The sequence below is a fragment of the Lactuca saligna genome, chromosome 3 (assembly GCF_052625555.1).
Source record: "Lactuca saligna cultivar CGN05327 chromosome 3, ASM5262555v1, whole genome shotgun sequence".
In the NCBI taxonomy this organism is placed as follows: Eukaryota; Viridiplantae; Streptophyta; class Magnoliopsida; order Asterales; family Asteraceae; genus Lactuca; species Lactuca saligna.
In genome coordinates, this window is record NC_136419.1 from 190,110,913 (window position 1) to 190,183,001 (window position 72,089).

At 34.2% G+C, this 72,089-nt stretch overlaps 3 protein-coding genes, 1 long non-coding RNA gene and 1 pseudogene across 4 annotated transcripts; 2 read left to right on the forward strand and 3 right to left on the reverse strand.

Annotated features, from left to right (window-relative positions):
* Positions 1-14,170: 14,170 nt before the first annotated feature.
* LOC145037652 (1-aminocyclopropane-1-carboxylate oxidase homolog 1-like) lies at positions 14,171-15,891 on the forward strand. Its single transcript, XM_078986348.1, has 3 exons — positions 14,171-14,758; positions 14,914-15,235; positions 15,447-15,891. The coding sequence occupies exons 1-3, from the start codon at positions 14,259-14,261 to the stop codon at positions 15,693-15,695; spliced, it is 1,071 nt and encodes a 356-aa protein (XP_078842474.1). The 5' UTR covers positions 14,171-14,258; the 3' UTR covers positions 15,696-15,891.
* A 2,999-nt stretch (positions 15,892-18,890) lies between these two features.
* LOC145037654 (uncharacterized) lies at positions 18,891-20,682 on the reverse strand. The gene is made up of 2 exons (XR_013678929.1): positions 19,854-20,682; positions 18,891-19,306 (listed from the first exon to the last, which is right to left on the reverse strand). It is a non-coding gene; the product is annotated as an uncharacterized LOC145037654 (long non-coding RNA).
* Positions 20,683-44,722: 24,040 nt separating this feature from the next.
* On the forward strand, positions 44,723-48,947 carry LOC145037655 (uncharacterized). The gene is made up of 3 exons (XM_078986349.1): positions 44,723-46,817; positions 47,141-47,236; positions 47,884-48,947. The coding sequence occupies exon 1, from the start codon at positions 45,176-45,178 to the stop codon at positions 46,376-46,378; it is 1,203 nt and encodes a 400-aa protein (XP_078842475.1). The 5' UTR covers positions 44,723-45,175; the 3' UTR covers positions 46,379-46,817; positions 47,141-47,236; positions 47,884-48,947.
* A 1,777-nt stretch (positions 48,948-50,724) lies between these two features.
* On the reverse strand, positions 50,725-56,672 carry LOC145036274 (WAT1-related protein At5g07050-like; annotated as a pseudogene).
* Positions 56,673-67,644: 10,972 nt separating this feature from the next.
* LOC145034086 (WAT1-related protein At4g08300-like) lies at positions 67,645-70,412 on the reverse strand. Its single transcript, XM_078982489.1, has 7 exons — positions 70,139-70,412; positions 69,752-69,814; positions 69,119-69,235; positions 68,672-68,903; positions 68,317-68,475; positions 68,083-68,234; positions 67,645-67,861 (listed from the first exon to the last, which is right to left on the reverse strand). Exons 1-7 carry the CDS (start codon positions 70,333-70,335, stop codon positions 67,723-67,725), a joined length of 1,059 nt encoding a protein of 352 aa, XP_078838615.1. The 5' UTR covers positions 70,336-70,412; the 3' UTR covers positions 67,645-67,722.
* Between the last annotated feature and the right edge of the window lie 1,677 nt (positions 70,413-72,089).

Sequence of the window (72,089 nt, forward strand, 5' to 3'; positions counted from 1 at the left end):
TTGAAGAGAAGTTGATGAATTTCTTTGGTGAGTTTCAGTATCTCTTGACCATGGGAGCTTGCGGATAGGGAATGCCTTAAGTTATTGATTGTGGATTGAAGGACCACAATTGTGGACTCATAAGCATTGTGAGTTTCCTCAACAATCTTCTTTGACTGGACTGTGTGATCCGCATTTGTAGATTGGCGTTCAGCTTTCATTTTCGATACTTCTTGGATCAGGCATTTAGTAGTCGCCAAGAACTCTTTGTGATCATCAGTTTTGTTGTTATCGAGGGATCGAATGCCCATTTCCACCTGTAAAGAGATTCTTTCTGCAGTCAATCATTCACACGTTTCAAGCCTTTCAACACGTTCAGCTAAGGATTGCGGTCCAACCATATCAGTTGACTGCGGTTGGTTTATCGTGACTGTAGCTAGAATCTGATCCACTTTAGCTCGAAGGTTGAGAAATTCTTTGTGGGTTACAACCAGTTTCTTTTTCTTCTTCTACTTTGGCTTCGAAGTGGTGTGTTGAGAGACACTTGACTCTTCTTCTTCATCAATATCATCACAAATTCATCTGAATGAGAAGGCTGATCTATTTCGTAAACATCAAGATCATCCAAACCAAACATCGGTCGGAAATTGACCTCATTTGCGGTTTCATCTTCATCTGAACCATGTACTTCTATAGTGGGGGGGAGGTTTGGATGAACCAATACCATGGAGATTTTGAGCGTTTTGTACCGTGGCTTCCAAGCGAGACATTCAATCTTGAATTTGAATAAGATCAGGAATAGTCTTGGCGTTGCTTAAAGTTTTTGCCTAGTAGTTTTCTATGGATAACAATTCCTGTTCCTTTTGATGTTGTTGCTTTGTTTTTTGATCTTTGCGGGCCTAAAACGCTCTGCGGAAGGCTTCGTACTTCCTAACTTTGGACTCAGTGTTCGGTTCATATCGGGTCCTGGAGTCATCTGAAAAATAAGCGTCAAATCCATGAGTTCACACTGGGGTGTCCCTCGGGTTCATGGATCTTGGCACAATTGTGCTCACCACGCCTAAACCACTTGAGTGTAATGGTGGCAAAGTAGGATTTCCTGAACTTCCTTGGTCTCCTTAACTCGCAATCAAGTGTGGCCTCGATTCGGTTCTGGCATGGGGAAAAGCGGTTCCCTCAATTGGTTATCTGTTTGAAGTGTTTGGGTGACAGAAAGAAGGATGGAGCGCAACTCCTCAGGCTCAAAATAATGAAGGTGACTTGCCCTGGAGACCTTAGGGCGATTTGTACCAATGGGATCCTCTTGGGATCCAACTAGGGTGTTGTCTCCATGTTCAATTGAAACAGATGCACTTCATGCATCTGAGTAGCTAGATATGGTAGATGCAAATAAGTCTGCGGGGGCTCCAAGGACTACCAGATTTTTTTGAGAGACTGAGGTATCTATCTGGTCATGCATTTGTCTCTGGCTAGGGGTAAGCTTGAGCTTCTTTCGTTTAAAGAGATTATCAGGTTCATCACTTGTTGATTCATCAACATTTAATGGTTCATCATGAGTTTTGGATTGAGAAGAAGGGAGTCAGTCGAAGGCTCTACAACCATGTGTTTGTGTTTCTTTGAAGGATTTGCACCCTTCTTGACTATGTTGTGGGGACCCTTCTTAGATAAGACAATTTGCTTGACACGCTTGGACTTTGGTTGACTAGAGGGTCCTTCAGTAGGAGGGACGGAGGTTAAAGTGGGAATTGTGGTTCGAATAGGAACTGTGATACTAGAGGGACCTTGGTTTTTTGAAGGAATAACAATTGCTTGACTGGGATGAGGTGGGGACGAATGGTATGGGTCAATACCATCCGTAGCCACTATATGATCAGTGACTTCTGGGGTTTCAAGTACAATAGAAGTCAAGATGTGTGTAGGAAATCTTCTTAGAGATCCAAAATTTGATTGATCTTCCTAGAGAGTGTACCTTTTTAAGTCGCATGTGGTGAAGAGATTGATGTATGCACCCATGTCAAGCTTTGCATCATTGTCAAGATCCAAGATGCAGAGAGACCAAAACCATGCAAAGGTGAGCTCAATTGGGTCTTCTCTAGGGTTCTCCTTGGGAACGTACTGTAGAAAATCATCCCAAAGTATTTGCCCGTAGTTTACTACATTCCCAGTGAAGATGCTCCACACGATCTCCAGCAGTTTGAGTTCCATGTTATCTACGCCTCCGGATCTACCAGAGAGACTCCGGATCACAAAGTGACAAACGTATTGCCATACCGTAGGGAGTTGAATTTTCTTGAATTCCCCAATTCCCTTTAATTTTATCTGATACCCCATCTGCTATAGGGTTGAAGTGATGTCATTGGAACTTGGTGAGTTAACTTGTGTTGAGGGAAGAATTCGAAGGTTGATTGCTTCCAGAAACTTGGTTTTGGTCAAGACGACCAGGGTATCATTAATCAAATTCAAGTGAACTTCTTGATGGTTGTGATATGGGCAAAAATCAGAGAAAGCACACTTGAACAGGGTAGATAGAGGAATGACATCAGTAAAGGAGTTGAATGCGCCAAACAATGGGTGAGAAGACAAATACTTGACCATAAAAAGAATTGATTCGTTATAGGATGGATGATCTTCAAACACAGCCCGGAAATTTCTAGAGGCTATTTTTGGAGATTGATTCGTGATTGTTGAATTGGAACCAGTTGGGCAAACAGAGCCAGAAGCCTTTGATTGCTTTTTGGAGATCACCATTTTGAAAAGATTTGAGAACTTGTAGAAAATACGATAGCAAGAAGATAAAGAAGAGAAAGATCGTTGTAAGGGTTCAGAAAATGTAAAGCTTTCTTGGGAGGGAAAAGACTATTATATAGCACCGGATTTCAAAACTTATTAGATTTAACTTATTCACAGTTGTTAAAGGTAAAACCCTTGGGTTTTAACAATTACCATCCACAAAAAATTAAATGAAAAGAAAAGTGTAATTTCGAAAAATAGGGCATTATTTGATTTGTCAGACCCATTATTAATTGTTAGAAGAACGTGTGGTGAGGGGAATTTTAATCCGTTAAGCAAAGATAGAATGCAAAACGGATTAGACAACTTGGGGGCTGACAGTTTAATGGAAAAGATATCTTAAAATATTTTTTTTATAGGAAAAATGATTTAATTGTTTTATAGCCCAAAATAGGTTTGACACAAAAGGTGATTTTTGAAAGTAACTAAAACGTTGTCTGCTACAAAGAGGATGTTTTTTAATTAAATAAAGAATTTTTATTAAATAAACATTAAATAGCACACTAAGGTCCAGTGAATTTATGAAGAAAGTATTGAATGTGATTGTAGATAGATTATGATTACTACGGTGGAAGGCAGTGTGACTGCAATAGCAAGATCTGAAAGAAAACTTGATAAAAGATCAGAAACAACAAATAATAAAGACCTGATGAGTGATATAAGTATGATATATGGTTGTGGTATACAGTGTGTTGAAACCATGTATGATAGGTATATTACACTAGGAGCGCAACAGAGACCAAAAGTGGTCTGCGATACCTATTAATTCAAGAATAATTGAGGGTCCGAATTCATCATCCCTACCATTTGTAGAAAACTGTTAAGTTTTGTTGCGTTAAGTGCCTTCGTAAACACATCAGCAATCTCTTCGTAAGTATTGACAAAAAACAGTTCAATGTTATCTTTGAGAATGTGGTCTTTGATGAAGTGGTGCTGGAGTTGAATGTGTTTCGACTCTGAGTGGTGAATAGGATTATGAGAAATCGCTATGGCACTCTCTGAATCACAATAACTTAGTATCTGCAACATTCTGTATCTGCAGTCCATCAGTTGGGTTTTCATCCATAAGACTTAAGAACAGCAGCTGGCTGCGGCCACATACTCAGCTTTTACGGTAGACAAAGAAACACAATTTTGTTTTCTTGAGGACCAGCTGACCAATCCTCCTCCAAGAAATTGACAGCCACCGAAAGTACTCTTTCGATCTAATCTACAACAGGAATGATCCATATCGGTGAAGGCTTGAAGGCTGAAATCATTTCCTACGGGATACCAGAGGCCTAAAGCTTTGCTTCCTTTAAGGTATCTGAAGATTTGCTTGACTACGGTCAGATATGATACCTTAGGATCGGCTTGGTATCGAGCACATAAGCCCGTGGTGAAGAAAATGTCTGGTCTATATGCGGTTAGGTACATCAATGACCCAATCATTTCTCTATTGGTTTTGTGATTAACAAACTCTCCGGTAGGATCCGCAGAGATCTTGTATCCGAAGGCCATTCGAACATTAGCTGAGGAGCAATTGTTCATTGAGTATTTCTTGAGCAGCTCCGAGGTGTATTTTTTCTGATGGATGAAGATCCCTTGAGGGACTTGTTTTACTTGAGACCTAGAAAGAAATTGATCTCTCCATTCATGCTCATTTGAAACTTGTTGGTCATGAGCTTTGCGAAATCATCCACCATACCTTGATCTGTTGACCCAAAAATGATATCATCCACATAGATTTGGAGAAGCATAAGGTGATTACCATTTGTCTTTCTAAATAATGTGGGGTCAATTACACCTCTTTTGTATCGGAACATGACAAGAAACTAAGAAAGAGTCTCATACCATGCCTTGGAGCTTGCTTAAGACCATAAACTGCCTTTTCAATCTTGAAACAATAATCTGGGAAATCATGAATTTTGAAGCCTGGAGGTTGTTGTAAGTAAACCTCTTCTTTCAGTTCACCATTCAGGAAGGCACTTTTTACATCCATTTGATGAACCTTTATGTTCTTATGTGCCACATACGCCAAGAAGATACGTATGGCTTCCATTCGAGCTACATGGGAATAAGTTTCATCATAGTCAACACCTTCTAATTGATTATACCCTTTAGCAACTTATCTTACTTTGTTTCGCACGATCGCACCGGATTCATCAAGTTTATTTTTGTACACCCATCTTGTCCCAATAATAGTACGACCTTTTGGCTTCGGTACTAGTTGCCACACTTTGTTTCTTTCAAACTCGGCTAGTTCCTCTTGCATGGCGGTGATCCAGTCGGGCTCCAAAATAGCTTCCTTGATGGATCGAGGCTCGATTGCGGACATGAAGGCCACATAGTGGCAGTGGTCCATTAGATCACTAGAAGATCGAGTTTGTACGCCTGAGGATGGGTTACCAATGATTTGACTAGGTGGGTGATCTTTCGTCCAAACATGTAGATGAGGTTGTTGGTGATCAGCGGTTGCGGTAGTAGGTATATCGATGACATCAGGAGACTCGTCAGTTGGGGAAGGCAGTTCCCCCTCGACTTATGAACAGCTTGTAGAAGTGTCTTGGACTGAAGGAGTTATATCAACATTTGAGTGAGGTTCCCCCTAGATTGCGGATGGGAGTTCCACAGAACTTGAGATGGTTCCCCCTAGATTGATGGGCGAGTGATAATCCTTGAATCAGTTATTGTGTCGATGTTCTCTATTTCTTCATCGTCAGAGTCTGAGGAGACATTTGATGGGATTGTGACTCTACGGGTAGATACCGGAGCTGCTTCATCAATCACTGGAACCTCGATGGTTGTCATTTGAACTGGAGTTTATCTTTCCCCCTCAACCGAAGAAGTGGAAGTGTTGAGTGACAAATCATCAGATAGTGATGGACTAGATACTTCAGCATGCTGTTGTTGAGCTACCAGAGACACAAGAATTTTAGAAAGACGTGTTGTTTCAAAAGGATCAAAAAGAGCATGATAGTTAACTTCGACTATGTTAAGGGGACCAGCGGATTCTAGGATATCACTCTAGAAGATGAACTTAGTTTCCATTGAAGGAGCAGTGTTGCAGACATGATATTCATCAAATTTAACATCAAAGCTTTCTACTATCAGTCTTTTGCGTCTGATGAGAACCCGATAGTCTACTTTATTGGTGGAGTAGCCAAGAAAAATTCCTTCATCCGATTTGGGTGCAAATTTGTTCAGGTGATCTTTGTTGTTGATCACAAAACCTATGCATCCAAAGATGTGAAATAATTTGACATTTGGTTTTCGGTTGTTCAGGCCCTCATAAGGAGTTTTGCATAGACGCTTGCAAATGATGCTTCGGTTTTGAACAAAGCATGCAGTTGCCACTACTTCGGCCTAGAAGTATAGAGGAAGGTTTGATAAGTTTAGCATATATCTGACTGCTTCGACCAGAGTACGCTTTTTTCGCTCTACAACTCCATTTTGTTGCGGTGTGTAGGGAGCTAAAAATTTGTGTCTGATACCTTTGGAAACCAAGAAACTATTTAGGAGATAATTTGTAAACTCGGTTTCATTTTCAGTTTGGATTCTGCGTACTGGTAACTTGATTTGGAGTTCAGTTTCTTTGATGAAGCTGATCAGAACCTGTGGTGTTTCGGATTTGAGCCTGAGGAAAAAGAGCTATAACAATCCAAATTTTACAAAGAAATTTTTCATTTTAATTAATCAAACACATTTTCATAAATCAAGAAATCCCAACACAATTTTTTTCAAATCCACATTCACTACAATTTTATTTTTAAAACATCAGAGCGTCCCCAAACCATATCAGTGAAAGAGAGATAGAGTGCACGCCGCGCCATCACACCTTGCCTTTTCCCTTGGGCTCAGATGTACCGAAAACAAATCAACAACCTGTAAGCGAAATGTTTAGTAAGTTCCCTAGAGAATACCACACAGAGTCCACATACACATATCTTGTTAGCTATTAAATCTACACACATATCACATAAGCCATGCATACATAAAACCTGTAAGAATGTCATGGGCTACCCCACATGGTCTTTACCTAGGAATGTCATGGGCTACCCCACATGGTCTTACATCCAATGCCATGTGCTAGTCCACATGGTCTTTACATAGGAATGTCATGGGATACCCACATGGTCTTACATCCAATGTCATGGGCTACCCCACATGGTCTTTACCTAGGAATGCCATGGGCTACCCCGCATGGTCTTATATACAATGCCCCGGGGTGTTCCATGCAAAACATACAATTACATAGCATATCAAATCACATAATGATTAACATATTTATCATAATCACATAATGGGACAACCTATGTGCCTTAGACTCATGGGTATAGTGAGAAGACTCACCTCTGTCTGCTGAATACAAAAGTCGCTCTCCTAGCAGTCTGTAACCTCCCGTGCTGAATAATAATATTAATCAATGTTAGGACCTTCATAAATCAAAAGAAACCCAAACTCCAAACCCTTCCATGAGGCCCAACTATCTTCCCCTTGTTAATGGGCCCAAAGTCCATGTCCAAAATTATTAATGGGCCTCTTGGCCCAATCCATGTCCATAGCCCATAATAGATGAAATGACTCATAATTCCCAGAATACAACCATGTCCAACAACCAAATGAGGCCTAATAGCTCAAAGGCCCAAAACAGATTCGACCCCAACTGTGATGCGTACACTTGGCATACCATCCTTGTACGCGCAGCGTACTGGGGTCTTGGGACTACGCGCAATGTACACTGGGTTCACCTAGCGTACTAGCAGATTAAGAACTTTCTCCATTAAGTGCTTAATACTCGGTTCCTTTACGTCCAACAGCCAAATCTAAGTTTGTTAAGACGTCCTAAGGCATAAAGTTGGCAATATTATGCCTTTGCATGCCTCATATACACCCAACACCTCCATTAAGACCTTTCCAAGGTCTTAAGCCTATGCATGAGGCCAAAACTCCCATCAAGACTCCATTTTTATGATACTAAAGGACGAAGGGTCCTTAGATCTGCCATTCCCATCTTCTAGAGTTGCTTAACTCATAAATGGAGGTCCAAAATCAACCAAAGGGATGAAACTAGAAAACACTAGCTAGATCTAGAGATTTAAGTGGAAAGGTGCAATTGTTTCTCTTTCTTATCCTCTCTGTCAGTCATATATTGGCCCCTGTGCATGATCGGAAGATTTGACCTGGGACGCAACATATGCACCATCTCTATACATCTTTATCTATGCTTCTTTCTATCTATCTATATCAGTCATATGTTGTCCCCTTTGTGTGATCAGAAGATCCGACCAGGGACACACCATATGCAACTTTCTATGTCTCTGTCCCTCTATCTATGTTAGTCATATGTTGTCCCCTCTGCGTGATTGGAAGAGATCCGACCTGGGATACAAGATATGCATCTCTATATCTATCTTTTCTCTCAAATAATTGAGCACTGACCTAAAGTAAAGACCTCTTTGGAATTCCTTGATTGCTTTGGTATGTCGTAAAATGGGGAACATGTTCTAATGCAATTAAAATTGAATTTCACACCGACCTACTTTATTGTCATTTATAATTTGTCCAATTTGTCAATATCCTATGTGTTCAAGTAGACCACAATATTGGTGATTGACCATAGTTAAACATGTAGATGTGTGCTGATAAACGATATTGAATTGCTTGACAACTTTGATCCCAAGAAGTTTTAAATTTAGTTATTATTTTTGTTTTTGTTAAATTTGTTCATATTTTTCTTCTATGCACAAATTCAGGGGGGAATTAAAAGAAATTAAAAAAATCATAAAATTTAAAAAATCCAAAAATATATCTTAATATCTATTTATGTTTTCATTTCTTTTTCAAAAAAATCAAAAATCCAAAAATAAAAAAATTCACATAGATACTATGAGTAGTATCTAAGCCAAGGTTGGGTCCTTGAACAACTGTGGTGGGAAGGGTTTTTATGATTCTGTGATCTACATTGACTTTTTAGTCATGGTTACTTTCAAGACGCATCTATGATCAAGAAAGAACATTCATTCGAAAGAACTGAAGTGAAGATTATTTTTCAACATTCATTTTTTCAACCCCAGAAGCAAGGTGAAGTTGTACTTGATGTTATGTGACAGGTTACATTGAAGCCTCCTCAATCAATTTGCTGCTATTTATGAACCTACTGAAGTGATCCAGAACAATCGGTCTCTCTGTGATTATCTCTGAAGTATTTCAAAGCTGAAAGTGCTTACTTTCAAGAACCTTTACAAGAAGCTTCTACACCCAATGTGCATTCAAATTCATATCTTTGAAGTAAGTCCAACTGTTCTGGATAAATTCATTCATGTAGAAATTCATATGTTCATCTTGAATTTGTGAAGAAAATGAAGATAAGAGCTGAAAGTCCAAGATCAAAGAGAAGATTGAAAAGAAAAGAAAGCTATAAACCAATGCAGAGATTGTTAGGTTATAAATTGTGGTTTATACTTTTCTTTTTATAAGTTATAAGAGTTCTCGGTCTACGACCAAAAAACACCATGTTTCGGTGTTGTTTGGACCGAAATCACATGTGATTTCAGTTAGGCTTAATATTATTTTGTTTGGGTTTTGGTTTGGGCCTTTATTATTATGTCTAGGTATATATAGCGTTATTTAAGCCTTGTAGAGAGAGAGAGAGAGAGAGAGAGAGAGGGACATTTTTGTGGTGGCCAACAAGTCAAGAACGAGATCTAGAGAGAAACAATGAACCGTGTGTAATCAAGAATCTTATGTACCAGACTATCTTAAATATAGTGTGCATTGAAGGTTAATCATCATGTTCTTATTCCATATTATATCTTGCATCATTCACTTGATTGGGATTCTGTACCATCATAGCGAATCCGACTTATACATAGTGATTTTGGGTCTTACATAATAGGGCTCAAGAGCTCAAAAAGAGGTTAAAAAAGGTCTTAACACATGTATGGGTCAAGATACACCATAAGGCTCCATTTTTATGCATAAGGGACCCTTAAAATGTCCATATCTAAGGGCTAAGGTTCTGAAACAACCTTTACTCACAAGCAGTAAAGAAAAGCGATAAAAATAAGCCATAAACGCACCCAAACTAGATCTACACAAGGTGTTGTCAAGCTAAGGACTTTATACCTCAAATGGCTCGAAATGAAGATGCTAACTCTGGATCTCTAAGCTCCACTCCAAGGAATGAGTATTCAATTCCTTTTACCACTTCAAAATACACAAGAACATGCCAAAATTCTTCACAAGAGCTAAAAAGGATTAAAAAAAAAAAAAAAAAAAAAAAAAAAAAAAAAAAAAAAAGGCTAAGGGCGAGATTAGGGTTTTGAAGATATGGAGGTTGGTCTAAAATGGCCAAGGGATGAGTTTAAGATGCTTAAATAGGGCACAAAACCAAAATATTACGGTTCGTCCGAGGCATACGTACACCATTTGTACTCCACGTATGCCCAACATATGTGGATGGGATTCGGGATCAACAAGAGGCTAGTACGCTGAGCGTACTAATAAGTATGCCCCACATACTAGCAAAGGACCACATTGAAAATAAATTAACATAAGGGACTAAAGAAGAACTTACCCAAACTCTAATGTTAAAATTGTTGTTGCGATAACGCCAAATCTAACACCACCATTGTTGTTGCTCACCACGGTATCGACTTTGGTTGTGTTCTTCTTGTGTTCGTCACTCCACCACTTGGGATATCAAACGAGCTTGAAACATCGGTCCTTCGTATGTTTCATCATACCATAATTGTCACACTTCTGGTTAGTCTTCTCTTCTTTTGGTGGTCATGATTGACGAGCCCCATTTGTTACAAAACTAGACCTAGTAGGGTTACTTGATTTCGTAGCAAATAACTCAACCACCACCCCTGTTTCTACTTCTATTTGAATCATTCCCATAATATTTTGATAAGATTCTTCCTTCCAAAATGATGCAAATGCTTCCTTTGCTAAGGGAGGCGAGTCTAATCCCAGAAAATATCCTGTTTTATCATCCTTTCCATTTGAGGCATTACGAAATTGAAACATTTTTTTTTTCTGCCCTGATTTTGGTGTAGACTTTGATATCATCAAGGCACTTCATCGGGTTTGGATAAATTCTTTCTATTTCTCCCCAAATCTCCTGTAGTGAAATCCGCATATTTTCAAGGAACATATTTTTTTTGCTTCATCTTGTTAGCCTTGACATGAAGATTGTAGGTTTGAAATTTATCTCTCCCACTGCTATCGGTGACCACCAGAGCATCCCACAATGTTTTTGTACTCGTAAACTCGGTTAAATTCCTAGCAAGTACAGGTTCAATATTCTGAATGAGCCATGAAAAAATGATTAAGCCATCTTGTTCCCATTGCTCATATTTTTCATCACTCTTATTTGGAGGATTTGAGACGAGATGTGTTAACAGGGCTTTGGATCTTCCGCCTATGGTGACTCGAATTATTCGACTCCATAGTGTGTAGTTTTGGCTGTTGAGTTTGAGATTGATTTGAAGACTATCAAATAGTTTTGGGGCTGAGAATGGAAGATATTTTTGATAAGATTTTTGAGATGCAAAATGAGAGATTTGAAGTTGAGTTTTCTTCTCCAGACAATGATTGGATTTGTTGGTTTTGAAGAAGAGGGGATTGATCAGTAAATAATAAAATGTTTGGCTCTAGAACTAAGAACACTATTATGATACAACGCTATCAAAGGCTCCAGAAGAATTATTTTTATTTAATTGAATAAATAATTACACAGAAAAAGAGCCATTTGTAGGCTATTACAGGAAAAACATAAAACAATAAATGAGGTATATAATTCCTTAATTTTTTAAGATAAGGTTAGCACACCATTGAGTGATCCCTTAATTTCCTCGACCATATATTGAGTGATCCCTTAATTTCCCTTAATGGTTAGTGGTTAAATTCACCAAGTTAGTCAATCCGTCTATACCTGGGTTTGAACCCTAGACTACCTGTCTAAGAGGCTTCCACCTCTACCAAATGGACTAGTCCCACATTGCAACCTTTTTTTTCTCCAATAAAAACTACAATTCATGCAGAAAAGTTATAGTATTCTACCCTAAAAATTAGAGCTACAAAAAATTCATTTTTTCTTCACACTCTTCCACAGAATCATTATGACGATTCCATTACAACCTTAGAAGTAATTCATGGTGATTTTTTATCATCAAGTTCATCTTGTACAATCAATGATCAAGATTTCTTCAAGATTTATTTATTCATTATCAACTCGTTCGATTTGAACCCTCGTGATCACAACTTGGGAGTAGGATTATATTATATTAAGTGTTTTGAATTTTTGAACGATATAGATTTGTAAATATTTATTTGGATTATGTTTTTCATTCGTATTATTTATTTTTCAATATTTTGTTTTATATCGTTCTTTTAAATCAAGTATAAGACGGTTATTTTTGTGAATTTCCTGACTATGTCGAATAACCCATAGTGTGTGTAAGATAGTTAATGCAATTACACAAGAGTCATACCAAATTTGAGTTAATTAAGTGAAATAATTATTTCCATGTGCTTGTTAAAAAAAGGAAAATCGAAATAAACAAATATAAAACCTCCTTTTCTTATCAGTGTATTTTTGTTTCGCATGAAGGACAATGCTCATTCCACACTAAAACTTATTTTTTACACTAAATTGCGCTATTACAACACTAAACCTAACACTAAATATAGATTTGGTGAATACTATAACATTAAGAGCATCTATAATGATGAGTTCAATTATAGAGTTAAATGAGGTGGTAAGTTCATGTGTCATTCAATAGATGAAACTCAACCATTATGAGATGTCATTTTAAAATTCAATGGATTTGAAGTTCAATGATCATTCAATTTTTCAATGGGAAAAGAGAAAGTTGTAATTCTTAAATATTTACTATAAATTACATTTTGTAACATTGTATTGAACTATATAGAGTTCAATGCATTGTAGAGAAAAAAAAATAGTAGAGTTGTATGGATTGTAAAATGATGATGTGTCAATCCATTAAACTCTATTAAGATCATCTCCAATGCATTGAACTCATATGAGTTCAATGGATTGACACATATACATTCCATTTACTATACAACTTTATCTATTAAACTTTACACTCCATTGAACTCTATACAATTTAATGGATTGTCACATCATTTATCATTTTCCTTTTATTTATTGTTATTTTAAAAAAAAATAATTAGCATGAAATTAAAAATTAAAAACTACAATTAAAATTAACAATAATTTAAAATAAAAAATAAAAAATAATATATATATATATATATATATATATATATATATATATATATATATATATGTGTGTGTGTTTGTGTGTGTGTGTGTGAGGAGAGAGAATATAGAGTTCAATGGGGATTGAACTCCCCATTCCATTGAATCATAATCATTTTCCTACAATATGGATTTTGAGTTTAATGAGATTAAACTCCCCATTAAACCCATTGAAAATTGCCTAATTCAATACATTATGGATGTCCTAAGTAGAGTGTTATACAATATTCAATAACAATAAATATTGCGATGATGTTTCCTAGTATAATTAGTCAATCAAATGTGAGTTTATTCATTTTTACTTTATTTTTTGCGTAATTATAATATTTATCTAGTAATGTTATGATTGTTATTAGATATATTAGTTTAAAATATAATATGTATAATTATATAATTCTAATATTTGTTGGTTATAAATAATTAAAATAAATCGTTAAGCTATTGTAATAAAAAGATATGCTTCAAATATTTAAAAACTTAACAAATACAAGGATTATTTCTGTAAAATTATAAAAAACAGATATAATTATAATTAAAAGAACAATTGTTTATGTTATATATACTTTAATGGGTTGGAGATGATTTATTGTTTACACTGCCTTCACAATATATGTCAAGGTTTAGTGTAAATGATTATCTTAAGAGTCTGTCTGAGATAACATGATATGATGATTGCCATCATCGGTTGGCTTATAAGAATGAAGCTAGTTTTCATGTAATTTTTTATATTAGATGAACATACGTACTTTTTAGATAAATATATTTTTGTGACAAAATATTATCGATCTGTATATTTTATAATAATTTTCTAGCAACATGTGTTTTGTTCTATGAGCGTTTCAAGCAATCCTTTTAATTTTGAAATAATAACCGAATCGGACTTTTATTTTTCCAACCCATAATTACTTTCGCCTTTATAGCATAATTTTATATTCAAAGACAATTTTCAATCGAAAAATAATTAGCTTGTGGAAAATAATTTTAGTTTTTTAAGAATGTTGCACATTTATAACAATTTTGGGACAAACTATTTATTTAAACAGTTCTGAAATATATACTTTTAGGAAGTAGGTATATATGTTCATGCATAAAGTGTCTTCCACAACGGCATATATATATACAATGCAACGTCCCTCGTAATTACCATCAACATTAATATAACCCACCTGCACCTCTTGCAAGATTGTACGTAGCTTCCGAATAACAAAAAGACAAGATGGGCGTTTTGAGTTACGACAGGAAAGCTGAGCTCACAGAGTTCGACGAAACCAAAACCGGCGTGAAAGGACTTGTAGATGCCGGAGTTACGGAGGTCCCTCGGATATTCCGTCTACCTTCACCTGAAAACCTAAACTCTGACGAAGAGCTTACTCTTCCAACCATCGACCTCAAAGGAATCCATGAAGATCCTATTCGGAGAAAGCAGGCGATGGAAGAAGTGAAGGATGCGTTGGGGAGTTGGGGGTTCTTTCAGATGGTGAATCATGGTATTCCGGTTGACGTGTTGGAGGAGATGAAACAAGGAGTTTTACGTTTTTTTGATCAGGATAGTGAGGTGAGGAAGCAGTGGTACACAAGGGATCGATCTGCGAATAGGGTGGTGTATAACAGCAACTTTGACTTGTATTCTGCTCCGGTGACTAACTGGCGAGACTCTTTCTTGTGCACCATGTATCCTAATCCTCCTCAACCAGAAGAGTTGCCACCACCTTGCAGGTTTTCATAGTTCTAATTCTATTTGTGTTATAAATAACAAGTAACACGTCATTGATCACATGCAATATGAATAAATATATCTGAGTAACTACGTACTATGATAGAGTAGTATAACTATCGGATATTTTGTTTAATTGGGATGGATATCCTCGCAGAGATATTTTGTTGGAGTACTCGAGGCAAGTAATGAAACTCGGATGCTCTATATTGGAGTTGATGTCTGAGTCTTTGGGGCTCGCCTCCAATCACTTTTTCGATATGGGATGTGCGGAAGAGATTCAAGTTACCGGCCATTACTATCCTCCTTGCCCACAACCTGAGTTAACAATGGGCACCACTGAACACAGCGATGCGGGTTTCATTACGATTCTTCAACAAGATCTTATTGGTGGCCTCAAGGTCTTTTATCAGAACCAATGGACCCATGTTACTCCTATACAGGGAGCTCTTGTAGTCAACGCTGGAGATCTATTACAGGCATCTCTCTCTCTCTCTCTCTCTCTCTCTCTCTCTCTCTCTCTCTCTCTCTCTCTCTCTCTCTCTCTCTCTCTCTCTCTCTCTCTCTCTCTCTCTCTCTCTCTCTCTCTCTCACATAGATACACAAGCTTCTTTGATATTATTTGCACGACCTTAAAACTCAAAGTATAGTGGACTAATACAAAGCAATCAAAATGGAATTTGTTTACAGCTAGTAACAAACGACAAGTTTGTGAGTGCACGCCACAAAGTGATGGCAAACAAGGTTGGTCCTCGAATATCGGTGGCATCATTTTTTTTGGCAAACCTGAAGACAATGAGGGTGTTGGAACCTATCAAGGAGTTGCTTTCGGAAGATGAGCCAGCCAAGTATAGAAGTACGACAGCAAAGGATTTTATGGATTATTTCTATTCAAAAGGACTCGATAAGACTCCTGCTCTTTTGCATTTCAAGAAGTAGCTCAATATTTACGTATTGTTTCGGAATAACGTCTCCTTGATGAAACTCTCAATCTCAAATTTGTGTCAGGCTTATGTAATAGATATTAAAACTTGTTTGTTGTAGTTATTGTAAGAATTTGGCAGATATGCTGAGTTTTTACATGCTATATATTTCACTACGTTTTCTATAAATTTAAAGTTAAATTTGAACACTATTTAAAGAAGTATTTACGTGCTTTTTTGAGCATATTATATATATATATATATATATATATATATATATATATATATATATATATATATATATATATATATACCGGTAATAATTTTTTTTGATAGAAAGGTAAAAAGTTTTTTTTTCTACATATTTTTTTTACGAACAAAATAAATGAATCACTAGATGATTCATTTGTAAGATTATTCACGAGAAAAAATTTCCAAAAAAACATTTTTATGATTCATTTTTAAGTAAATTAAGAAAAAATTCATTTTTATGACAATTTTAGTGAATAACAACAAAATCATTTTATAAATAAATCATTGAGATGTTTTTTTGAAATTTTTTTATTGTGAATCATCTTACAAATGAATCATCTAATGATTCATTTTGTTTATTTGCGAAAAAAATATGTAGAAAAAAAACTTCTTACTTTCCTATCAAAAATTTCCTTCTTATTTGATCTTGACTCTCTCTCTCTCTCTCTCTCTCTCTCTCTCTCTCTATATATATATATATATATATATATATATATATATATATATATATATATATATATATATATAAGTGAATATGTGGTTGTTATGTATGTAAGTTTAGGTATGAAACCTTTCAAATGACGTAGTTTTAAACAAAACAAATACAGTTTTATATTCTCTTAATTTTGTTTTAATAAAATACTATTGAATTGAGTTAAATTACGGAATGAAAAATATCAATTGTATACCTTTTTATTACAAAACATCATTTAAGTTTATAGGGAAAGTAAAACTCAATATTTTTTAATGAATATAACTCAAATGTTTTGTTTTTTTATTGAAAAATTATATCAAATTATTTGTGAAAGGCTTGATGAGTTATTGAATGTTCTTCTTTTCACTTTTATTCTATTAGTTTTCATTTATATATACAAAACCGGTCCAAGACAATTTAAGGTTGGGGCAAACAAAAAAAATTGGGCCCTTTTGTAAAAAAAAAAATTGGGCCGGTCCAAGACAATTTATGGAAAGTTTTATTAATTCGATAAAAAAATATTACAATTGTTGGTATGGAAACAAAAAATCTTCGAGATATACCCCGTAAACCAAACAACCTAACAACTATTCATACAAACCACAACAAAATAAAATAACTAGAACATGCTAATAAATATACATAACAAAGAAATATAACAAAATTTAAAACATTTTTTTTCAACGGTTTCATCATTTTTTTATACATCAGCATAATTTTATTTTAAAACCCTTATACATAGATACTCTTTGAGTTTCATTAGATTATTCAATTTTTTTGTTTTTTTCTTCATTTTTCAGTGCCAAACATATATTTTCTAGAAAACATGTTTTGTAAATCTAAGTAATAAGAGGCCAACAACAACCAAATATCAAACAAATTAAAGAAAAAAGCAAAGCTAAGACTAAGAGAGTAGATACTGTTGGCTATTTGTAAATAAACACTACAAGAAAATCATGATTTTGCTATGGAAGAAATCTGTTGCGAAAAACTGAAAATCCGTTGCAAAAGACGAATAACGACATAATTTGCGACGACTGATTTTCATCCCAAAAAACCCCATAGCGAAGGTTTACTTGGGAAACAATCATTTCGTTGCAAATGTGACAATGGAATGAAATCTATAGAGATGAATCCCTAGCAAATTTCATGGTGATGAATCCCTAGAAAATGTCGTGGTGGTGATTCCCTAAATTCTGTGGTGGTGAATCACTAGCAAATTTCGTGGTGATGAATCCCTAGCAAATTCTGTGGTGGTGATTCTCTATCAAATTTTGTGGTGATGAATCTCTAGCAATTTTTGTAGTGGTGATTTGCTAGCAAATTCTGTGGTGATGAATTTCTAGCAAATTCTGTAGTTGTGCATCCCTACAAAATTTGGTGGTGATGAATCCCTAGCAACTTCTGTGGTGACGACTCCCAAGCAAATTTTGTGGTTATGAATCCCTAACAATTTTTCTGGTGTATATTATATAACAGATTCCATAGCAAAGATTCCATAAGGACAGATTGATAACCGATTTACACTACTAAAAAAACACGTCTTTTCCGAGGCACAATTTCCTCGGAAATTCCTAGGAAACCGGTGTTTCTGAGGAAATACCGAGGAAAAGTTGTGCGTAGCTAAAACCAAAGTTGTCAAGATCGAGATCCTACCTAGGATCGTTTTTGGGTTTGCAAGATCGGAATCGTAAGATCGGGATCGAGATCCTAAGATCCCACAAAATAGAATATAGTTTTAATTTATAATATTTAATCATGAAAGATATTTCAAATATTTAATTTTTCGCTCAAAAGTTATAAATACTTCAAAATACTAGTTATAAGTCACAATAAAAAATGATAAATGGTAGATTAGTAAAGGGTAAAAGACATAAAGTGGTAAAAAAAATTCATTTGCAAAACAAAAAAATAAAAAAATCAAAGGATGGTAGGATCGGATCGGATCTCGATCCTACCTACGATCTTACGATCCTACTTGCAATCATACCCCAAATACGATCATTTTACGATCCGGATCGTTTTTCATACCTAGGATCGTAGGATCGTACGATCCTACGATCAGGATCGCGATTTTGACAACCATGGCTAAAACCCTCCTAGGAAAGTTTTTGTGAGGTATTTCCGAGGAAATTTTCAAGGAATTTCCAAGGAGATATTTTTGGTTGGAAGTCTCGAGGCATTTTTGAGGCTATTTTTTCCCGAGAAGTTTCCAAGGGAATATATTTCCGAGGAATTTCTTAGGAAACGTTTTTCCGAGGAATTTCCTAGGAAATATATTTCCGAGGAATTTCTTAGGAAATATTTTTTCGAGGAATTTCCTAGGATATATTTCCGAGAAATTTTCTAGGACCATTCACTTTTGACAGTTTTTGTGACACTTTTGTTTCCAATAAATTTCCTAGAACCATAAATTGTTGACACTTTTGGTGTCAGAATGTTCCTAGGAATTTCCTAGGAAATATGCAGCTACAAAAATAAAAATAAAAAAAAAATTGAAATTTTAATGCCCAAAATGCAGAAATATTTTAATACAAATTACCAACACAAAAACAATAAATCTAAATCTAAAAATTATACATTACAACACAAGTTTTAACAATCTTCTGAACTATGAACTACAAAACATAATAAAAATGTACAAATATTTACGAAAATAATCTAAGGAGCAATCGGTGAATTAGTTGGATTGTCGTGAGGGTTATTCCTATTGCATCTCATGATTTAGAGGATTTGTCCTTCCATTTGTGCTTATCTTTCGACCATTTTGGCATGTTTTTCAGTATTTCTTGATGAACTATATTTGTACATTACAATTGCTACATACAACCGAATTCATGATAAATAATCATATTCTATTAAAATCATCTCCCATTTTTGCTTGTATTCTCTCTTCTTTCCTGTCCATAATAGATCCAAAATTATCAAAAAGTTTTTTGTTCATAAAAAAGACCAAAAGTTATCAAAAAGTTTCAAATCATTTTTTGATATTTGGAATTAAACATCATTATCATTACATCATAATGAGATCCTATTTAAAACCTATTTCAAAAGTTGCATCTTAAAGATGAAGCTATATAATGAACATGGTCCATCAAACATATGACATTAAAGGTGAACCTAATATATGTGTTAATCAACAATACCTTATGTGAGCAAATAAGCAAACTTTTGCAAGAAAAGAAAAAGACAAAATACACATACATAAGGCAAGTTGCATAGATGTTCTTCTCACCATTCAACTATAAAACAATGCTTTCAAGTAGTACAAGTGCAAACAAGAAGGCAAGATGACTTTTAATGGCCTAGTTGTGGAACTTATAGGATTTCTTTATAGAATCCTCAGATAATTTATACTATAAGTAACTAGATCAACTCTAATTATCTATTAGAACAAACTTCAATGATTTGAATTCAAAAATATTAAAAAGCTAATCAAAATTTTACCTTAAGTCTCAAAACATAGAATGTTGGAACTTTGAACTTGGATTTTTCTGGTTCTGAACATATGCTTCAACAATCACTCATTTGATTTATCAATTATACATAAATAGTAAAGACTAAGTAAGGACCGAGAAATCAAAAAGACGAAAAAGGATTAGAAAAAATCCATTTTCTTACCCACCTCCTACCATCTTAATCACCACTAAAGAATTAACATAAACCACCACAAACCGGAGCCACTTACCTTCTTGCAGAAACCCTTGTCATCACCGAAAATCACAACAAAGAACCATCACTACCTTCAGCTTTAAAAACACCTAGAACCACCAAAAAACCACATCTCGCCACCCTAATATCGCCATACCATAATCCGAAACCACCACCGAGAACCACCAAACACCACCCCCTTAAGACCGCAACCACCTGTTCATCATCTTTCTAAACACCCATGTAAACCTTCACCGAGAACCACCTTCGCCACCATCCATTTCAGCCTCTGTCCTTGGTTGTTTTCTGCCATTCTCGAACCACCATAAAAACGCAACACTGAACACTAGATGTTACAGCCGGAAACAACCATCTTTATACCACCAACAACCACCACCGCTTCCATCTCCAATCATCGACCCACCTCCACCACCGATAATCTCATTGCCACCTTCGAGTACCCTTATAATCATCAGAAATAACCACGTAAACCACCTTCAAGTTAGAAGAAAAGAAGAAGAAGAAGAAAAGAGGAGGCGGTTGTTTGGATCGATGTTTGCTGCAGTGAAAATGCAAGGAAAGAAAAAGAAAAATTAGGGCAAACGATATTTAATGGGCTAACACAAACAATTGGGCTAAGCTAAGGTTTTAATTGGTCTATGAGTGGAAAAATAATAAATAAATAATATTCAATTTTCTTGAAAATGCGTAGGAATTTCCGAGGGATTTCCTAGGAACATAATTCTTTTTTTCATCTTCCAGGTTTCAAAGGCCACGGTTGTACAAAATACATAATATAAAAAAAAAAAAACAACGTTTTAACTCCAAAAAAACAAAAAATGAGTTTTGATCCTTGGAAATACCTACGTAGTTCCAAGGGATTAGTGATAAATTTTATATTGCGTAGGAAATCCCTCGGTATTTCCTATACATTTCCTAGGAACATAATTCGTTTTTTTATTTTTTGATGTTCAAATGATGTTTTTTTCATTCTATATTTTCTTCGAGTTTATACATCAATTACTTTTATTTGATCATGTTATACACAATATATACATACATACATACATCTACGCCATAAGAACCCATTACTTAAAACATTTGTGTACCATTGTAAATGTATATGTATGTGTACATATATGTGGTTGTGTATGTGTATAATATGTATAAATTTGTAAGATAAAAGTATTTAATGTAAAAACAAAGCTATACAAAATATGGAACGCAAAAACAACGTTTAAAACCTGAAAAACCAAAAAACGAGTTTTGGTCCTATGAAATCCCTAGGAAATACCTACGTATTTCTAAGGGATTAGTGACAAATTTTGTATTGCATAGGAAATCCCTCGGTATTTCCTACGCATTTCTAAGTGATTTCCTAGGGACATAATCCTTTTTTCATTTTTTTATGATCAAACATCGTTTTTTTCGTTTTATATTTTGTTCATCTTCATTATACACGAATTACTTTTATTTCAACAAGTTATACACGATATATACATATATATATATATATATATATATATATATACATTCGTGTACACCATCACAACCCATTACTTAAAACATTCATTTGTCATTATAAATCTATATGTATGTGTATGTGTATAATATGTATAACCTGGTAAGATAAGAATATTTAATGTATAACAAATTTGTAAAAAATATGAAACGAAAATAAAAACGTTTGAACCTTGAAAAAATAAAAAAACGGGTTTTGGTTATAGGAAATCCCTTGGAATTACCTACCTATTTCTAATGGATTAGTGACAAATTTTGCATTGTGAAGGAAATCCCTCGGTATTCCCTACATATTTCCAAGAGATTTTCTAGGAACATCATATGTTTTCCATTTTTTTAATGTTCAAATGACAATTTTTGGTTCTATATTTTCTTCGACTTCATTATGCATGAATTACTTTTATTTCACCAAGTTGTATCTGGTATATACATACATACATGTGTGTACACTGTAATAACCCATTACTCAAAAAAAACTAAACGGTACCATATCATTAAACTATAATAGTAATACTCTATATTGTATTAACTATAATCTTGTTAATAATAACAATAATAATAATAGTAATAGTAATAATGATATGAATGTTCATGATAAGAACTAATAATAACATGATGATAAGAATTAATTTTTTTGTGTTTCCTAGGAAAAGCGTAGGAAACTTTCGAGAAACTTCCTAGGAACCACTTAAGCAAAACACTTCCAACATAACGGTGAAGCTCTTTGGCATGCTAAACAAATGATATGATTTGTTTAATATTTAAATGTTAGTAAAAAAATCTACCGAGAAACTACCTAGGAATGTTAAAAATATATTATTTCATAGGAAAAGCATAGGAACTTCTGAGTGAATTCCTAGGAACATTAAATATATATTTATTTCCTAGGAAAAGTGTAGAAACTTCCGAGAGACTTCCTAGGACAATTGCTAAATGTTTGACATGTTCGGTGGGAGACCATCATTCGAAAATTTCCTAGGAAATCCCTCGGAAGTTCCGAGAAACTTCCTAGGAACTACTTAAGCGAATCACTTTTAATGTAAATTTGAATCTCTTTGGCATACTTGAAAAAAATGTTATGATTTGTTTATAATAATAACTTGGTAATAAAAAAAACTACCGAGGAACTACCTAGGAACTTTAAATATATATTTATTTCCTAGGAAACGCGTAGGAACTTCCGAGAGACTTCCAAGGACGAAGAATTGCTCGGTATTTCCTACATGTTACCGAGGAACTTCTAAGGAAATGCCAAAAAGACATTTTCCTCGGAAATTCCTCGGTAATGTGTAGGAAGTAGCGATAAATTTTTGGTCCTAGGAAATTTTTGTAGGAAACTCCACCTTTTTCTAGTAGTGTTATAAATTAAATCCAAATTATATTGTAGTAATATATGAAAAACAAAAATAACAAAAAAAAATCAAATAACATTATATCATAAAATAATATAATAATTACTTATTATATGGAAAATGGAAAGTAGCGACTCTAAAATAAATAGTTTGCAATAAACATATCAATACTTTATGACCTACTAGTGTTATTGTTATGTAATAACATTAATAAGATTCATTGTCGTTTTAAGTTGTTTTTCAAGTTGCTCGACTCTTGTGTTACGTTATTCTTCTTGGGCCTTCATTATTTCTTCAAGCTCTTCGTTTTGCTCTTTTTGTTTGGTAACAAGCTCCCTCATTTCTTCCATTTTGTCATTTTTTCCGGAATGTAAGATATACATCCATTTTACCATTAATATTAGGAACCGCATTTGCAAAAGAGCCTAATCCATAAAGTCTTCTTTTTTTGTCATGACCACCAACAACAACATAAACTAGTTTATCCTCCTCAAATTCAACACCTTCAACTTCCAACTCTTCTCGTTTTCCTATATACACCGCATACAAAATAAAAATATTTTAAGTTAAAAGATATCAAAGTTGTGAATGATATTAAGTACTAGCTACAATATAAAAGTTTAATTGCACTGAAATGAATATTACATGAATTTGTCTATCTTTTTCATTTGTAAATGTGACTCTATCGTGATTCTTCGTGTGTGTATACATGAACAATTCACTATGGGGTGGATCACGTTCTAATTTCTTTTTCCACATAAATACCATAAAATGTAAAATATACACATAAACATAAACATTGATGTACCATTAAAAAAATTACCAAATCAGAAGCTATCTTGAAATGATTTGCGGATCCAACGTTATGGCTAGGCTGTGTTATTCCATCATCCATATCATTACGCCAGTTTTTCTTATTCTACTAAGATTTCAGATTGTATTCATCGATATTCCATGTTTCTTGCCAGCCAGACTTCTTGTGAAATATGAGCTAGTTTAAAGGCATGTGGGTTTCTTTGTCGGCTCTGCATGTTGTAGAGATATTGGCCCATAACTTTCTGTCCCTTTACTTGCCTAAGCTTGCCTCACCGACAAGTCTATTGCTTCACCCCCAACAACATTTTTCTACACATTAATAATATAAACATATCTATAAATGTAAATGCTTAACAAACAACAATTTATCACATATAGTTAGCTACCTGGAACTCCTCCCAATATAATTTATGCATTTCTTTTCCCTAAGTGAACCCTTGTGGACCTACACTTTGAAAAGAGGACCGAGTAATAATGTGTGCACAAGGGCCTGGTGACATGAGCCTGCAAATAATCATGTGATTGTTTTAGTTTTGAATTAATATGTACGTGTACACCAAAAGTTTATACATAGAAAATTATGTAGGATATGATTGGTAACTCACGTTTTTTGCCAAACATTAACAGTTAAAACGTCCTTCTGGTCCACAATCATCAGAGGAATTGTTTCACCTTCTACATTTTCCACAAATAGATCCATTCACGGTTGGTTATCTTGGTGATGGGGTAGATTATGGGGTAGGTGTTGGGATAAATGTATATGTTGAGGATGTGGTAGTTCCTGTAAGTAAGGAGGATGTGGTAATTAATGTAGTTGTTGAGGATGGTAGTGTCGATAAAGGTGTTGAAGTTGTGGTTGTAGATATAGGTGTTGATGATGTGGTAGTCGATGTCGATGTTGAGGATGGCTTCGATGATGTATGTGCTGAAGTTTTGGTTGTAGATGTTGGATTAATGTCTAAGTCCATAACTATAATTGGTAAGACTTGACCCGACCCGGCATGGTCCATTTGGGTTGCATACCATCATGCACTTGGATAGACTATAATGAGAGAAATAAGACACTTATGGTTATTAATATATTATAAGTTCTAGTATATTAATAATAAGAATAATAAGATTATTTAATTAGTATTGATCAAGAATTAATCTAGGATTAATTAAGTGATCAAAAGAAGACTAATTAAATATATGGGTTGATTGTGTAAATCATCCATACTTATATAGTGGGCTAATGCTCCATGGATAATCAAGTTGGGCTAAAACCCATAGGATGGTCCATGGATGCTCCATGGTGTATTTGAACCCATGGATCCAAGGAAATGGAAAGCCATGACAATTAAGGATTTACCCTAATTGTAACACTATATAAAGATACTATTCTTGACAAAATCGGCCACTAGTATTATTCTAGAGAGGGCTAGCCGATTTCATGAAGTGTAGAACGCTCTCAAGTTATTCTAAGTGTTTTGATGATTGTGATTCCATTTGAGGCTTCCACACTATTGGGGCTAGTCACTCAAGCTTCATGAAGACTTTCTACATCAAAGAGGTATGGAGTCTATCTTGTTACACTCATTGTTTTGTATGCTAGATTAGGATAATACCTTGGATATTCTTATTGCATGTATAATAGAGAAAACATAGATCCAATGTATTTAGGGTTGCATGTACACTTTGGAGTGTTAGAATGCTCAAAACCCAATAGTAGATGTAGGTGTTGAAGATGGTATCGATGGTCCGTTGCCGAAGTGCTAGATGTATTTGTTGAGGATGGTGTGGATGTTGTAAGTGATGTTGAGAAACTTATAGTGATCGTTGGTGTTAATGATTTAGTTTTAGGGGTTTTGGTTCTAGGTGTTATATGTGCATTGGATGTGGTTGATGATTTTGAGAATTCGACTTATTCATCTAGTAATTGCCTGCTTATGAATTTTGCAATTGAAGTCCTGTTTTGGTTCAAAACCTGAGATGCAATGAATTTAGTTGACTTCACACCTGATGCTCCTTTTTGTTTCAAGTTTGACATCTTTCTTGCTTAAAAATATAGAAAAAAACTATAGTCAATACCGATTTATTAAAGATGATAAACAATTGATGAGTAGAGAACAATCATACAATAAAAATAAATTATATCTGAAGGCATTACTACACATTCATACTATTGAATATAGCTTTTGACTAATATTACCTACTTCATTAACATGTAATTAAAGTGTGGGAATCATAGATTATGAAAGCAAAACCAATGTGGTTGTAATTTAAGATGATAATAAATATGAAGATGATCAGAGAACAAGAAACGATGATCATGACAATATTAAATTAAATAAAAATAAAACTTAGATGAGTGACAACCTATATCGTCAAAGTCGGTACACAAACATAATGAAGAAATTTAGATTTCGATTAATTAGTAGACAGAGATGATTACAGAAAATGTAAACCCTATTTCTAATAAGTTAACTTACCCTAATATGCATCCTTAACGTTTGTAGGTTAGAGGGAAAGGAATTGGGAAATTTTTTGAAGCTCCACTAATGAAAAATTCAAACGGTACAAATTAGCGCTAAATATCTAGTAATTAAAATTTTTTAAAGTAGTTCCAGCGAGATAGAAAGGGTATATAACATCAAGAAAGAACAAAGGGTAACGAGGTTTTCATACCATAATTTTAATTTAAAATTATTAACAAGAATTAAACAATAATAAAATATACATCTTTATGTTGCTTTGTTTGAAACAAAATTTACATATAAAAGGCATATGGATCATAGGTCATGTGTTAGTTGCTTATAGTGTCATGGTAATACCCATGGATGACATATGGGTCAGGGTTATGTGTTAGTTGTTAATAGTTTCATGGTAATACCCACGGATGACATATCGGTCATTGGTCATGTGTTAGCTTCTTATAGTGTCATGGTAATACCCATGGATGACATATGGGTCATGAGTCATGTGTTAGTTTTTTATAGTGTCATGGTAATATCCATGGATGACATATGGGTCATGGGTTATGTGGTATGGTAACACCCATGGATGATATATGGGTCATTTTTCATGTGGTAGTTTCTTATAGTGTCATTGTAACACCCATCAATGAAATATGGGTCATAGATCATTTGTCAGTTGCTTATAGTGTCATGGTAACACCCATGGATAACATATGGGCCATGGGTTTCTTATAGTGTCATGGTAACATCCATATATGACATATGGCTCATGGGTATCATGGTAACACCCACAAAAGACATATGGGTCATGGGCCATGTGGTAGTTGCTTATAGTGTCATGGTAATACCCATGGATGACATATGGGTCATAGTCAATGTGGTAGTTGCTTATAATGTCATGGTAATACCCATGAATGACATATGGGTCATGGGTCAATGTGGTAGTTGGTTATAATGTCATGGTAATACCAATGGATGACATATAGGTCATGGGTCATGTGGTTGTGTAACACCCATGGATAATATATGGGTCATGGGTCATATGGTAGTTGCTTATAGTGTCATCGTAACACCCATGGATGACATATGGATCATGGATCATGTGTTAGTTTCTTATAGTGTCATGGTAACACCCATGGAGGACATATAGGTCATGGGTGTGACGGTAACACCCATCAATGACGTACGGGTAATAGGTTGCTTGTAGTGTCACGGTAACACCCATTGATGACATATGGGTCATGGGTTACGTGGTAGTTGCTTATAGTATCATGGTGATACCCATGGATGACCTAAAGGTCATGGGTCATTGTGGTAGTTGCCTATAGTGTCATGGTAATACCCATGAATGCCATATAGGTCATGGGTCAAGGTGATAATTAGTTATAGTGTCGTGATAATACCCATGGATGACATATGGGTCATGTTTCATGTGGTATGGTAAAAGCTATGCATGACATATGGGTCATGGGTCATGCGGTAGTTTCTGATAGTGTCATTTTAAAACCCATGGAACGACATTCCATAACATGATCCATTGTAGATTAACAACGAAAATACATTCCATAGCACCCTTTCCTAGCAAAATCGCATTTTTCTTGTACTAAAACTCTAAGTAGTTGAAAATGCCAAACACAACATAAATTTCTGAAGTTCAGAATGACAAAGAAATCAAAATTAAAAATATTATCATTAAGAAATTGATAGTTTTCAATCCATCTGTAGTGAAGAAAGCAACTCCAAGCAGTTGAAAAAAAAAGACAGATAAGAAATCGTCTCTAAAAATGGAGAAGACTGTGAGATACAATTCACAATTAGAAGGTAGAGATTCACAATCATATTTAGAAGGTTAATACTCAGATATTATATTCTACAAGTAATAATATTATTAAGTTAAAAAAAGACAAATATTCATAAAAAAAAATAATTGCACAAAATAATCATAAATTTCATGAATATTAGAAAGTCGAACTTTTATATATATATATATATATATATATATATATATATATATATTAACAATTAGAAGGTCAGATACTCTCATACTCTGATTCAAAACTGATTCTACTCTCGATTTCATCTTAATTTCAAGAAAAGAAAATGTAAATAAAAAATAAGAAGGGAAAGAATTGACATTCATTACTGGTGCTACTTTAGTAAAAGAAATTGGAAATCGAAAAGAAGAAGGGCAAGAATCTATTTCATTTTTTTGGAATCGTTAAAAAAGAGAAGCAATGAGACTCAATTCACTAATTGGCGATTCTCGATCGGTGGTTTTTGTGGATAAACTCTTAAAATCATAAATAGAAAAAAAATCAAATGAAGAAGAAATCAATTCACATTAAGCACTTGAAATCATAAATAAAAAGTTAGAAAGCAAAGAAATCGCACCCCAATCTCGCTTGCTCCATATTTTCCATAGAAAATGATTGTTGAGTCCTGAGAAACGGCGTTTGGATTTTCCCTAGAAAATGATTGTTAAGTAATTACATCTTGGAGGTATTAAGCCAACCGCATGCCAATCTCGCTTTCTCCAGATTTCTTGTTGGATCGATGCTATAATAAGAGTATTGAGCTTTAAAAACAAGTCCAACATAATTAAAACTAATGGGTTAATACCATATAACCACTATAACAAGTAAAAATGGGGGCCCGGGGTAGTCTCCCAGCTTGCCCACGCCCATGGGCCGACCCTGATATGTGTGTGTATATATATATATATATATATATATATATATATATATATGAGTAGGATCAAATGAGAACACCAACAATGTTGAGAACGCAATAACAGATCTGAGCTCTTCTAATATTACGATCTAAAGCTAATATAATTTATAAAATTCATGAGATGAAATTATAAATTTCTAAAAGTCATGGGATGAGATTGTAAACTTTTTATAGTCTAAAGGGTAATATGGTCATTACATGTTAACCTATATTTTGTCAAGTTGCTAGAATCTCTCTCTTCCCCTCTCACTCTCTAAATACAAATTTCAAACCTTTAAACACTAGTTGAGCCATCACCACCATACACTTCCAAAACCATCATCACAACCTTCATCTTTTATCCTTTGCTGCATCTACAAAACCTGCAACTTGTTATCAAGATCGATCTCCTACTGCTCGTTCTATATTCATAAATTTTATTTTAAAATTCTAGATTTGCAAATAGATTTTAATCAGAAAGGATTGTTCTTTATTTTTCTTAAATGTGCTCCTGTGAAGGTCTCGATGAATGGAGAAGATCAAGAGGCTCAAGTTCAATCGATTTTCACTGCCGAAGTGAGCACCATTTTTATGTTATCATCGCTGTCTCATCTCCTCCTTGATGCTCTTTTTCATCACAACCTACTTATGTCACCTCATTCTTCTTCTTTTTTCATATGTTGCCGCCGCTGCTTCTCGTTCTTCTTAATTTGTGTGACAACCCGAATCTTTTTCCGTTAATGTTAGCCCGATTCCGTTAATAAAATTTGAATTTTATTTAATTCCGTCAAATTCTTATGATTTGTAAAATCATTTAAGTTATATAATTGAATTTTCTTTTATGAGTCGAAACCAAAATCACGCGAAAAACCAAGTTTCCTTCAAAAATCAACGAAAATCTGGCCTAACTGGTGTTCACAGCCGTGAACCCACTCACGATCGTAAATTGATCAGCGAAAATCTGGCCTAACTATGCTTTTACTATTTTTAATGTTTTCAGGGGGGAATACAAGCCAAACACAAATGATTTTTGTGAACTTATACAAAAGAATTTCAACAGGTTTAAAACTTATGCAATTGATACAACCAAAAGATTTCCATGTTTTGTAAAATATTTAGATATTTATTCACTTTTGTAACATGACGAGCATAAGGCACGTTTTCAACATACAGGCATAATTGCATAGTTTTCAGATCAATACACGAACCAAATACACAACATACATGCAAACTATAATAGGTATAGTTTGGGATTTTAATACACAATTTTACAAATTCATAGCTTATACATTAACAAACATATAAACTATGAAAAATTTAGTTTACGATATACATTACTACTTTTAAATTTCAAGGGTACAACATTAGATAATTATTTAAGTATAATTATTGTTACACTACAAGTATACACACGAATTCAAATATAAGAGAACAATACAGAACCACACGTAAACTAGTTAATATAGGATTGTGAGACATCTCTTCAATTGTACCTTTTGGGGTACGTAATAAATCCTATCATTTAGTATAATCAGAGTCTCCTGGAGGGAGAGTGTGAGATTTGTGAATAAATCTATTCGGGACTAACAATCCCACACATGAACTGCTAGCTATAGTTAGGCAGACATGTTTGGGGTGACAAATGTCATATATCCGACACTTGAAGAACGTCGTAAAGGTCACTAAATCATATCAAGCACGGTTATACGACTCAAAATAGTATAAAGTAACCGTTGTTTACGATATTTCGTTCTTCATTTGTTTTATTTAAATAGAACTACTATTTATTATACCGGGGGATTACAAAGATACAACACATGGTATTATCTTAAACAAACATAATATACTATACATACCGGTGGTTGCCAGGGTTTTCAAACAGAATACACTAACGAACATATATGTTAGAAAATATTGGATTTTCTTGGGAAACACACATACATTTACAGATTCATCTGACAGGTTTTCATTACTAAAAATATTTTATGAACTCACCAGCTTTATGCTGATACTCTTTCAAAATCGTTTGTATTCTTAGGAAATCAATAGACAGGTATTCTCGCATACTTTTGAGAAGACGGAGCATATAGTGTCACGTCTTTATTTTGTTGCTTTTGATGTAAATAATATGAATCAAACATATGTAAATACCTTTTTATATATATTCAATGTAATGGTTGTCTTTACTTGATTACTATGATGCAATTGTTGTGATACTACGTATGACGTCCTCCACCCCCGAACGTTTCCACCGCTTCGGTTTGGGGATGTGACAATTTGTATTGCACGATGCTATGAATCTTAGTTTGTTGTTTGGATCATGGTATGCTTTTTCTTCTGATTTATGAATTGTTTTGTTGTAGTTTGACTAATACATGTAACTCAATTAAGCAAGAAAAAGGAGAAGGCTTCTACGATTTTTAGTGAGCCTTGATTGGAATTTGAGAAAAGAAAAAGAAGTGGGATACAGTGGGAAGGGAATACACTACACAATCGTTCAAAAAAAAAACCCCATTGTTTTCGAGGTGTGTTATTATTTTCTTGATGTTTGAGTTTTTTTACTTACTTTTGCCTCATTCTCCTTTAGGCATCTATAACATTCATTCTGCTTTGTTTTTATTATTTCACCACAAATGCTTGATTTTAACATTAATATTGAAATTGCGAAAGATTTTGACTTGGCTTCAAGTATATATTGTGGTAGTTTGGAGCCTATTTAACGAATCTTTGATGGACTATTGTATTCATTTTTGATCGTTGTAATATGATTTTAACCTTCCGTATTTTTTACTTTTATAAAATTTTATTCATTAATGATAATCTATTTTTCTGTTTATTACATTTTAATTTAATAATGCAATTTAGAAAACAAATTGGTTAATGAGTTAAGCACTTTGTGGACAAATAATACAAAAACATTCTTTGATTTCTTGTAGATTGACCGAGTTAACACGGATGTGCTAAATGATTATAACGATGAAGGATGAATACACATGGTCAACAACTTGGAAGGAACCGAAATTTATTTATACAAAGACAATATAAATTTTCATTTGTGATAACAATTGTATTTATATATGATTGTAAATGTGTTTTGTTTATTTAGTTTATGCAAAGTTGATGTTTTATCTCGAATTTGTGTTCTATTCATTTAAGATTACAAATATATTGTTTTTTTATTTTTATAATGTTCTTTATTCAATTGTTATTATATTATTTGTATTCATAAAAATCTATAATATTTTATATTTATTAATGAAAATGTGCATTCAGATATGAATAAATGGTCTCAAAGTGATTTTAGTCATTGAGTACAATTATGTTAATATAAATATACAAAGTTAAATTATAATGTAGTCATTTACGATTGATAGCTTAGTTTTTTATTCATTTACGATTGACGTATAATTTACATGAAATCGAAGAAAAAAATGATTTATTAAGAATTTTTTTTTTCAGTTTTAAAATGAATTTTGACAAAAATATTTTTTATATTGCATTAATAAGAAAAATAAAAAAATAGAATATTTCTTTTTTTATTGTTAACTAATCCTAAATTTAAGTTTATTTGATAAAATTTTATTTTACTATAATTTAATTAAAATATACAATTACTATTAATATACCCTTATATATTAATTGGTCTAGAACTATCATTGCATTCTCAACCTTTTACGTGTTTTCATATATATATATATATATATATATATATATATATATATATGTATATATATATATATATGTATATATATATATATATATATATCTTCAAATATTTCTTACATCTATTGTTTTCTACAATGCACTAGTAAAAATTTAGATATTAAATGATTTCCATAATTACATGAATATTAAATGATATCCATAATAATAATTTTTTTTGGAAACTAATTAAATTTCTTATTAATATCAGAAATAATATCCATAATAATAATTTTAACACACATATTGGCGTATTTTAACACACATTATAATATCCATAATAATAATTTCTTATAGCTATTTCACTTACTAAATTCATATTGGCATATTTTAACACACATTAAGACATATGAACCAAACCCATATATATATATATATATATATATATATATATATATATATATATATATATATATATATATATATATATATATGTATATATATATATATATGTATATATATATATATGTATATATATATATAGACACACACACAGTTCGGTTCCGATGAAGACTCAAAAAAATAACGAGGTCTGCGACGACAATTCTCCACCGCCCATTTCAACAAGGACACAAACGTTAAACCCGATACTTGGTCGTTGTACGTTCGAATGCGACCCACGTCTATGGTAACTAATACGAACTCAATGATTTAATCACATGCGACGAACGTTAATGGAACGTCACTTGGGGAGGGGGGGGGGTTGCATACGCAAGGGGATTTTTTTTTCCTCGTTTCTTTTACCTATTTAACCTCAAAACAATTATGTCATATAATTTCATAAGATATTGACAATAAATAAAATCAAATCTCCACTTTTTATTTTTTCAATCATACGACAAAGATTTGTCCTCGTAGTGCTCACTTATTTTTGAATCCTCACTTGATCCAATATATATATATACTAGTAGCGTACCCACGCGATGCACCGGCATATATTAGTTCATTTTGACAATAAGTTTCCGTTCGGTGTCTTCAGATGTTTTCCTTCCGATTACGTAGCATTAATAAGAACTTATATTAATTTAAATCTTCAAATGTCCTATAAGAATGGTTTTCATTTTTTATTATCAGTTATCAATTGATAATAATATTACATTCACTTCACATAACTTTTATTATGGTAACTAGACGGAGGACTCATGCTTTGCATGAGTTAGGACTTTTCAACATAATTTATATGTGGCTGCTTACGACGCATGGAAACACCCAAGTAGTAGCCGCTCCCATATATTAAACGCCCAGGAAACGGAAACACCGGAGAAACGGTCGGGAAACATTTCCGGCAAGTATCAACAATCCAAGAAACGTTTCTCGCAAGTATCGTTCACGTTTCCTTTTTTTGAATGGGCTTTTATTACGTGGTGATAAAATAATGGGCTTACATGTCGGTTGCTAATACTTATTACCCTACAATTAGTTGATTAGAAGTTTACAAGGGTAATTGCAGATTGCTTCACCGATCACTGTTGGGTTTTCCTTGCTGATCGATTTTTATAGTTTAATTTACTGCCTCTTCCAGTCTTTTGTCGTCGATTATATGGCTTCTTCTCAAGAACAAGAAACACAAGGATCATCTACATTAGTTGATCAACCTCCATTGTGGGACTTTGTGACTAAGCTCGATAAACTTGCTGGAGCAGGAGGATGTTGGAAGTTCAAGTGTAATCTTTGCAGTGAAACCCGATAAGGATCATATTCGAGAGTTAGAGCACATTTGCTTGGCATAAAAGATAATCTATTATTCAAATTAGCGTGTGTGTGTGAGTGTCTATGTAATTTTCCATTTTTGATTTATGTTATTGACTTATTGTATTGATTCATGAAAATTTGTAAATAAATAAAATTAGAGGCTGCGATTTTTGTTTTGATTCATGTATTTTTTGCAAGTTTTGATTCATGTTATTGTATTGAAGTATTGAACTATTGATTCATTAACAATTGTAATGAAATAAGAGGTTGTGATTCTTGTTTTGATTCATGTATTTGTTGCACTTTTGATTCATGTTATTCAATAAAACTATTTAATTATTTATTCATGAACAATGGTAAAGAAATAAGTGGTTTTTGATTCACTTTCTTGTTTTTATTAATGTAATGTAATTGAATTTATAATGTTAATGATGACCTTATTTTTTTCATGTTGTGTAATTGAGAATGTCAATGTTTTTATGTTGTTTAATATAGGTACCAGGATTTCTATTTGCAAGAAAGCAACAACAGCTGACAAACTTAACATGACACAATTAGAAGATGAGTATCAAAAGAAGAAAACTGAGTCACAAGCAAAAGAAGTCGAGTTGCCATGTGAAGCTGGTGTTGGATTTAAGAAAAGAAAAGGTATTTCAACACCTATTGAAAGAGCTTTTGGTGTTGAAATTAGGGACCAACTGGATCAAGAAATAGCTAGAATGTTTTATACCGGAGGTTTACCTTTTAATCTTGCAAGAAATCCACACTATGTCAGGGCTTTTCAGTTTGCTGCTAACAACAAAATTGATGGTTATGTACCTCCTGGTTATATTAAGCTAAGAACAACATTACTACAAAAAGAAAAAGATAATGTTCACAAGCTATTGGATCCACTTAGGTTTACATGGAAAGAAAAAGGTGTGACTATTGTGAGTGATGGCTGGAGTGATCCTACAAGAAAACCTCTAATCAACTTCATGGCTACCTCAGGAAATGGTCATTTGTTTCTAAAGGCAGTGAATTGTTTTGGGGAAGTGAAAGATAGATTTTTTATTTCTGAATTGATGAAGGAAGTCATCAATGAAATTGGTCATGAAAATGTTGTGCAAATCATTACCGACAGTGCAGCAAATTGTAAGGCGGCTGGAGAGATTATAAAGAGTCAGTTTCCTCACATCTATTAGACACCATGTGTTGTTCATACACTTAATCTTGCTTTGAAGAACATTTGTTCACCAAGGAATATGGAAACAAATGAACTAACATATGAACAGTGCCGCTGGATAAAAGAAGTTCATGAAGAGGCGTTTGCAATAAAAAATTTCATCATAAGGCTCTCGATTTTCATGAAGTTTACTCCTAAGAGGAAAACCTCTTAGGTTGCTTTGCCTCCATCATTGTGATGCTTAAGAGACTGGAACTTATCAAAAGGGGTCTTCAAGCTATGGTCATAAGCGAAGAATGGTCTTCTTATAGATTAGATGACACTCAGAAAGCAAACTCTATGAAAGAATATATTTTGAATGATGATTGGTGGGATAAAGTAACATATATTCTTACTTTCACTGGACCTATATATGAGATGATTAGAGCTTGTGACACTGACAAGCCATGTTTACACATGGTCTATGAGATGTGGGATTCTATGATTGAGAAAGTGAAGATTGAGATCTACAAGAAAGAAAAACGTCTGACATCTCAAATAAGTTGTTTTTACTAAGTTGTGCATCATATTTTAGTGGCTCGATGGGCGAAGAATAACACTCCCGTACATTGTTTAGCTCACTCTTTACATCCAAGGTATAAGATTTTAAATTATAAACTTGATTTGTATTATATATTTATGTTTTAACTTTTGGATGTTGTAGATATTATAGTGATGCATGGTTAATGGAGGATTCTACAAGATGTACTCCACATAGGGATGGAGAATTTCACAAGAAAGGATGAAATGTTTTCGAAGGTTGTTTCCTAATGATGATGAGTATGGCAGAGTCCTTTATGAGTATGTGATGTTTTCAATGAAGAGTGGGCCTTTTGAAAATTTAACAAGCATTTCAAAGATGGCTACTATGGAACCCAATAATTGATGGGTTAACTTTGGTGCTCAAACTCCTTTTCCCCAGACTTTGGCTTTTAGATTACCTCGACAACCTAGTTCTTCTTCTTGTGCTGAGCGTAATTGGAGTACTTATGCATTTATTCACTCGCTTAAAAGGAACAAGTTAACTACAAGTTGTGCTCAAGACTTGGTTTACATCCACAATAATCTCCGACTTTTGTCAAGCACTCCGAAAGATGATGTAAAGATGTGGGATGTGGGCGGAGATGCTTTTGATTATATGGAAGACGTCGGGTTTTTGGAGTTTGCAGATCTCTCACTAGATGAACCCAATTTTGAAAATGATTTAATTATTGATAATTAGTTACTTTTGAAATATTTAGTATTTTGGGAGTTTAAACTTTACATATTTTGGAATTTCTTTAATATATATATATATATATATATATATATATATATATATATATATATATATATATGTTTTTTCATATTTTTTATATTGTCGTATCTGTGCCGTATCCGTATCTTGAATTTTTGAGTTTTGCCGTTTCCCGTTTCCGTTTCGTATCCGTTTCCCGTTGTCGTATCCGTTTTCGTGCAACTTAGGTGACTGCATCAAATAGATGCAAAGCAAATAAAACAAAGACCTCTAAGCTAAGTGGTGGTATAAAGTTTGTTTTTATATTTTCTTATAACCAAAGCATTTGCATGTCGGACGTGACCAAGATCTATCATTTCGTTTTCAGGCTCTCAATTCACAGCCACTAGATATCATGGATTCAGCCAATCCCGGAAAAAAAATACATTGTAACACTGAAATTTATGACAGTTTAAGAAAAAGATGTTATTTTCCTAAAATCACAGATGAAACGGTACTGGATGGAACAGATAAAAAGCAACCATATAATTATAAACATCATTAGTAATATAAGTTATTAATCTGTCATATTCTTCTTGTATCATAAGAAGACTCAATAAAGAAGTAACCGATTAAGATAAAGTATAATGCTGTAATATGAAAAAAAAATGACGATCCATTTTATATTAAGGAGCTATGATAAGCAGAAATGGAAGTAATATGCTAAAAATAAAAAACAAATAAATAACATTTCTATAATTTGATTAGAATTTTCAAAAAAAAATGATTCAATAAGAAAAATGAAAGTGGAATGAAAAACAATAAAAATGCTTATTACTAATTTCTCATTTAACCTTTTATGAAATAAATTGAATTAGAACGATATATTAAGCAAAAAAATAAAGTGGAGAGGTAAAGTAAAAAAATTACAGATTAAAGAAAGGACCTGATATGAACCCCTCTTGAAAGCACTTCAATTGTGGTTTAACTTGATTTACGATACCCACATATCTTGAATCTTTAAAACACAGTTAGTGGAATAAATGAGCTATTGATCTGATAATGATAGGGGTGTAAGTGAGCCGAGCTACTCGCGAGCTACTCGGGATCGACTCGTTAAAATCTCGACTCGAGATTGAATTAAACGAGCCCGAGCCGAGCTCGAGCCCAAATATGAGGCTCGTTTATTAAACTAGCTCGAGCCGAGCTTCAGCTAGTGGGCTCGTGAGCCTAAATGAGTCTAAACGAGCATATATATATATATATATATATATATATATATATATATATATATATATATATATATATATATATATATATATATATAAGCTCGTTTAGGCTCGCGAGCTCACTAAATTGTTCACGAACCGAGCTCGAGCTAATTCAAAATTATACGAGCCGAGCTCAAGCTTGGTCAGGCTCGGGCTCAGCTCGGCTCGTTTACACCCCTAGATAAAGATTTTCACTTTTTGGTAATGATCTTCATCTTTATTAAAGAAATCACGTGTAAGCCTACAATCCATAAAGAATAATCAGCTGTGTTTCCTAATTCTTATGAAATAAGCAGGGCAACAAACAAATGTAACCAAAAGAGAGATGAATCAGAGGAAACATTTAGTCAAATGATTATACTAACTAATCTCAGAGAAACAATTGACTAGAAACATGTAATAAATACCATATACTTTGTATATTTATAAGCAAAAAGTTCCAATTTTCTACAAGGCTCATCATACTTTAGGTGATGTGATTTTAAACAAACTCACATTGTGATGTGTGAATGTTAGTAAAGTAATCAGCTTTCACCTTAACCCCACAAAATCCTTCATGTAGTAAAAGGACTTGAAATTTGTACCTGGATAAAATTTCAAATAAATACAAGTACATTATAACATGGTTACATTAAAACAATCTAATTTCAATTATTCATAAAGAACTGACTTTAATCAAAAACTAATTCGCTTAAACATTTCATCTAACCCATTATATGCGAAATTGACCTAAACATAACGAAAGCTGAAATTGCAACACCTGTGTATTGATCTACTCTACCACTGATTTCTTTTTTAACTAAAGGAAAATTATTAAATGAGAATTGAGATCTTATAAAAAGTTACATGTACATGTCCAATTTCTTAACGCCCAATTTCGTATAAAAGCTACGAAAATTATAAAAGATTCGACATACCTAAAAAGAAGCCGACAATATAGGTAGAGAATTACATCCTGACTTGATAATTGGGATTATAACTACCGACTGTGCAGAGGCGGAACACGAACACTAAAATTAGGGGGGCCAGAAATAAAACTTCAAAAAAAAAAGACATATATCAAGTTTAATTCGATTTAAGTTATTATATATCCAATATGTCAAGAAGACAATTAATATGAAATGTTATTATGTGGTTCATCAAAGATTCTAATCAACAAGGAACTAACAAAAATACTCTTCGAAAGAGCGATTTTTTTCTACGGTCGACAAGTAAGTTTATTTATATTTTTGAAAAACATATATCTATGTTATTAATTAATAATTACATAACTGAGATACACAATAAAAATTCCAAACTTTGTTTTTGACAAACGAAATACCCTTTAATAACAAATTTATTAAATTAAAACAAATTAAAAAAAATAATAAATGACATAATTGAATTACTTATCAAAAACTCTTTAAAGTAAAACAAATAACTTACATGCTCCCCCACCCCCACCTAAAAGGATTTGTTATTGTGTTTTTGATTCATTAGGTTTTCTCTTGTATATAATCACATGTGATTATATGTATCGAGTTACATGTGATTATATGTATCAAATCATATATGATTTATATGTTATTAAATACATATAATCACATGTGATTAAATACACGTGAAAAACTAGTGAATCGAGAATGGAAAAATGAATATTATCCACGTAAATCATATGTGATTAGATTCATAATCTACATGTGATTATATGTATTTAATAAAATATTATTTACGCAAGCCGTATTTATTATCGTGTTTTTGATTTAATAATTGGCATCGTGTATTAAATCACATGTGATTATATGTATTTAATCACATATGATTTATATGGACAATATTTTTTTCACGTGTTGATTTAATAGTTTTTCGTGTGTATTTAATCACATGTGATTATATATATATATATATATATATATATATATATATATATATATATATATATATATATATATAATCACAAATGATTCGTATGAAAAATATTTATTGTTGCGTCGATTCAATAATTGTTCTAATATATTTAATCACATGTGATTATATGTATTTAATCACATATGATTTATGTGGACAATATTCATTATTTCTTTCTCAATTCAATAGTTGTAGTCATGTACTTAATCACATGTGATTATATGTATCAAATCACATATGATTTATATTGATAATATTCATGAGTCAATATTTTTTCTTATGTATTTAATCATATGTGATTGTATGTATTAAACACATATGCTTAATATATAAAAAGAAAAATTAGTTAATCAAAAACGTGAAAATGAATCTTGTGTACAGAAATCATATGTGACTAAATGTACAAGAACAAATATTGAACAAGAATGTGAAAATGAATATTGTCCATATAAATCATATCTAATTAGATACATATAATCTCATATAATTAAGCACACAAGAACAACAACGTAATCGAGAACGCGAAAATAAACATTTTCCACATAAATTCTATGTGATTATAATCACAAGTGATTATATGCATTTAATCACATATGATATATATGGACAATATTATCTTTGTGTTCTCGATTAAATAATTGTTCTTGTGTATATAATCATATGTGATTATATGTATATAATCATATATCATTTATATAGACATCATTATTTTTTGTCTGTATAAATCATATATGATTAGATACATATAATCACATATGATTATATGTATTTAATCACATATGATTATAGTGTACAAAGAGAAATTATTGAATCGAGAATCTGACAATGAATCTCATCCATATAAATCATATATGATTGGATACATATAATCACAGTTTTGGACTGAATAATTGCTATTGTGTAATTAATCACAAGTGATTATATGTATAAAATCATATGTGATTTAGGGTAGACAAGATGCAATTTTTCCTTCTCGATTCAATAGTTGGGCTCATGTACTTCATAACATACGATTATACCTATAAAAAATGTGATAAAATACATGAGAACAACTATTGAATCGACAAAGCAAAAATGAATTATGTCCACATAAATCATATGTGATTAGATTCATATAATCATATGTGATTATATTTATTTAATCATATGTGATTAGATTCATATAATCACAAAGCAAAAATAATTTACCTCCACCACCCACACCCACCCACCACCTGTCACTATCACCACCACTTGCAACCGCCCACCCACCCACCTACCATCACCATACACCACCACTACTAATCACCAGCACCCCGCCTCCACCACCCGTCACCTCCAACTACAAAGATTTGTTATTATGTTTTTGATTCATTAGGTTTTCTCTTGTATATAATCACATGTGATTATATGTATCGAGTCACATGTGATTATATATATCAAATTATATGTGATTTATATGTTATTAAATACATATAATCAAATGTGATTAAATACATGTGAAAAACTAATGAATCGAGAATGCAAAAATGATTATTGTCCACGTAAATCATATATGACTAGATACATATAACTAATGTGCTTATATATATATATATATATATATATATATATATATATATATATATATATATATATATATATTATTTATGTTGGTTGTATTTATTTTTCGTAATTTCGATTTAATACTTGGCATCGTGTATTAAATCACATGTAACTCGGTACATATAATCACATGTGATTATATACAAGACAAAACCTAATGAATCAAAAGCACAATTAAAAAATCTTTGTTGGTAGGGGTGGTGGCAGCGGGTGGTGGAGGCGCGTTGGTGGTGGTGTGTGGTGATGGGTGGTGGGTGGGTGGATGCGTGGTTGTAAGTGGTGGTAATAGTCATGGGTGATGGTTTTGGTGGGTGGTGGATTTGGGTGGTAGTGGTGGTGGTGAGTAGTGCTGGTTGGATGGAGATGATGGTAGGTGGTGATGGTGGTAGCGGGTGGTGGTTGGTGATGGTGATGGTTGCGGTGGTTGGGTGCTCGATGGTGGTGGTGGCGGGTGGTAGTGGGTGGTAGATAGTGATGGGTGGTCGGTGGTGGTTGGTGGTGGTAGGTAGTGATGAGTGGTGGTGGCGGGTGGTGGTTGGCAGTGGTGGTGGTGGTGGGTGGTGGTTATGGTGGGGGTGGCGGGTGGTAGGGGTTAAGTGGTGATGGTAGTGGTGGTGACGGTGGTGGAAGGTGGTGGTTGGTGGTGGTGGTGGTGAGTAGTGATGGGTGGTGGGTGGTGGTTGGTGGTGGTTAGTGATGGGTGGTGGTGGTGGGTAGTGGTGGTGATGGCTGGTAGGTAGTGGTTGTGACTGGTGGTGGCATGTGGTAGTGATGGGTGGTGGAGGTGGGTAGTGGTGGCAGGTGGTGATGGGTGGGTGGTGATGGTGGTGGCATATGGTGGTTGGTTGTGGTGGTGGTGGTTAGTGGTGGAGGGTAGTGGTTGGTGGTGGTGGGTAGTGGTGGGTAGTGGTGATGGGTGGTAGGTAGTGGTTGTTGTTGTTGGTGGTGGGCGGTGGTGATGGGTGGTAAAGGTGGGTGGTGGTGGTTGGGTGGTGATGGTGGTGGGTGGTGGTGGGTGGGTAGTGATGGTGGTGGTGGTGGTGGGTGATTGTGGTTAGTGATGGGTGGTGGTGGGTGGGTGGGTAGTGATGGTGGTGGTGGTGGTTAGTGATGGGTGGTGGTGGTAGGTGGTGGTTGTGGTGGGTGGGTGGTAGTGATGGGTGGTAGGTAGTGGTTGTTGGTGGTGGTGATGGGTGGTGGAGGTGGGTGGTGGTGGTTAAGTGGTGATGGTGGTGGGTGGTGATGGTAGTGGCGGGTGGTGCGTGGTAGTTGGTGGTGGTTGTTAGTGATGGGTGGTGGTGGTGTGTGGTGGTGGTGGGTGGTGAGTAATGTTAGTTAGTGAGTTTTTTAATTGTGTGTAACTATTTTTTTACTTATATGAATATTAGTTTATAATTTTAATTAAAAAAATTTTGTTTTTCAAATGTTTTCACGATAAGAAATGTTTTCGATTGAGCACTTATATATATATATATATATATATATATATATATATATATATATATATATATATATATATATATATATATATATATATATATATATATATATATATATATATATATATTAGTTTATAACCGTGAGAATTACAGTTGCAAATTTAATTAAATTTTTATATAAAAAATCAAAATTTTTAATCACTTATTTTAAAAAATTATTACTTAAGAGATATTTTTTTTCGTTATAAATATGTAAAGTTATATCATCTTATAATGTATATTAATTTTATTTTATTTTTCAATCTAATGTTATTAATTTAATATAATTAAAGTGAGAAAATTAAAATTTTTGAAATTTAAAATGAGGAATTAATTATTAATTTAATGTAATTAGAGTGCAAATTTAAAATTTGAAATTTGAAATGGATAATTAATATATTGACAAGTGGCATAATAGGTGATATATAACATTAATGAGAAGTCCTAATTATATAACACTTATCAATAGGTGATTAAATTTATTCTTTTATTATATATATATATATATATATAGATATATATATATAGATATATATATATATATATATATATATATATATATATATATATATATATATATATATATATATATATATATATATATATATATATATATATATAGAAAAGTTCAATAGAGAACAATAAGTATAGGTTTTTCAAGGAACCAAATCTTTTTTTTCAATTTTTACAGCTGATTCTTTATCGGAAAAAAAAAATCTAAAAATATCTATGTGAATGTGAAAAATATTTTTCGGATTCACTGTGTGAATCCGGATTTGACGTAAAAAAAATCGAATTTTATATCATTGGAAAAAGGATAAAAAGTTATGAATTTCTGTGTTTTTTTTTTTTTGATAAAAAATAAGTTATAAATTTTTTTTTGAGAATTTTTAAATGAATCATCTAATGATTCATTTTGTTTGCTCACGAAAAAAATATGTAGAATAAAAACTTCTTACCTTCCTACTATAAATTTCCTTCTTATTTGATCTTGACTCTCTCTCTCTCTCTCTATATATATATATATATATATATATATATATATATATATATATATATATATATATATATATATATATATAAGTGATTGTACCTCTTTAACTTCATATATAATATGATTTTACACTAATACATGGGTGTTTTCACCTTATGATTTTCAAGCTAATGAAAAATGATGATAATGGCGGAACAAACACTAAAATTAGGGGGCCTAGAAATAAAACTTGAAAAAAAAAAGTCATATACCAAGTTTAATTCGATTTAAGTTATTATATATCCAATATATCAAGAAGACAATTAATATGAAATTCTTATGTGGTTTATATTTTTGAAAAACATATATCTATGTTATTAATTAATAATTACATAACTGAGATACACAATAAAAATTGCAAACTTTGTTTTTGACAAACGAAATCCCCTTTAATAACAAATTTATTAAATTAAAACAAATTAACAAAATAAAAATAAATGACATAATTGAATTACTTATCAAAAACTCTTTAAAATAAAACAAATAACTTACATGTATAATTAGATTCAAATAACTTATTGAATATATGATAATCAAAATTAATCAAATAAATAACCCCATTAGATATATTATCAAAGTGTTTTTTTTAATTTTTAACACTTTATAGTTTATTGAGTAAAATAACCCAAACCCAACAACCCATTAAAGTCCCAAGGAACCAAAGCCTAAAAATCCATTAAAGTCCCCCAATGATATAATTATAAACCCTCTATAGAATACCTAATCTCAATTTCTTTTTGGATACCTGAGAAGCAGCGGCCATTGAAGAACTAAACAATGCCGCACAACTATTTCTCATCCTTGAATTATAGAAGCATAATAAATTATCTCCTATCTTCCTTTTGTAAACAATCACAAATCTATGGTTTATAATCGATGTGCGACTTATGTGCGACTTGGGCTGTGGGGTCAACGAACAAATAACAAATTGTTGGATTCATCGGAAAAAATTCTTGTTTATTCTCTACTCTACAGATTTCTTTTCTTGCTTTATCACTTTATGTTTCAAAGTTCATCGACTCCTATCTTTATTTTAACTCTATTACAAGACAACTCATCTGTATCATTGTTAAAGTTCATCGACTCCTATCTTTATTTTAACTCTATTACAAGACAACTCATCGACTCCTATATGGAATCTAATAAGGATCAGGTGAAAAAGATTTTGTCTAGTATTGGCGTGGTACAGGTGGATCAATGAATTGTCTCTCATTGAATATGTGTGGTACCCGGACTTTCTTAAAAAGAAGTTGGGTTAAGGCGGTATGTTCGCAGTTTGGAGTGTCTTTTTTGGGTTTGCAAGAAACTAGAATGACTCAAGTTGATCTGTTTAAGATCCGTAGTATGTGGGGTAATTATAGTTTTCATTTTGCATCGAGTTGTGCATGGGTACAATCTGGGGGTATTCTTTCAGTTTGGGACCCAAATGTGTTTGTTAAAAGTAGTGTTAATATGGTTATCGTGGGTGGCTTGTGGAATATTCCAGTTAATCTTAATTGTTTTATGGTTAATATTTATGCCCCTCAAGATTTGGTGGGAAAGCAACATTTATGGTGGTACCTCTCGGCTTTTATGAGTCGGAATGGGGGTAACTATGTTTTCTTTGGGGATTTTAATGTTGTTAGAGAGGCGGCGGAAAGATTTGGTTCTATATTTTGTCCTAGTTCTGCTATGTCGTTTAATGATTTTATTGACGAGAATGGTCTTATCGATGTGCCTATGGTTGGGAAGCGGTTTACTAAAGTTGATAAAATCGGAGCTAAGTTAAGCAAGCTAGACCGATTCTTAGTGTCAGATGCGTTGTTTGATAAGTTTAATCAACTTCAGGTTTCAGCTCTAGATAGGAAGTGGTCTGATCATTGTCTGATTTTGTTGCATACGAATGTTGTTGATTATGGGCCTTCTTCGTTTAAATTCTTTAATTCTTGGCTTTCTATGGCGGGCTTTGAAGATGTGGTGAAAGGTGTTGCGTCTGAGTTTGTTGGTCATCCAGATTGGAGCAAGTTTGTTGTGTTTAAAAACAAACTTAAATTTATTAAAAATAAGATTCGTTCTTGGAATGCGGAGTGTAAGGCTGCTTCTCAAATTTCTACTTCTTGTTTATTAGGTCGGTTGGTAGACATTGATAAGCCTATTGATGATGGTCATTCTACTGATGACCTTATTCGTGAGAGAAGAGGTATTCTTGGTGATTTGGCGAATCTAGAAAAAATTAGGTCTCTTGATGTTGCGCAAAAGGTTAGATCGACCTGGGCTGTGGAGGGTGATGATAATTCTACGTTTTTTCATGCCTTATTGAAAAAAAAAAAAAAAAAAAAAAGACGTCAAATGATGATTAGATGTGTATCTATTGATGGGGAATGGATTTCGGAGCCTTTTAGGGTGAAAGGCTTTTTATGACTTTTATGCAGCTAAATTTCAGCCGTTCCGAGGTGTTAGTCTGAATCGGAGAAGCCATAGATTCAAGTCCTTTGATTCGAGAGTTGCTTCTTCTCTTGAAGTGTTGTTCACAGATGATGAGATTAAAAAGGCAGTCTGGTCCTGATGGTTTCACTTTTCGGTTTCTTAGACACTTTTGGGAGATCCTTGCTGGTGATGTTATAGCTTTTGTCCAAGAGTTTTTTGATAAACCGAATTTCCCGGTGGGGTGTGACTCGTTGTTCGTTACTTTGATTCCAAAAGTGGATAATCCGATGCATATTAATGATTATCGCCCTATTAGTCTTATCAGTTTACAATTTAAGATTATTGCTAAATTGTTGACTAATAGGTTAGTTCCAGTGTTAAATCCAGGCAAATTTTGGTTGGTCCTTTGATGGTGAAAGTCCTTCCTTATCAGGTAATCACTTTATGTAGTTGGATTTGTGAGACCAACAATACCAATTTTTGAATCCAACATCGATATGAACCACTGAAAACAAAATAGTGCAGTTATGTCTTGGGGATATATATTTTTTCAATTTGCAAACAAGTTTCATCCATTGTCTCTATTCATGAAATTTAATTGTGTTTATATTTTCTTCATCTTCAACTTTTGGGCAGTTTGTAGCATATGTCTTTTTTATTATATATTATGAATTCTTTTCTAAATTTCCCTTCAATATACTACGTTTATGTTAAACGCATGACAGTTAATTTTTTGATTCTTTCATCGTCTGTTAGATGCCACCACCAACGGAGAATGAAGAGTACCCGACAACTTGATTCCGGAATGATAAACAAAAAGGGTGGAAAGAAAGGTTCTACAAAAACCAAACGGTAAGTAGTTGTTTTAACTTTTTTTTTTTATATCCCCTTGCATGCCACCTAGGGATGAGCATCGGAACCGGGTACCCGCTTTTGGAACCGGAACCGCCTCGGAACTGCCGGTTTTGGAACTGGAACCGCCTTAGGCGGTTCCGGTTCCGGTTCCTAAAGTTATGGAACCGCCTTAAGCGGTTCCGGTTCCGGTTTCGTTTTTTCAGAACCGCTACCCGCTGGGTACCCACCGGAACCGGTTTATATATATATATATATATATATATATATATATATATATATATATATATATATATATATATATATAATTTTATATAAATGTGTGTTACTTAGACCGGTTTAGAATATATTGGTCCGATTATGTCCATCTTTGGCCCGAATTGATTTGATTTAGATCGAACTAAATTGCGGTTTTGTCGAAAAAAGTTAACAAAACTAATGCGACCGGGTTATCCGCTCCCGAAACCGGAACCGCCGGTTCTGGGACTGGTTCCAAAGATTTAAGAACTGCCTAGAGCGGTTCCGGTTCCGGTTCTAACTTTCTAGGAACCGTCGGTTCCGGTTCCGGTTCCGGTTTTCGCCAAATGAGGCGGGTACCCGCCTACGCTCATCCCTAATGCCACCCGTTTGATATTTTTGTTTGACAGAAAATAGCAAAAGTTGATTAGGTCATGGCTTCTTGCGGTTTTTACGCTGCCATCTCATCCATGTCTTGGGCTGCTATGCCTCTATCTGTCTCTATATTCATCAAATTTTGACGTTGGATAAGAACAAAAATTCAATTTATTCTTTCTTTTTTCTTCCTATAAAAACACCATCATTTAAATTAAAGAAAGAATCCAATAAATTATAAATTCGGAAGAAAAAAACAAATCCAAACCTGAGAATTACAGCGTGTTTGTGCACAAATAAGATTTTGTGTTCCATCATCTCATTGCAGACCCCAATTTGAAGAGGGAATAGCTCTATCACTACAAACATAAGCATTGTAACATTCAACAAAAACATAAATTAATTAACCAATAGGTTGAAATACACACCATGCTCATGAATTTGTAAGAAACCCAATTTGTTGCACAAAATGGTAATTTAACCCTTTTTAGTATGTATTAACTTGTAGTGGTCATTGCACAAGGGTCAAAAGTTGTAACAGAAGTTGAAGGCTCATAATTTCGTTAATTAATATGTGTGTATGCAATAGAAAATCCATATCATTAACAGCTAAAGACAGTCACGAATCTCTTAAACCCACGTTAGTCCACTTTGCCTTTGAAAATAAAACTATGATGTTATAATACAACATACACCACAACTATAGAAGAGATGAGATGTTTGCCTTCAATTTTAAATTGAGATACTGCTATACTTTGCCAATTCGATATGTTGGATTACCTTATAAGTCAAACATGGGTAAAATTTATAACTATAGTTCCGATATTGAAAAGATTATAGTAAAATTCAGATTAAGATGACAGTCACATTCTTTGTAGATGGATGATAATATTCAGGTGTTACTATTTGATTTAGTGAACGATATGATGCCATTGTTCGTGTATGAGGTTTTTTGGATGATAATTTTCTAAAGTTGACAAAGCTTCCCTTTTTAATTTCGATTATTTGATAAACTCCAAAATTATAACTTTTAATTAGATTAGTAGGCGTGATAACAAATAGAGGGACTTTCAATTGCAATTGGCTACTTTAAAATAATAAATTGAAGTTCGTACAAGAGAATGCTTTAGATGTCTTTACTGATGTGGTATTATCGTTCTTCTAAATCTTCCCCGTACATACATCTACAACATTTAGTGGTGAATCCAGCCTCCGCACACCGGGGTTTCTTATCTAGTTATTGTTAGTAATATTAGTATGATTTTGTTTAAAATATGTTTATAAATATTAAGATCGATTAATAATAATAATAATAATATTAATAATAATAAGTCCATCGCTATTTCGTAGCTATTCTCTTCTGTCGAAATAGTTCGTAGCTATTCCTTTGCTAATTACCTACCAAATACCCATTGATTTACTTATGTCGCTATTCTATACGTATTCCGTAGGTAATTACCAACGTAATACCTGACATCTCATTCCGTAGGTATTATGTAGGTAATTACCTACGAAAAAATTATGTACCTACTTTTTGTAGCAAAACCCCTTATGTTTCTAGTAGTGACTTATTATTAGGGACCCAAAAATGATTTCCTTTCATGAACCCTAGGTTTGTGTTTTTCGTCTGTTATGATATCATTGTAAGGTATACTCCAATTAAAGATACCCTTTAAATACTTTGCTCCAAATTCATTAATATGCCATGTTTATCCAAAAAATTAGAAAAATATAGTATTGCCCCCCTAAATAAAGTGATTGACTTAATGATCAAAACTTTCTTGCAAATGTAAAAGGTCTTTAGGGATTATAAAAGTAGAAATAATTAGTTCATTTGACCCTCAAAGTTAAAATTTGCTTGAACTTATACTTGTTCATTGATTATAAAATATAAATTCTATTTCCACCTACTTGGTAAACTAATCACAAGCTTAAAAAGGACAATTATGTAAACGACACCCAAGATGTATTAAACTTGTAGCACTATCTAAACTCTGTGACGACCTAATATCTTACCACTAAATGATGATGTTAATTAGTGAACAAATTTAGGTGGCCACAAAAAAGGACTTTTCTTGTAGTGTATTTACGATACGGTTGACATAGTAAAAAAATTACTTAAATTGTCGACGTAAGATTCGTACATAAAATTTCTTTTAATTTGGTACTAACTTTGTAACCAAAATTTCTTTTAATATGGCATTATAACTTTATAACTTCTAGATATATAAGGTTTAAACCAAAAAGTCTTCGGTCTAACAGTACAAAAGTGTTTGAAAATGTGTCTCCCCTAAAAGGTTGAGGGTTTAATTTCTATTGTGAACAAAATAAATAGTTTAATAGTAAGATTTAGTGCGTGTGTCTTAGTCGTTCAAATATACGTGTCTATATATATATATATATATATATATATATATATATATATATATAAACCATCTCATTAAGTTCCATTTTGGGTTACAGAATCATTCTATGAGGAAAAGTGTTCGGGTATCAAGTATCCGTACAATACAATCATATAGATGATTATATATGTTATTATATTAGGCCCGATTTTGGTCGCTTTTAATGTAATAAATATGTAGATGTGCGCCTTATTTTCTTCATTGAAAATAACCTTATAGAGCTTGTCTAGTTGCATAGTGTTATCTCCAATCTCTCATTGTAATTTGTAAATGAATTGTACTTTTTTTTTTCTTTGAGTACTTCTGTTATTTTGATTTCTAGAGACATGATAGTAGTTTGATGTAAGAAATTTATGTTTAGAGAGAATATTATAAAACCCCTTCATTATTTTATCCCTTTTCTTTATGTTTCTTACTTTCTTATCATCTAATAAATAAAAGTAGTGAAAAGTACGTCTTTTTCTAATAAGTCGAATTCCTTTCACTTCTTCGGGTCTTCTTGGTCTACTTCATGGGTTATATATTGATGTTCGATTGTCGTAACTTGCTCTTCTTTGTCACCTTCCTTTCCCCATAGTAGCATGTATAAACCACTTATAACAACCGTTCCCCCTACTATGCTGCAAAATCCAACAAACAATATATAAACTTTTTATGAGGTGAGAAAGGTATTAAGGTCTTTTATATAGATGAAAGATCTACAATGAGTCTGTACGAAATATAAATATTGGGTCTTTGTCCCTCCTTTCACCTATTTTAGAGAGACATAATTTTGCAATTTTATCTCATTGACATCACAGCTCAATGCATGCCAAACATAATACAATATGTTTGTATTGTCTTATTTACCTGCCAGTGTAAAGTTTCTCATCAACAACAAAGTACGCCAAAACCGCTACTAACAACGTTGAGAGTGGATTAAACATTGTCACAAAACCATCCCTTTTTCTTTGGTGCACCAAAGTTGCATGTACACTATTAAACCAGAGACCACTATGACCTACAATATGCATAGTAAGTTTCCTACATTTCAATCATTAAATGAAAATAGAAACTTGATTAAATCATGTTCAAGTGAATAGTACTCCATATATCGTTGACCATAGATCAATATCAAACCCAATTCTCCAAGCAGCTCCTTTGTGTTCTATCATCGATGTGAAAACTACCGATTGTGCTCCTCCAAGAAAGCTTATCCATGTCGTAAGCGAAAGTTGTGCTTTTCAGTGTATATGCCTGTACAATTTACCACAAAAATAAAGTGTAAGTAGCCTAGTTGTAAAGAGTTAAGAATCGATAAAAGTGGTGTCACGTTGAAGAATATGGCATCAATCTCTCATGGATTGTCACCTTCCCTACCGATATAACACTCCCATCGAGGACAAGTCAAAGCTAAATAAAGAGAAGCCAAGGTAACATAGAAACCTGCATTATGTACCATATAGACCACGTTAGACAGCTGGCGACTGTAAGAACCGAACCCTTTAACCAATTTTCTTGAATCATTGTGGTTTGTGTAAAATGGATGGCAGAATGACCGAGGCTCGGCATAATGGGCCCCTTGTACAAAGTCATGGTCATTACACCGGCCAATGAAACTAGGGTTCCAACTATTAGACCTATGTAAAACTTTGTGTTCACTATATAAGTATTTATTAAGTTGAGGGGTTGTAAATGTAATTCTTTCCTATATATATATATATATATATATATATATATATATATATATATATATATATTGAGTTACTCGTGTTATTATGGGCATAGAGTTTTTCACATTCACTCATGGTATCACAGAGCTATTAACTCCCATCTTTTTCCCTCCCATAACCTCCTTCTTTTTCTCTTCTCCTTCCCTTAACTCCTACCCATCGGCTTTCTTCCATTTTTCACCACCCTTCCATGGCAACCGATTCCTCCTCTCTGTCCATGAACACAATCCTCCATTTAATCACCATTCGGTTGTCCTACTCAAATTATCTTTTATGGCGGAATCAAATGATTCCTCTCTTGAACTATCAATTGCTTTACGGCCATGTTGACAGCTCCAATTCGTGCCCCTCGGCATCTATTCTGGTAGACAATAAGCCCACTGTTAACCTCGTCTTTGCCGAGTGGGTCTCATCGGATCAAAAGACTCTCATTCTCCTTCAAGCTTCACTCATTGAAGAGGTTTTTTCTGAGATCGTGGGACTCTCCACCGCTCGTGAGATTTGGGATGCTCTTGAAGCTGCCTACGGTAACTCCTCATTGGAGCGTGTTCAAAACCTTCGTGACCGCCTTCGCTATGTCCCCAAACGCACCGACTCCGTCTCTGAGTTTGGTCGCAAATTTAAGTTGTTGTGTGATCAACTCACTACTATCGGCCAAGTTGTCGATGATTCCAATAAGACTCATTGGTTCTTGTGCGGCCTCAGTGCGTCGTTTGAAACCTTTTCCAAAGCCATTCGGACCTCCGGTGCCTCCTACCAGTTGCGTGATCTTCTGGCAAAGGCCGAAGGTCATGAATTTTTCTTAAAGGCTATACATGGTGAAGTTTCTTCACCCCCTACTGTTGCGTTTTCTGCCGGTGCAGCCCCTGCTGGGTCGACATCTGGTCGGGGCCGCGGTGGTCGTGCGGCCCGTGGTGGTGGTCGAGGTCGTGGTCGCCAATCACCTTACTGTCAACTTTGTAGGCAAAATGATCATTTTGCTAACCATTGCCCCCAACTTGCCTCGTTTGCCTCACCCGGGTCTTCCACCGAAGTCGATCTCTCCAAGGCTTTCTTAGCCAAATGCAATATTTCCACCGCCGGCCCGGATTGGTTTGTCGATTCCGAGGCCTCCGATCACATGATTTCCTCAACCGGTTCGGTCACTAATTCCAAGCCCTATGGTGGTGATGCTTCCATTAAATTTGGCAATGGTAACACTCTTAAAATTTCTTCCATTGGTTCATCCAAAATTGCTCCTAATATTCACTTACATGATGGGTTGGTAGTGCCACGCCTCACCAACAACTTATTATCTATTAGCAAACTGACTCGGGACAATCCCATGGATCTTCTTTTTTCCAAATCCATGTTTTTTTATACAGGATCGAACAACGAGGCAAGTTCTAGCACAAGGAGAATGTGATCGCGGCCTCTACATGTTGGACACCACTCCTCAAGCTTATGCGTTTTTTGTCGGGGCCAAGCCACGTGCGTCATTTGGACTTTGGCATCCCCTTTTGGGACATGTGTCATTTGACACAATTTTTATGTTAAATAAACTTGGACTATTAATGGTTTCTAGTGTTTTGCTGAAACCAATTTTGTGTTCTTCTTGTGAACTTGCTAAGTCTCGACGGTTGTCTTTTCATATTAATAATAAGCGTGCTTTACATGTATTGGATTTGGTGGACTGTGATCTTTGGGGACCATCGTCAGTTCCCTCGGTTGATGGGTTTCGATATTATATGTCATTTGTGGATGACCACTATCGTTTCACCTGGCTTTATCCTATGCAGGCTAAATCGGGTTTTTTTGACTTTTTTTTTTATCCTTTATTAAATTTGTGGAAAACCAGTTTTCCACCAAACTTAAGGTTCTCCAAAGTGATGGTGGATCAGATTTTATAAATAATCGGGTCAAAAGTTTGCTAAATTCGCATGGCATTTTTCATCGGGTTTCGTGTCCCTACACCCCGCAACAAAACGGTCGGGCCGAGCGTAAGCACCGTCATATCATTGAAACTGGGCTTGCTATGATGTTTCATGGTCATGTTCCCGCTAAATATTAGGTCCATGCTTTTAGCTCCGCGGTTTACATTATTAATCGCTTACCTTCAAAGGTTCTTGGCTCCAAATCCCCGTTCGAGCTACTATTCGAGCATGTTCCGTCTTATGATAATTTTCGCCCGTTTGGGTGCCGAGTCTACCCTTATCTACGTGGTTATTCGGCGCATAAGCTATCTCCGCGGAGCATTCCGTGTGTGTTTCTTGGTTATCACTCACAATACAAGGTCTATCTTTGTCTTGAACCATACACAGCTCGCGTTTACATTACGCATCATGCTCGTTTTGACGAGATGTGTTTTCCCTTTGACAGTGCCACTTCGCGGGTCTCGTTGGATGATTTGCCTTTACACTCATTTTTGGAAGATACCTCACAACCTATGCCTGTCTCCTGGGCCTGTTCAAAGCCTCTTGCTTTATCTCCTTGTCAACTGCGTCCCTTCTCCTGTGGCGTCTGTGAGCCCCACCCTTGCCCCGCTCTGGTGACCACTCCTGCAACTGACACTCCAACTGTTGAACCTGATGACCCTATACCCTCCGATTCCGACGCCTCATCCGAGCCCCTTGGCTCGGCCGCTGGATCGGATAGTGATGATGATCCACCTGCATCACCGAACCCTGCACCTAGTGTTTTGATCCCTACGCCCCTTGACCCATCTCCCACCGGTCACCCCATGATTACTAGAGCAAAAGCAGGGATTTTTAAGCCTCGTCATCAGGCTGATTTGCACATACGTCGAACCACGGGTTGTACTCTGCATTGTTTACCTCAACTGATCCATCTACTCATCATGATGCTCTTCGAGATCCTAAGTGGGTGGCTGCCATGCGCTCCGAAATGCATGCTCTCTCTCTCTCTCGTAATGCCACTTGGTCTTTGGTTCCACGTTCCCCCAACACTAATGTTGTTGGGTGTCGGTGGCTATTTTGCACCAAGTACCTTATCGATGGCTCTATTGATTGGCACAAAGCTTGACTTGTTGCTCAGGGATCCAGTCAGGTTACCGGGCTGGATTGTTCTCACACATTTAGCCCGGTGGTGAAAGCGGCCACCATTCGCGTCGTCTTGACTCTTGCGGTTATTAGTCAATGGAAGCTACATCAGTTAGATGTCAATAATGCTTTCCTACATGGCAATCTTACGTACATTGTTTATATGAAGCAACCGCCTGGTTTTATTGATCCTCTCTACCCCGATCACGTTTGAAAACTCCATAAGGCCATCTATGGTCTTAAACAGGCCCCTCGGCCGTGGTTTCATCGGCTAAGTTCTTTTCTTATGACTAATGGATTTGTTTGTAGTCGCGCTGATCCCTCATTGTTTATTTTCAAACGGGGTGCCTGTGTCTTGTACCTGCTTGTTTACGTTGACGATCTCATTCTCACTGTCTCCGAGTCATCGCTCATACGTTCGTTTATTCACAAGATCCACGCAAAATTCAAGATCAAGGATCTGGGGCAACTCAACTACTTCCTCGATCCTGAGGCCAAGCATCTCCCCTCTGGGCTTTTTCTCAGTCAATCCAAATATGCTCACTCCATTGTTGACCATGCTGGACTTCTTGATTCCAAGCCGGTTTCAATGCCCCTTGCGGCCAACACCTCATTTGTTGCTTCTAGGGAGCTATATGCGGATCCTACTCATTATCGGTCTCTTGTTGGGGCGCTTCAGTATTTGACCATCATCGACCGGATATCTCATATGCAGTTAATCAAGTCAGTCAGTTCTTGCAAGCTCCAACAGTTCTTCACTACCAGGCTGTCAAACATCTTATTCGATACGTCAAAGGCACTCTATCCTTTCGACTCACATTTTCCAGGCCCAAGCTCACAAACCTGGTGGGGTATTCTGAGGGCCCGTTGCCTCGACACTCGTCGATCCACGTATGGGTACTCGATCTTCCTGAGGGGGTAATCTTGTGTCCTAGAGTGCCAAAAAGCAACCGACGGTCTCTCGCTCCAGCTGTGAGTCTGAATATCGAGCCATGGCCAACACTGCTACTGAACTAATTTTGATAACTCATTTGCTACGTGAGCTTCATGCCCTGCCAACTGGTCGTCCAACCATTATGTGTGATAATGAGAGTGCTCTGTTTCTCACTCAGAACCTTTCTCATAAGCGCGCCAAGCATATTGATCTAGATTATCATTTTGTTCGCGAACTTGTTAAATCGGGAAAACTCCTCACCATGTTTGTGCCGACCAAGCTTCAGGTTGCGGACATCTTCACGAAGAGTCTCCCTCGACACCAATTCGAGAATTTCGCCACCATGCTCCGTCTCGGACCTCCACTAGTTTCGCTTGAGGGGGGATATTAGACTTATGTAAAACTTTGTGTTCATTATATAACTATTTATTAAATTGAGGGGTTATAAATGTAATTCTTTCCTATATATATATATATATATATATATATATATATATATATATATATATATATATATATATATATATATATATATATATATATATATATATATATATATATATATATATATATATATATATTGAGTTACTCGTGTCACTGTGGGCATAGAGTTTTTCACATTCACTCACCAACTAATTTAGCGATCCCTCGAGGGTTTTGGAGATCAATAACTTCCAACCTATACATGAACATGGCTCGATAGGATAACAAATGAGATTTTACTGCTTTTGACATTTATACCGTGACCACGTTGACATCAATATATGGGAAAAAAAAATATTGCAATATTTTTTCCAACAAAAAACGTGGGACGTGGTTTTTCTCTCCATTTTATTATGTCTTATCAAGACTTGTGTAATGTAATAAATGCAACCGATATTACGTACCACATCTAAAGAAGAGATGAGATGTTTGCCTTCAATTTTAAATTGAGATACTGCTATACTTTGCCAATTCGATATGTTGGACTACCTTATAAGTCAAACATGGGTAAAATTTATAACTACAGTTCCATTATTGAAAAGATTATAATAAAATTCAGATTAAGATGACACCACATTCTTTGTAGATGGATGATAATATTCAGGTATTACTATTTGATTTTGTGAACGATATGATGGCATTGTTCGTGTATGAGGTTTTTTGAATGATAATTTTCTAAAGTTGAGAAAGCTTCCCTTTTTCATTTCGATTATTTGATAAACTCCAAAATTATAACTTTTAATTAGATTAGTAGGCGTGATAACAAATAGATGGACTTTCAATTGCAATCGGCTACTTTAAAATAATAAATTGAAGTTCGTACAAGAGAATGCTTTAGATGTCTTTACTGATATGGTATTATCGTTCATCTAAATCTTCCCCGTACATACATCTACAACATTTAGTGGCAAATCCAACCTCTATACAGTGGGGTTTCTTATCTAGTTATTGTTAGTAATATTAGTATCATTTTTAAATGTTTGTGTTTAAAATATCTTTATAAATATTAAGATTGAATAATAATAATATTAATAATAATAATAATAACTAGATGAGAAACCCTGCGTTGCGGGGATAGATTTAGACAGTTCCGATCATTTTGGCATGTTATGTAATTAAAAGGATTCAAGAAATATGGAACATGTTTGTGTAAATATATTATCAATCTAACCTATTTTCCTTTACATATACCTTGGATCAAAATACCATTACTAAATGCATTAAATAGGTCCAATTCCATTGGCAGAACCCTTTCACAATTGCCATGTTGTATGTTACAACTTCAGGGATTATTCGACTCTCAAATAACTTCATTCTTTCTTGAACTAATCCATCACTACACAGTTGAAGATTTAACTTTGTTGCATATTTGATGAACTCGGTTTCATTCACTTGTGATGTGAAGTAAAAAAGAAAATAGTTTTTATAATATGTTTCTACAGTTTAAATATTAAAGAAATAGAGGAAGAAACTAACCTGGCAGTAAGGGATATGTGAGGCGACTTAATGGTTAACCAAATTCTAATGAAATCTGAAGTGAATAAACGGAATTTTAGTTCAAGGGGTGCATGGATATTGATCATCTAAATTATAACAAACAAACAAAAATATTTGAAAAATCTGTTCATAATAATATCAAAAACTGAAAATCAAAGCTTAGAAACTCTTCAAAACATACTTCCCATTTGTGTTTGTGTCATACCAATAATCCATTTGTGACATTTACACTAAAAGAAGGATAAATCGTACCAATAAGCAATGAATAATCCAAAAAGAAGGACATATCATACCAATAATCTGAGACTCTCTGCCAAGGGCAATTTGGGAATTTAGTTTAGATGGCACAAATGGGAAAACCTGCATCAAAGGTAGTTAGTGTCCGTCCAGATTCGACTAATTATATTATACAATTTATCAGTCTCAGTTTCTAATTCTTCCCATTTCATATATTATATTATATTATTATATTTGAGATAACCTGACCTCCTCATGCTGAGATAGCCATTCGGCTTTCCTTTTGTAACGGTGAATTTGCAAACAGTGCAGTAGCAATCTCATTCACATTCAATATGTAAATTCACAGCCAAAATCACTGAAAACTACAAAGCATGCATACTCTACTATCTAGTCACGGTTGTAAAGCAAGACCAGCAGGGAACTTTCTTATCATGTCTGCTTCAGAAGAGAATTCCATATTAACCTGCTAAGGTAATATGTGTAATTTTAACTTCTAATTTAAAAAATAATAATCAAAATCAAATCGAGAATTAGTTGTATGTAATGTACCCAAATAGTACATGTCCAGAACATCATGTCATGTCCAAGAGAACAAACTTTAGGCATGTAATTCCTCAGTATCTCATATCTTCCCTAAGCCAACACAATTAAAATATATTAATTATATTTATCTTAACTATGACAACCGTCAATTTTCGGTCAAGTCAAAGTCAACTGAAGTCAACAAGTCAAACCGTTCGACTCAATTTGCCCGTGGGTACTAGAGTTTACGTTATGTAATTTCTAAACAACTTGCTATTCTAATGAGAGATCATAAATCGAAAAGTGCGTACATCTAGATCTCCTTAACCTAAAATTGTGGTACGTGGCAAGCCAAACCAATAAAACAAGGTTGCATACTCATCGGGAGTGTATAAGATCCTTAAGCAAGGCTTAACAGGGTTTACAGACCTTGCATTGCGAAGCCGGACACTCACAAATGTCACACACGAAACCTCTCTCAAACGTTTTCACTCTATCTCTCTTTATCTAGAATCTCTCCCAAATCTCTCCAAGCGTGTCAAATCTCTCCCAAATTTCTCTTTGTATGAGAAATCTCTCCAAGAATGTGAAATATCTCCCAAATCTCTCTTTGTATGAGAAACCCCTCTAAGTATGTGAAATCTCTCCCAAATCTCTCATTGTATGAGAAATCTCTTCAAGAATGTGAAATCTCTCCCAAATCTCTCTCAAAAGTTCCTTAAACTTTTTATAATCTTTCGGGCCATCCCGACCCTTAACCGGGTCAAAACGGCTTAAAACGGGGTAAAAACGAGTAAAATAGGCTTAAGGACCCGAAACCCCTCTCAAGAAGCCGAACCCTCTTAAGGACCCAAAACCCCTCTTAGGAACCGAACTCATCAAAAGCGAAAGCATGAGAAGCGAACATATCAGAAGTGAAAGCATGAAAAGCGAACCTATCAGAAGCGAAGGTCAGAAGCGAACTAGTCAGAAGCGAAACCTCCAGGACCGAACCTGAAGGCTGCTGAACCGAACCCGAAGGCTGCTCTCGGGCCCAAACCTCGCACAAGCCCAAACCCGAAGCTACTGTTCATTTCGGTCTATTTCGCTCCTGATGCTTCGGATCGAGCCTCCTTCTCGCTTCTTTCTGTTTCGCGTCGTCTCGCTTCGGCCCAGCACCAGAAGGGACCGAACCTTCGGCGCCCTTCCGAGAAGCCTCGCAGTAAGATCATTTATTCCCGGTTTTTTACTACGACTTCATTTTAGCTTCGTTTTTAATTGTTTTAACGCGGGATTTTCACCCAAAACTTTATTTTAACATATAAGGCCCCATATTTATTAATTATCCACGTTTTTTTGGGGATAAACCTTATCCAAGAAGAGTGGGTGCAGTACAAGAGGTGGAGTGTTGACTTTCCTTTATTCTATGACACAAGCAACCACTCCCATACCCACTCCATGTCAATATTCACCATCAGCCCATACCTAGTCATTTCATGGTACGTTTCCCACCATTTTTCAGCCACACACTTGGTCAAGGGTAAGAAAACCCCCCTCTCTCCTCACACTTCTCTCATTTTCTCATTCTTTCACCAAGAAGACCAAACTCTTTTCCTCTCAAACTCCCTCCCTCAAATTCGAGATTCAAGGCTGATTATCAAGCTTTCTCACACTCTTGGTAAGTATAATTCATCCTATCTATGATTATTTCACTTCCTTCTACTCAAATCATAGATTGCTAACCCAAATATCGTCATATTGGTTGTTAGCTCCTCAAATCTTCAAGCATCTCCCAAGTGTTCTTGAGTTGAACACTTCTTTTCTCCATCATCCATCTACTGAAATCACTCAAGGTGGGTTCATACCCCTGTATTTTCATGTTTTCTTAAGTTTTAAGGTGGGGAATACAAGTTAAAACACCAAGAAGATAAGTAAACTTTGCTAACAGCTTTCATTAGAAAAGTTAGACTCCATTCACGGACTGTTTTGGACAACTTAAACATTTTAGTTTTCAAAACTGTATTAGGTTAAAATATTTCAAGTTCTTCGCTTTAAAATGACTACTTGCACATCTCCATACGATTTTTCTACAATTTATGGTGATTTTTACAAAACTGCCTATCATTTCAAACATCAATCCGGAGCATTCTGTGATTATGGACTTTTTCACCTAAGTTGGAGGTCATTAAAAATCATGATAAAAATTATGAGTAAACTAGACACATTTTGGGAACTCTCAGAATTTACGGATTTAGTTTTCGACTTCGTATGATTTTTCTATGACATTTCTAAAACAGTGTAAAAAGGTTAAAATTAGTTAACAGCATATAACTTTCATAACACTTTGTATTATGTTGAGAAAAGTGTATAACAATAAGTTCTAAATATTGAATATGTTTCCTTGTTAGTTTATCATCATAAACTGAAACTTAGTCATTAATGATAAGATTATTCATTCATTTAGAACACGAATATTAAGCTATAATAAGCATAGTTTATGGATTCATAACATTAATGCATCTTCATAAAAGAGTTCTTATACATTACAAACATTTTGGATAAACTATAATAGGTATAGTTTATGTATCATTTACTTATCAAACTTATTTACCAAAGGTTTTCGGTTTAGTTCACGTAAATCTGTTAATAAATAAATTTGTGAGTCATTCGCTTCGGGTTACTTCCAAAGTAACCAATTCAAAAAAGTCCTGTAAATTGTAACCAAAGTCTCTTGTAGGGAGAACGTGATAGTTATGTATAGATCTACATTGGGTTTGACAAACCCACACCAGAGCTGCTTGCAACAGCTAGACCGGCAGGTCTGTGGTGACAAGTGTCATTTAACGACGACGCCTGAAGAACGTCGCATGACAAATACTTGTTCATCTTCGGTCCTGGTATTTAGGACCACATAACTTTTATAAGGAAAATATTGGATTTTTCTTGGTAACATACATCTCTTTACAAAGATCAATTTTCAAACTCTTATTGTCAAAAGCTTATGAACTCACCAACCTTTGTGTTGACACTTTTCGAAACTACTTGTATTCTCAGGAATTCAGTGAAACAGGAAATCAACAGCGTTTTGAGGATGAGACGATAATCGTCAAACAGTTCATTTTGTATCATAATGTAATTGATTCGAATCATGTAAACATATACTTTGGTGTAACTTTTTCAATTATATTTATGATGGTTGTATTTACTTTGAGCACTATTATACTCGTTGTTGTGATACTCTACATGAAGTCCTCCACCCCCGGATGTTTCCGCCATCCTTGGTTTGGGGGTGTGACATTAACCATTACAGGTATATCTTTTCTTTCCAATTTTGGCTCGAAACCAATTCCTATAAATCCAATTCCCATCTCTTTAGCAATAACTTTCACCTGTAATAACAGTGTTGATGTAAACATGCAATATTACAATAAATTTAAAACCAAGTCAAGATGTTAACACCAAATGATTACATGTCCTAAACTAATAAACAATTGCCTTTTTGTCATATTTCCAGAAGAAAAAAACCGATCTTTTCTTATCTTCACATTTATTGTTTAGGAACAACAAATATACCTAAATTAAGAAGCAAATCATGAATACCTTGTTTAAGTGTCTGGATCGATAGTACAAGTTGAAGTGAATTCACCATCTGCCAAAGCTCATCAAACCTTGATACAGGGACAAAAATGCAATTTAATTAGACAACTGGATCCAAATATTAACAATTTGTTAAAAATCAATGAAATAGTAAACAAAATAGAATCATAAAAAATAAATCACCCTAAAAAATGAAAGAAACATAGGAGGAACTTTTAGGAAACATACCTTTGCCATTGATTCAGATGTATAGAGAAATTTTTTTACAATTACCTAAATTTCAACTATGCATTTTTTCGAACACATGGTGTGCTTCCTCAATTTCTTCTCTTCCATAGATTTCTTATCACCAACACCATCAACAACAATTGTGTCATCTTTTGACACGGTGACCTAAACCAAGAATCATCATTTATGATTTAGTTATAAACAAAACCCATAAATTAAAGTTCATTTCTTGATGCTTGAAGTTGTGACATCCCCAAAATCACGGCCAGAAAAGACCGATTTTGTTTATGCTTTATAAAAATCAAAGTACTTCATTTTATAAAAAGGTTGCGGAATTTGTTCCTAGAAAAACATGGTAAATACGTTATTAAAACATTTTCGAAGAAACGTATTTATTTCATTTTAAAACATTTGGGATGTCATCGTTAATACAGGAACATAAGCATAAACAGAACTTACAATTATTCACACTAGTGGTCTACATCTCTTTAAATCTCTCAGTGTAATGTCACTTCATATCAACACCTGTGATATAAATAAACTGAGTGGGTCAGGTTGGGAAACCTGGTGAGCACATAGGGATTTCAATCCCACAATGTTATACCATATATATAGTTTAAAATTCACAAAATATACAATTTCACCATACATATATATAAACAACTCTTATCCCACCCCGTCGATCCTCGCAACGAGGCTATCCATACTCTCGGACCTAAGATTAGTCGTTTTACCTACTCCATACTCTCGGATCAGAAATGAACGAATTTACCAAATCCATACTCTCGGACTAGGGACGAATGACTAATCCATACTCTCGGATTAAAGATGAATGATTATGCCTAATCCATACTCTCGGACTAGGGACAATAGCTAATCCATACTCTCGGATTAACAACGAATGATTATGCCTAATCCATATTCTCGGACTAGGGACAATGACTATGTCTAATCCATACTCCCGGATAAGTGACATATACTAACTTCTATTCTCTGAGTTTTACTCACTTGTACTCGTAAGAATATACTACCCAATATTCCTCATTTTTAATTTAGGTCTACTCTTTATCCTAAATTATCAAATATAATCAGGTATGTTCTTTAACACGAATTTCAAGCAACATCAATTAACTCGCACATAAACATATAATTAATACTTCAATCAATACTTGTATTAAAATCATGTTCATGAAAGGGACTATGCACTCACCTGAGAAGGTGGTGACTCGGTACTCGGACAGCGCTTCGTTTACTTTAAAATAATTTCCTTCGACGAAACCTAGTATTATCACCAATAGATTTTAGTCTATTATTCGCCGAGACTAATTAATAGTCTAGCTATTATTACTATTATATAAGCGTTAAAAAAATACTTACATAACCCATAATAATAGCCCAAGTATTTATTATATGTTCTTAATAACGTTAATATAATTAAATAAAAACTATATTAAAAATAGCGTAGGCGTAGCTCACTTACAGCGGGTTTTATAGAAAACCAGGCTTTGCTTGGAGCAGCGTTTCCGATCTGAAAAGCTCTTCTTCTCGGAGCCGTCGAGCACTCCGGGGCTTCCGCCTCGTGCTAGGGAGGTTCCCTAGGCTTTTCGGGGGATTTCGGGGCTAGAGAGAGGTTCTAGAGAGAGAGTAAAGAGAAGAAAGAATGGGAAATGTGTGAAGAAAATGAGGGTGGGAGAGGTGGTATTTATAGGGTGAAAATGGCTGAACTTGGTGCCACATGTCACCATCTAGTGGCAAGACTTGGGGAGAAAGCAATGGCCAAGATTGTGCCACATCACCCATTTTCGCACAACACACTTCCGACTTCTAAAATCCGTAACTTTCACATACGACCTCTGTTTTTGACGTTCTTTATATCCACGCGTAGGTAAAAATAATATCTACAACTTTCATTTTGACTCTGTCGGCTAATTCTTGACCAATCTTAAATTTAACAGTACGAGGCGTTTAGACTGTTAAATGACCGCGAAGAATTCGTAACTCCTTCAGACGGACTCCGTTTTCGTCTGTCTTTTTACCGTTGAGTTCCTATTAATGAGATCTTCAACTCTCATTTATTTCACGTAAGCCAAAAACCGCTCGAACTAAAATTCGAGTTTCGGGCTGTACACTGCTAAGCCGAATCTTAGAAAAATCATAACTTCCTCATACGAAGTCAGATTTGGGCGTTCTTTTTATCGACGCTCTTAGTTTAACATATTCTACGACTTTTGTTTAGATTACTAAGGATAAAAAGTCTTCTATCGTAAATTCACTATTTACGTCTTCCGGTGCCGTGCCGGTTTTGCCGTAAAACTTCGGCGGGCCATAACTTCTTCGTTATAACTCGGATTTCGGCGTTCTTTATATGTACGGAAACCTTGTGACATATTCTAAAACTTGGTTAAGACTATTCATTCTAAATAACCTTTTGTCAAAAAGTAATTTTTGACCCCTATTGCCTCTAAATTGACTAGCCCGGATCTGCGGGCGTTACAGAAGTAAGGTAACAAACCTTTTTTTAAGATCCAACCATTTCAAAGTCTATATTCCCAAGATTGATGCCAAGTTCGTCTATTATAAGCTATATCATTTTGTCTTATCTACCAAAGATGGGTAAATTTAGGATACATTATAAAGCAAAGAATCAAATAGGATCTATACCAATTCTGCCACCAAGAGCTAAAACATCATTGAGCCATGGAGTAGTGTTGGGCACACCCCAGTTACCAACACACATAAGGATCTAACTCGAGCTTAATTGCTACTCTGCCTAAAAATGAAAATAATAATGAAAATCAAAAGAAGAAACAATCAAACATACATGTCTTGTAATGGTCATAGCCTTGCAATGTAAAGAACTGAGAGCATTAGATAAACCTGGAGAAAATATTCCCCATCTATCCAAAGAGTTGCCTTATTTTTTGCTAACAACTGCAGCCCCAACATTACCAGTAAAATCTGATATTGCACAACGGGTTGAAAACCATCCGAATTTCAGGAAAAGTAACCAATCAGGGTTCAATCAAGATTAAGCAACTTAAAATGGTGCTTACCTATTTAACATACAAAAGCTTACATGAAATCAGTAAATAAGAGTCGAACCTGGGAAAGAAGAAAAACGTAATGGTATGAAATCAATAGAAAATAAATATCGATTGGTAGTTAGAAATTGAGAAAAGAAGAACCTGACATCCTTCTTTGGATATCGACCCTAAAAAAGATAGTGCAATAATTCAATAAAGGAAAAGAAGTAACCCATTTTTAGTCGATCCTGCTTTTCGCTTTCCCTCTTTCTGATTGATATTGAAAATAACATTGACTTACTTAATTTGATGTGTGTGTGTGTGTGTTCGATTTTAAAATTCGGAACTAAAATCGATCTCATTCGCTGCAATATGGAGGTTGAAAGGAACGAATGGACAGGTCTCTATGCTTTTGCTTCATTCAACAATGAAGAGGGTTTGTCTACGGCGGAGATAATCGACTTCGTAACCGTCCTTCCCCTCTTGTTGATGGTGGTCGGACACAGATAGAGATCGGAGGAAGTAACCGGGACTAAATTGAACGGCGGTGAATGAAGGAAACAAAAGAATTCGATGAAGAAACAGAAAAGAAGCGGTGGGGTGGGAAGCACAATTGACGAACACAGCTTGAACGCATCTAGTATTCAGGTATCGAGGCATTGGTGGTGCGAGATGTGGTGGAGTAATGTTATTGGGGAATAGAAATGGTGGAGGACACCGTGTTAGGAGTAGGAAGTAGTGGAGGCGGTGGGAAGGACGTGTATCGGTTACAATGGAAGAAGGAATAAAAAAATGACACGTATTAGTTACAATGCAGATAAATATCCATATCTAGACTGTTTGTGGCGACAACATCAACATAATATAAGCGCAAGAAGAGCATAATAGAAGGGGGAATTTTGAAAAAAGACAACCCAAATTATGTAGCTAAGAATACACATTTTTAATATATATAATAATAATAATAATAATAATAATAATAATAATAAATCCATCGCAATTTCGTAGCTATTCTCTTCTATTGATAGTTCGTAGCTATTCTTTTGCTAATTACATACCAAATACCCATTGATTTACTTATGTTGCTATTCCGTATTTATCTCGTAGGTAATTACAACGTAATACCTGACATCTCATTATGTATGTATTATGTAGGTAATTACCTACGAAAAAATTCCGTACCTATTTTTTTGTAGCAAAACCCCTCATGTTCTAGTAGTGACTTATTATTATAGACCCAAAAATGCTTTCCTTTCATGAACCCTAGGTTTGTGTTTTTGGTCTTTTATGATATCCTTGTAAGGGATACTCCAATTACAGATATCCTTTAAATACTTTGCTCCAAATTCATTATTATGCCTGTTTATCCAAAAAAAATTAGAAAAATATAGTAGTGGCCCCTTAAATAAAGTGATTGACCCTCAAAGTTAAAATATGCTTGAATTTATAATGGTTCATTGATTATAAAATATAAATTCTATTTCCACCTACTTGGTAAACTAATCACAAGCTTAAAAAGGACAGTTATGTAAGCGACACCCAAGATGTATTAAACTTGTAGTACTATCTAAACTGTGTGACGACCTAATATCTTACCACTAAATGATGATGTTAGTGAACAAATTTTAGGTGGCCACAAAAATAGACTTTTCTTGTACTGTGTGTACTCCCCAAAAGATTGAGGGTTCAAGTTCTATGGTGAACAAAATAAGTAGTTTAAAAGTAGGATTTAGTGGGTGTGTGTTAGTTGTTCAAAAAAAAGATATATAAACCATCTCATTAAGTTCCATTTTGGGTTACAGAATTATACTATGAGGAAAAGTGTTCGGGTATCAAGTATTCGTACAATACAATCATAAAGATGATTATATATGTTAGTATATTAAGCCTGATTTCGGTCGCTTTTTATGTAACAAATATGTAAATGTGCGCCTTATTTTCTTCATTGAAACTAACCTTATAGAGCTTGTCTAGTTGCATAGTGTTATGTCCAATCTCTCATTGTAATTTGTAAATGAATTGTATTTTTTTTTTCTTTGAGTACTTTTGTTGTTTTGATTTCTAGAGACATGATAGTAGTTTGATGTAAGAAATTTATGTTTAGAGAGAATATTATAAAACCCTTTCATTATTTTATCCCTTTTGTTTATGTTTCTTATCATCTAATAAATAAAAGTAGTGAAAAGTACGTCTTTTTCTAATAAGTCGAAATCCTTTCACTTCTTCGGGTCTTCTTGGTCTACTTCATGTGTTATATATTGATGTTCGATTGTCGAAACTTGCTCTTCTTTGTCACCTTCCTTTCCCCATAGTAGCATGTATAAACCACTTATAACAACCGTTCCCCCTACTATGCTGCAAAATCCAACAAACAATATATAAACTTTTTTATGAGGTGTGAAAGGTATTAAGTTCTTTATATAGATGAAAGATCCACAGTGAAATATCAAGATTCAAGAGTGGGTCTTTGTCCCTCCTTCCACCTATTTTAGAGACATAATTTTGCAATTTTATCTCATTGACATCAAGCTCAATGCATGTCAAACATAACAATATGTTTGTGTTGTCTTATTTACCTGCCAGTGTAAAGTTTCTCATCAACAACAAAGTACGCCAAAACTGCCACTAACAACGTTGAAAGTGGATTAAACATTGTCACAAAAACCGGCCCTTTTTCTTTGGTGCACCAAAGTTGCATGTACACAATTAAACCAGAGACAACTATGCCCTGCAATATGCATAGTAAGTTTCCTATATTTCAATCATTAAATCTAAATCGAAACTTGATTAAATCATGTTCAAGTGAATACTCCATATATCGTTGACCATAGATCAATATCAAACCCAATTCTCCAAGCAACTCCTTTATGTTCTATCATCGATGTGAAAACTGCCGATTGTGCTCCTCCAAGAAAGCTCATCCATGTCGTAAGTGAAAGTTGTGCAGGATATCTTTTCAGTGTATATGCCTTTACAATTTACCACAAAAATAAAGTGTCATAGCCTAGTTGTAAAGAGTTAAGAATCGATAAATTAAACTGGTGTCACGTTGAAGAATATGGCATCAATCTCTCATGGATTGTCACCTTCCTTACCAATATAACACTTCTATCGGGGACAAATCAAAGCTAAATAAATAAAGAGGAGCGAAGATAACATAGAAACCTGCATTATGTACCATATAGACCACGTTAGACAGCTGGCGACTGTAAGAACCGAACCCTTTAACCAATTTTCTTGAATCACTGTGGTTTGTGTAAAATGGATGGCAGAATGACCGAGGCTCGGCATAATGGGCCCCTTGTACAAAGTCATGGTCATTACACCAGCCAATGAAACTAGGGTTCCAACTACTTTTGCGATTCCTCGAGGGTTTTGGAGATCAACAACTTCCAACCTACATGAACACATGGCTCGATAGGATAACAAAAAAGATTTTACTGCTTTTGACATTTATACCGGGACCACATTGACATCAATATATGGGACAAAAAATATTGCAATATTTTTTCCAACAAAAAACGTGGGACGTGGTTTTTCTCTCCATTTTATTGTGTCCTATGATCCTATCAAGACTTGTGTGATGTAATAAATGCAACCGATGTTACGTACCTTAGTATAACTGCAATGATAAATGTTAGGCAAGCAATGGTGTTGACCATTGATGCAACGAGCGTTGGGGAGGTGCATCGAAGGCTTGTGAAGTACATATTAAGGGTCAATGTCACCCTGCGATTAATACAGGATACGTAACATCTTTTTGTTCAACAGAATCAATTTTTGGGTTTTCGATGTTTTTAGTTTTTTCTTTTTTTTTTTCGGTTTTTTGTTGTATAAAGCGATGACTAGCATTTGAACTGAATACATCAAGTTGTTGAAGTCAAACTCCAAGAATGAAGAAATTATATAATTTGTTGAATTACTCAATATATAATATAGTAAAAAGTTTATACAGATTGATAGCAAAAAGTTCACTAAAAGAATCTTAAAACATTAAACAACTGAGAAAATATGTATATTTTGAAGACGACGTGATTAAAATACTCTGATGTACTTAGTTTTGGTTTAATCAAGAAAATCAAAGTGACTATGATACTTCAGTTTCTTTAATAATAAAAAATGTAGGTAAGTTCTTTCGACTATGTCTCTGTGTTTTTTGGTCTGTTTTGGTTTAATTCGTAGTCCAAGAAATAAAAATAAGCGATTAATCCAAATATGTTGCTGATCAGTTTGAGCCGAGCTTACCCTAAAAAAGAGAGAAGGAAAATCTCCAAAAATATAACCAATGTCATTTTTGGCCTCTTATCTCTGCAATAAACAAGAAGCCATCAAACTGGGTTGGTTTATTTCAGTCTCTTATGGCACAGTTTGTTATGTAATGCAGGACACGAAATTATGTATTCCTTTTTGGACAATGGAATATAATAAAATTACAATTTTTGTCACATCCAAAAAGTTAGAACACCTAGAATAGGAAAAGACGTTAATACCTTCATCTTTATCTTCAAGATTATCGCTTATAAAGTTTTTCCTATCTAATTGAGTCCAATTCAATCCGGTTATGTCCAACCAGCTATGTCCTAAAAAGTGATATATAATGATACAAACATGCATGCTAACATTGACTTTTACCTTTCAAGAAAATAGGCAAAAGGGAACATAACAAAACCAGCAACAATATGCCGATAAGTTACATAGACATGCGGATTCATGCCATTCTTGAATGAGGCCTCTGTTATGAAGTAGAGAAACGTGTACCCAAGTTGACATAGAACCATCAATATGTGGGGCTTGAAACGCCAATAATGATGGCTAGCGGCTGGCTCCATGGGAATATCTATAAAATGATCGCTACCAACTTCTTATGTATCTCTGATTTGATATGACTGCTGCATTTGTACAAATAATGCAAATAAAGTTGAGGGTTATCATGACATCATGGGTTCTTGTTGTGATAGAATATGATAATATTGTAGTCTTTGACATGCAATATTGGATATAACTCAAACTAATAGCATCCACAATTGAAACTAAGAACATCCACAATGTGAATGAGTGTTTAATAGGGGTTGAGCAAAAAATTATTAAGATTCAATAGAAGTTGAATGAAATGTGGGTCATCATCATTGAATGCGAGAGTTGTATGATCATTTCAATTGATTTAATTTTTTTTATATTTTATTATTATTTTTATATTTGATTTCTATATTATTTTTAATTAAACCACAAATAAAATGAACCATTATATTATTTAATATATCATATTTTTAGATGTCAAAAATTTTCAAATAAATAGATATATCGTGATATTTAAAAATAAAAGCCCATTGTAAAAGAAATATATCCCTTACAAAGCTAATAAATACTAATTTTGATAAAATATTATATTAATCGAAATATTATACATTAATTTTAAATTCATAATTATGTTTATAGATAAATGAGGATGATATGGAAATCCGTCGAACTTTATAAGATTTAATGAAATATGGATTTTAAAAAATATAATTGAATGAAAAATAAAATGCTAACAATTCATTAAATTTTTTAGATATTAATGAACTGTGTATGCCCTAAGATTGATATATGTAAAAGAAACAAACATAACAACTAATAATAATAATAATAATAATAATAATAATAATAATAATAGTAATAATAATAATAATAATAATAATAATAATAATAATAATAATAATGGAAAAGTGGAATAAAGTTAGATATATGGGTGGTTTTTGATATCTTATTTCTACAAAAGACGTAAATAAGTTTTTCATCTTTATTAGTGAAAATAGTTCTAAAATGTTGTCAATCTTTTTACATGTAAGGTGATCCGTAAAATCCACTGCTAACCACTATATTGGTGGGCATCAAATCGTCATCACTAAATGTATGAGATATCCACCACTAAACCCCACTTCACATCATTTTTTAAATTTTTTTTAAAACAAAAATACAATAAAATATGGCAAGTTTTGTTAATATGCGTAAATCTTAGGACTGAAACTGATAATTTCTAAAAGTTTTGATCTTCTCTTTCCCTCAAATCGCAGAACCCAAGGTATGCCCTATTCCTCCTCTTTCCCTATTGGCCGTTTACGTTCGTCGTCTGATGCACAATTGAGCAAGACCACGGCCGACCACAAAATGCCGAGATAGTGTTCACAATGAACTTTTGTGGGCACGTAGACCACGACTTTACTCGTCATCACGATACCAGATGGTATAATAATTAACAAGCTAAGCAAATGGAAAATACATGTATGTTTCTTTTTTTCTAATCTCTCTACGTGTAAAATCGAAAAGTTAAATGGTAAAAAGAAGAAATTAAAACCGCCAACATAATATTATTATTATTATTATTATTATTATTATTATTATTATTATTATTTTGTCCCTTTTTACATGAGCGATAGTGCGATCTTTTGAATGGCCGTGATTGGTGGATTTGTTTCTATATATGACGTCGCTTTGCATTAGGTGCAAATAATACTTTTAAAAAAGTTTGTCCCCTTATAGTACTCTTTAGATATATTAAAATTGAACATTTTATTTGCATTTTAAAAGGGGGAACGTCCAATTC

What these genes read in the sequence shown, in the direction of transcription:
- LOC145037655 (XM_078986349.1), top strand. Translation starts at nt 45,176, where the DNA reads ATGAATTGTCTCTCATTGAATATGTGTGGTACCCGGACTTTCTTAAAA.
- LOC145034086 (XM_078982489.1), bottom strand. Translation starts at nt 70,335, where the DNA reads ATGGAGCCAGCCGCTAGCCATCATTATTGGCGTTTCAAGCCCCACATA. An exon ending in TTTGCCTATTTTCTTGAAAG is followed by an intron (nt 69,815 to 70,138) that starts GTAAAAGTCAAT and finishes TGTTTATTGCAG; the next exon opens with AGATAAGAGGCCAAAAATGA. An exon ending in GAGAAACTTTACACTGGCAG is followed by an intron (nt 67,862 to 68,082) that starts GTAAATAAGACA and finishes TGGATTTTGCAG; the next exon opens with CATAGTAGGGGGAACGGTTG.
- LOC145037652 (XM_078986348.1), top strand. Translation starts at nt 14,259, where the DNA reads ATGGGCGTTTTGAGTTACGACAGGAAAGCTGAGCTCACAGAGTTCGAC. An exon ending in GAGTTGCCACCACCTTGCAG is followed by an intron (nt 14,759 to 14,913) that starts GTTTTCATAGTT and finishes ATATCCTCGCAG; the next exon opens with AGATATTTTGTTGGAGTACT. An exon ending in ACGCTGGAGATCTATTACAG is followed by an intron (nt 15,236 to 15,446) that starts GCATCTCTCTCT and finishes ATTTGTTTACAG; the next exon opens with CTAGTAACAAACGACAAGTT.